This window comes from Puma concolor, chromosome B2, assembly GCF_028749965.1.
Source record: "Puma concolor isolate L17-30 chromosome B2, mPumCon1.1.hap2, whole genome shotgun sequence".
NCBI classification, from domain to species: domain Eukaryota; kingdom Metazoa; phylum Chordata; class Mammalia; order Carnivora; family Felidae; genus Puma; species Puma concolor.
Window position 1 is genome coordinate 1822805 of NC_141671.1, and position 52418 is coordinate 1875222.

Genomic DNA, 52418 nt, shown 5'->3' on the forward strand with positions numbered 1-52418 from the left:
GATATAGATATAGATATAGATATAGATAGATATAGATGATATAGATATAGATTTGAAAGCACTTTCTCTACTGAAAGGGCTTTTCAAATGTTACTTTATAATGTTAATTATAATTATGATATTCATTACTGTTATGATTTATATTGAGCGTGTCCCCCACCTGTCTCGCATAAAAGTATATTTTTTCTCATGTCTTCAAAACTTCTGCTAACTTGGGGTTTTTTTTTTTTTAATTTTTTTTTTCAACGTTTATTTATTTTTGGGACAGAGAATGAACGGGGGAGGGTCAGAGAAAGAGGGAGACACAGAATCGGAAACAGGCTCCAGGCTCTGAGCCATCAGCCCAGAGCCTGACGCGGGGCTCGAACTCACGGACCGCAAGATCGTGACCTGGCTGAAGTCGGACGCTCAACCGACTGCGCCACCCAGGCGCCCCTAACTTGGGGTTTTAAAATCAACCTTATCTTCCTTGTTCTTAGCAGGTGTCTCCCATCAAAATTCAATGAAGCACATGAATGAAAGTTTTCCAGAAGATTTAATTCTTATGGGTTTTACCAAATACCCTTGGTTGGATCTCCCTCTCTTCTTTGCCCTCCTGATTTCCTACACGTTGACACTGTTGGGAAATATTGCTATTATTCTGGTTTCTCAACTAGATTCCCAACTCCAAAGTCCTATGTATTTCTTCCTCACAAACCTCTCCTTTTTGGACCTCTGTTTCACCACCACGACTGTACCCCAAGTGCTGTTCAACTTGGGAGGCTCCAACAAGAACATCACTTATATAGGCTGTATGGTGCAGGCCTATATATTTCACTGGCTGGGCTGTACTGAATGTGTCCTGCTTGGCATCATGGCCTTAGACCGCTATGTGGCTGTGTGTAAGCCTCTGAGGTACTCTGTAATCATGGACCACAAGCACTGCCAGCAGCTCTCCAGCTCAGCCTGGCTCATTGGTTTGGCAAATTCACTGCTGCAGTTGACACTCACAGTCCAGCTGCCCCTGTGTGGGAATCAGGAGCTAGATCACTTCTTTTGTGAGCTGCCCGGGCTTATTAAGATGGCTTGCACGGACACCACAATCAATGAGGTCACTTTAGCAGTGGTGGCCACCTTTCTGATAATGGGACCCCTCTCCATGATTCTTGTCTCTTACAGTTGTATTGCCCAAGCTGTATTTCGAATCCCTTCTGCTGATAGGAGACTTAAGGCCTTCAACACTTGTTCATCACACTTACTGGTGGTGTCTTTATTTTATGGCCCCGGCATCTACATCTACATGCAGCCCTCAGGGGACAGCCCTCAAGACCTTACCAAAGCTCTGACACTGTTTTACTGTGTTATTACTCCTATGGCCAACCCATTCATCTACACCTTGAGGAACAAGGATGTTAAAGGAGCTTTGAGGAGATTTCTGAGGAGTGCCATTTTGTCCAAAAGAATATGAGAAAATGATGCTTTACTCTGAATTGAAAAGCTCAACAATAAACTGAAATATATCCTCCTTTAAATATATGTTTCACCAGAATTGTGCTCAAAAGCCAACTAAAGAAAACCTTCATGTGCTATATTTATCTACACCACTTTTAACACCAGTTATGTTGGTTTATTTCCAACACCAGCCAATTCTCTGACACCAATGGGGTGGCCTACAATTCGATTCAATTCTGATACTAACTACCCAGAGTTAGCATAGACTCCACAACTTAAGGGCTCAGTCCCACAAAAACAGCCTCCACCTTGGATGTCAATCAGAAGTCCAGGCCACCTATACTTATGACCCACAAACTAAGTCAAGGATTTCTACAACTTCCTCAGGTTTGATAATTGGCCAGAACAGTATATAAAACTCAAGGAAACACTTTTCTTACTTTTACCAGTTTGTTACTAAAAAAACGAAACAAAACAAAACAAAACCACCTAGGAAGTGCTGAATGCAAGAGGTGCAGGTGGTGAGGCTTGGCAGGGAGGGGTGGTGGGTAGGATGTCCATTCATTCTCAGAGCATGACACCTCCCAGCACCTCAATGTGTTTACCAACCTTGAAACTCTCTAAACCCCATTATTTAGGGGGTTTTATGAAAGCTCCATTACACAAGCATGATTGATTAAATTATTGGTGAGTGATTCAATCTCCAGCCTCTTCCTCTCTGGGGAATCCAGGGAAGGGGCCAGAAATTCCAACCCTCCAATAGAGGTTGTTCCCTCTGGCAACCAGCCCCTTCATCCGGAGGCCATGAATCACGTTATTAGGATAAACTCTAGTATGACTGGAAGGGCTTGTTATGAATAATAAAAGATGCTCCTATCACCCCTATCACTCAGGAAAACACAAGTTCTGTGTCAGGAACTGGGGACAAAGACCAAATATATATTTCTCTTTCTCACACTTTGCTTATGAAAATAAGCACCTTCATAAAAAACACATTTACAACAGGTGTTGTTAATCGCAACAAATTAAATGTGAATCAAAAAGTTGGTATGGTAACTACTTAATTTGGGTCTATTCTTCATAGTATAAATTATAACAAATTATATTTGAATCAAAAGTTAACATTTTAAAAAGCTATTCATTAAAAATAATATATTTTTCTGTCACATTTGTAGAAGGGAATTGAATTTATGACAATTGAATAAATGGAATGTAAGACCAAACAAGATGAATAGAAATGATAAAGATGTGTGTCACAAAATAAACATAAAAAGTAAAGTTGTGGTTTTGAAAGTGTAGCCAATATTATATTTTTTCTATGCAAAATATAATAATTATATAATATATATATCACCCTGCAATCACTAGATAAGCAACAGCTAATAGATAAATATACAGATAGTTTATGTATGGGGAAACATAGGGCAATATACCATTATGTGACAAAACTTGGTCTTACAAACAAATTTTTAAAAATGCAGACAAGGTTGCAAACTGACGTGGGTTCCTGGCTCCTTCTGCTAATACAAGCTGGGAAATGTGATAGGTATATGAAAGAAGTTGATGGGTTTTAGAAAATAATATTTTTTAAATGTGAGAAATAGTTGGAATATGTAAATTAGCTTAGTGCTGTTATCTGGAGGGCAACAGGACCCTAGAGAAAGAGCTTTGAGGGCCAAGACTAGAGGATAATCTTGGGAAAACCTTCTCGCTCCCATGTGACATGAGGGGATCCTTGTCCTCATTTTGGAAAAGCTAAGATGTCTGTTGTTCTTTGAAATATGAGGTGGTTACAGCCTTTTGGAAAGCAATCTAACAGGACCTGTTATTATTAAAAATATATATGTTCTTCTACCCAGCAATTTTACTAGAAATAAAATCATCTATGAGGAGGGCATGCATAAGAATAAATGCTGCAGGGGCACCTGGGTGGCTCAGTTGGTTAAGAGCCAACTTCCGCTCAGGTCATGATCTCGTGGTTCATGAGTTTGAGCCCGGAGTCAGGCTTTGTGCTGACAGCTCAGAGCCTGGAGCCCGCTTCAGATTCTGTGTCTTCCTCTCTCTCTGCTCCTTCCCCACTTGTGCTCTGTCTCTCTCTGTCTCTCAAAATAAATAAACATTTAAAAAATTTAAAAAAAGAATACATATTGCAGACTTGTTCATTATAACAACAACAACAACAAAAGAAATATTTTTTAGGGGGATCCTGGGTGGCTCCGTTAGTTAAGTGTCCAAGCCTTGATATCAGCTGGGGTTGTGATCTCACAGTTGTGGGATCGAGCCCTGAGTTGAGCTCTGCATTGACAGTGGGAAGCCTGCTTGAGATTCTCTCTCTCCCTCTCTCTGCCCCTTTCCTGTGCGCTTTATCTCTCTTTAGAAATAAAGAAACGTCAAAACAAAAAGAAATATATTTTAGTATGCTATTGATAGTAAATTAGCTATTAAAATAAATGCCTTAAGACCATTAAAAATAATGCTTAAAAATTATTCCAGATGACTTGGAAGGATCTATCTGGCTGTAGGGGCTCTTTACACATGATAACTGCCTGGTATGTGTACTGTTATTCTTATTTTACAGATAAGGAAATGAGGTACACAGAGATTTAGTAACTGGATCCTGTAGGGACCAAGGGCAGGCTGTCCCAAGATGGGCCTCCTAGGTGTGAAGGCTATTTTGAGTCAAAAAGCAATAGAAACCCAGCAGATTCTGGAAAAGCTCTTTACCGCCCCCACAGTTACCTAAAAAGAATTTAGGTAGAAGAGCTGCTCCAGGAAGAGCGGTAACCATGGACAACCACACTATGGTATGAAGTAGGCATGGTGGACATAGAGGAACCTGGCAAGGCTTCTTTGATCAGGGTCCTCCTCTATTTCCCATTGTTTCTGAGCGGTCGTGAAAACGTTTGTTTACCAGACACTTAACTCTTTTTCATCTGGTGAACTGCATTCCTTCCCTTGGAGTCTCAGACTCCGACCCCTTCTCTTTAGTTGAGAATGACATATGTGCCTCATTTTGCCAGTCTTTAGAATGTCATGTCTGTGTGGCTTCCCCTCACGTATACTATTAAATTTGATGCTCTCCCTTCAATCCGTCAATTTGATTCTTGTTGGGCTATAAGGATCTTTAGGGCAACAGGTATTCTTGCTCCCCCACGATCCATAGCACAAAACTAACCGACCGGTTAAACACCACAGTGCCCGTCTGTAATTGCACATGAACATGTGTCTGCATATATGATCACACGAGCCGGGTGGAAAATGCGGAAAGGGACAAGGGGAAGTGTAGACTTCGGGATGGCAGAGGTGGAGAGAGGAAGAGGAAAACCGTGGGGGGGAGGGGGGGGAGTGGAAGAAGAACAAAATCAGTATCTCCAGACTGACTGTCATTTCTGGACCAGCCAGCCAGGTGTTGACCCGGCAGAGCCCTGGTTCTGCCAATTCCCAGGCCACACGGCACCACCTGGGACAAAACGCAGCGGTTTCCGGCCGGCGGGAGCCACAGAGACGAGAACTCCTAGAGCGGTACGGCGCACTTCCGGGTTATAGGCCGGCCGGAAGTGGGGTTTCTGGGCTTCCGGGTGAGTGAGCCCAAGCTCACCGACTTAGCTCCGGACCCGCCGCGCAGAGGGTAAGACCCCGCATGCCGGAGACCGGTCTCTTGGTGACCCACGAGGGCCCGCCCCGGCGGCTCCCCTCCCCAGGGCTGTCCCGAGTGTCAGAGGGGAGCCCCGCATCCGGCGCTGTGCTGTTTGCAAAGCAGGCCGAGCCTGCTTGGGATTCCCTCTCCCCTTTCTCTGTCTCTCCCCAACTTGTGTGTGCTCTTCCTCTTTCTCAAGAAAAATAAATAAACTTGAATAAAATTTAATAAAATTGAAGGGTTTAATTGGAGTAGAGTGAGCACAGGAAAGATTGGTAGGAAAAGGATTATAACCTTAATTTCGAAAATAGTCAGAAATTTCCATTAGAAAAAAAAATTCCATTACCAAGAATGTCAACTCCTCATCATCTACATCAATCATTGTTAGCCAAACTTCAAAAATCTTTTCTGCCCTCTTTTTCCCAAAGTGTTCTGGGCAGCCTTTAACGTAGATTAAATTGTAGATTTTCCTTTTTAACTGGTGGCAATTTTTCATCTTAGCACTTTCCTACATTTTGTGAAGGGGAATCTCCTTGCAGCAGAGAGCCGTCTTCGCGGACCCCTCCCCTCGCCCCCAGCTGAGAGAAAATGGCTACAGATCTTATCCAAGATGGACAACAAGAAGGACCTGTGATGGTAAAGGTGGAGGAAGATCACTTTTACGTACGAGAAACTGACTTGCAGCTGAACAGCCAGTCCAGTCAGATCTTCCACCAGCGCTTCAGGCTCTTCCCTTACCAGGAGACCCCTGGACCCCGCGAGGCGCTGCGCCGGCTCCGCGAGCTGGGCCGCCAGTGGCTGAGCCCAGAAACGCACACCAGGGAGCAGATCCTGGAGCTGCTGGTGCTGGAACGGTTCCTGACCATCCTGTCCGAGGAGCTCCAGGCCTGGGTGCGGGGATAGCACCTGGAGAGGGGGGAGCAGGCGGTGACTGTGCTGGAGGATCTGGAGCGGTTGCTGGACGAGCCCGGAGAGCAGGTGGGAAGAGAGGCATGTTCTGTGGTGACAAAGTGCAGCATTTACCGGTTAGGTCAGTAGGAGAGCTGTGAGGGCAGCCATGAGCTTCTGTCCCTGTCCTGCATCATTGTTTCTGTCTGTTCCTTTTCCTGCCTCATCTCTCCTTCTAAGCCTGTTGAGTCCTTTCTCCCTGTCCTGGCTCCATGGGAAGTACTTCCCAAGGTTTTACATCTAGTTCTCAGGGCACTTTCTTCCCAAGCCCCATGGTCCCTAATTGTCCCCAGGGCACATTCCAAGCAGATGGACAGGAAGTGCTCTGGGAGGAAGTGACATCCCTGGGAACCGGCTGCCAGTCACCATGTGATCAGCTCCAGCATGTGGAGACCCCCCCCCCCAGCATGACCTTGGAGCCCCATTCCCTAGAGAGAGGTGAGAAAGAGGAGGATCTGTCTGGAAAGGTGGATCAGGGTAGCTGGGCTCCTGCTTGGCCAATCACAGCCATTCTTTACAGTTTAATCAGGAGTAGTGTCCAAGAAGACTGATGGCCGTGCATGATTTCACCCAAAATCCTCCCTGGCTCATCTGCCTCTCTATTTGCAAAGTATAACCGGTATTCTTGACCTTTTAAGCAAAAGATTTTTATTTACGTATTTACTTACTTACTTTAACATACTCATCTTTGCTTTTCATTAAAAAAGCGTGGTAGGGGCGCCTGGGTGGCGCAGTCGGTTAAGCGTCCGACTTCAGCCAGGTCACGATCTCGCGGTCCGTGGGTTCGAGCCCCGCGTCAGGCTCTGGGCTGATGGCTCAGAGCCTGGAGCCTGTTTCCGATTCTGTGTCTCCCTCTCTCTCTGCCCCTCCCCCGTTCATGCTCTGTCTCTCTCTGTCCCAAAAATAAATAAACGTTGAAAAAAAAAAAAAAAATTTAAAAAAAAAAAAGCGTGGAATTATCACATCATTCAGTGGCTTCTTATATTATCTCTCCATTATGATCTTTACAGAGGCCTCCTCAGTGTCTTGCCCCATCCTGTCTTTTTAAGTTTTCTCTACCCATTAGGATAGAGCCACCTTTTAAACCTTTCACTTTGACTGCACTGCTCCTATCTTCTTCCACGTTAAATTCCCTCCTGTGTTCACGCCCATACCTTCCCCTGCATGTTACTCCAGTCTGCTTTCAATCCTTTTGCCCTCCCACATTCTCTCCATGTCAGGAAGAACTTCATACACAGCATGTCAGATGTGCTTCCCACTAACAAAGTTTCCTGATCCCCTTTTTACGTCCTGATCCTCTTCACAATCTCCAGAAAATAGGAACAGAGTGACCAGAACAGCCAAGAAATCAGACCTTTTCCGGTATTTCCTTTGAGTTGAGGTAGAATCTTCATCTTAATGAGTTTGGTGGGTCGGGGCGCCTGGGTGGCGCAGTCGGTTGAGCGTCCGACTTCAGCCAGGTCACGATCTCGCGATCCGTGAGTTCGAGCCCTGCGTCAGGCTCTGGGCTGATGGCTCGGAGCCTGGAGCCTGTTTCCGATTCTGTGTCTCCCTCTCTCTCTGCCCCTCCCCCGTTCATGCTCTGTCTCTCTCTGTCCCAAAAATAAATAAACGTTGAAAAAAAAAAAAAAAATTTAATGAGTTTGGTGGGACATTTATCTCCCTCGGGCCAAATTTCAGTAAAACTGTTTTTCCATATCTTAGTTAACATAAGGGAATTATCAGTTTACACTGAATCTTCAAGGAGTGCCCTATTTGGGGGAAGAGGAAGAGGAAGTTTTCTTTCCAAGCAATAGAATGAATACACTTTTGCTTTTTTGCTATAATTGAATTTGATTGCAGTTTAAAGTGCTCTTTATACACTTAGACTTTTTTCTTAAGTTTATTTATGTATTTTGAGAGAGAGAGAGAGCAAGCACAAGCTGGGGAGGAACAGAGAGAAAATCCCACGCAATCTCTGTGCTGTTAGTGCAGAGCCTGACTCGGGGCTTGATCCCACAAACCACGAGATCATGACTTGAAATGAAGAGTCTGATGCTTAACCAACAGAGCCACCCAGGCACCTCCTATAAACTTAGACTTTTAACAAACATTTTAATAATCTGTGCCCTTTGGTAAATATTGTTCTCTGTCCTACCTTGGTAAGTACCGCTTTCACCTTTCCTCTCTAGTACTTTCCTTCCTTAACTGAGCTGAAGAGATATTTATTGATTGTTGGGGGAACATGACTACAAAAGAGAAAAATGGTCCCTTGGGGTGTAATAGTCCATCAGCTCAAACAGGCGACATTTCCATTTTGTTTACTTTTATAGATGTTTAAAATTTTCCATAACAAAAAGTTTGGAAAGAAAGTGACATTGGAACGATCCATGTCCTAGTTTAGATAGTGAGACCAAGCCCAAGGCTGGGACATTGGCTGGGAGGCAGGAAGTGTCCAAAGGAATGGAATCACAGAAGATGATTCTCCGTGGAATCTGCAGAGGCAGGACCAGTTTCCAGGGGACCCATCTTGGAGACCTTCATGAATGCAAGGACAGGTCTGGCAGGAAATTCAGAGGAAGGAGAGCCACACAGATGTGATCAGTGTGGGAAAAGCTTCATGCACAGCATCAGTCTTCTTGGATGTCAGAGAATCCACACGGGGGAGAAGCCCTTTCAATGTGAAGAGTGTGGGAGAGCCTTTAGTCAAAACAAAGCTTTTTAAGTGCCCCCTGATTCACATGGGTGAAAAACGATATTAGTGTGATCAGTGTGGGAAAAGTTTTAGTCAAGACGCAGTCCTTCTTAGATGTCAGAGAAATCACACCGGGGAGGAAGCTTAAGAGGAGCGAACGTGGTAAAACCTTCAGTAACAGCACAGGACTCGCTCATTGGAGATGCCGTTCCTTAAACCAGCACACTGACTGTGGGAGGGTTTTCAGTGAGTTCAAACCTCAGCAAACATGAGCAGGTTCATATAGGAGAAAAACCCTAGGAATGTGATGAATGTGGGAAAGCCTTTAGTGGAAGTTCTGACCTGAACAGACATCACAGAATCCACTCTGGAGAGAAACCCTATGAATGTGATGAATGTGGGAAGGCCTTCCGTTTGATCATGTGGCAATCCTATTAATTTTTTTTTGAGGAACCTCCATACTGTTTTCCACAGTGGTGGTACCAATTTACATGCCCACTGGTAGCGTACAGGATTCCTCTTTCTCCACATCCTCATCAACACTTGTTATTTCTTGATTTCTTGTCTTTTTTATTTTAGCCATTCTGACAGGTGTGAAGTGATACTGTGGTTTTGATTCGCATTTTCCTGATGATTTGTGATGTTGAGCATCTTTTCACGTGTCTGTTAGCCATCTCAATGTCTTCCATGGAAAAGTGTCTATTCAGGTCCTGTGCCCATGTTTTAATCGGATTATTTGGACCTTTTTGGTGCTGAGTTATAGAAATTCCTTATATATTTTGTATGTTAGCCCTTTATTGGATATATCATTTGCAAATATCTTCTCCCATTCGGTAGATTGCCTTGTTATTTTGTTGATGCTTTCCTTTGCTGTGCAAAAGCTGTTTATTTTGGTGTAGTCTAAATAGTTTAATTTTGCTGGTTTCCCTTGCCAGAGGAGACATATCCAGAAAAATGATTCTACGGTCAATGTCAAAGAAATGACTGCCTATGTTTTCTCCTAGGAGTTGTATGGTTTTAGGTCTCACATTTAGGTCTTTAATCTGTTAGTTTATTTTTGTGTATGGTGTAAGAAAGTGGTCCAGTTCCATTCTTTTGCATGTAGCTATTCAGTTTTCCAAGCACCATTCATTGAAGAGACTGTCTTTTACCCCATTGGATATTCTTAACTCCTTTGTCGAAGATTAATTGACCACATATGTGTGGGTTTTCCATTCTGTTCCATTGATCCGTGTGTCTGTTTTTGTGCCAGTACCACACTGTTCTGATTATGACAGCTTTATAGTATATCTTGAAATCTGGATTGTAATACCTCCAGCTTTGTTCTTTTTCAAGATTGCTTTGATTATTCAAGGTCTTGTGGTTCCATACAAATTTTAGTATTATTTGTTCTAGTTCTGTGAAAAATGTTTTTAGTATTTTGTTAGAGATTGCATTTAATCAGTAGATTGCATTGGGTAGTGTGCATGTTTTAACAATATTGGTTCTTGCAGTTAATGAGCATGGACTATCTTTGTTTCTGTTATCTTTAACTTTTTCAATTATTCATAATATGCTATGAATCCATTTTTAACAAGGATTTAATCATTGGGGTTATGATTGCATAAGAAATACCTAATGACCTGTCATATTAACAAAATATGAATGTTTAAGAACATACAGTCTGGGAGGCTATGTGAAAACAGGCATTCTCAGAGTGCAAAGTAATACAGCCCTTACAAAGACACCTCCCTTTCTCTCTCCTCACTTCTCATTTCTGTTTCTTCATTGATCATTTATCATTGCAGCATTGTTTGTTAAAATATTGGAAACAATCCAAATACCTATCCCTCAAAGACTAGTTGAAAAAGCCACACGATGGAGTACTATGCCACTGTAAAAAAAAAAAAAAAAAAAAAATATATATATATATATATATATATATATTCAATGAACAAATTTAGAATAATTTCCAGGTTTTTTAATAAGTGATAAAGCAAGGTATAAAAGAGTGTATATAATATACTTTATGGAGGTAAAGAAGGCAGGTGCTTATTTTTGCAAGAGAAAGGAGAGAGAAGGAAGGAAAGAGGAAGGAAGGACAGGATAAATTAAAACTAATGAAAATGGGGCATGAGTATATAGCTGACCCTTGAACAAGGCAGGGATTGGCGTTCTGACCCCTGTGCAGTCAAAAATCATGTGTAACTTTCCGGGCACCTGGGTGGCTCAGTCGCTTAAGCAGCCAGCTCTTGATTTCAGCTCACCGTTTGTGAGATGGAGCCCCACGTTGAATTCCGTGCCTGCTTGGGACTCTCTCTCTCTGCCCCTCCCCTGCTCCCTCTCTCTCTCAAAATAAATAAACTTTAAAAATTGTATAAAAAATGAGATAAAATCCTGAAGGAAAAAAATTATATATATACTCACTGCTATGGCCTAGAAGCAATGATATATCCTACTACCCATGGCTTATCGGCTGGTTTCTGTATACCATTCTCCACTGAAAGGAACCAGAGCTTCATGCTTTATGGAACAATGGTGGATTCTAGGTCTAGGGCAGGTAATATATAAAGTGAACCTGGAATATCTCGTGCAATTAAGTAAAGTGCACAAAAATGATTTCTTTGCAGGAATGGCAACAAATGCAGAGGGAACGTGCGTCAGTTTCCTCATCTGTTAAATGGGGATAACTGTACCTAACTTACAGGGTTGCAATGCAGAATGAATAAGTTAATATGGGCTAAACACTATGTTGGCTGTTGTCCCATTGCCCCGCGGGGCAGAATAAACCTCCCAGCGCCTCACTCCACCTGTGGAGCCGATTCGGCGGGGCGACCATAGAGGCGTGAGACCTCCGGGCTCGCTGGAAGGAAAGCGGCCGGAACGCCGTCCCGGAGGTGGCGCGCGTGACGCACTTCCGGCCTTTGTAGCCGGTCACTGTGCGGGCTGTGGTTGTCAAGGACCGGGAGGCGGTGGGGCCTGGCGGGGTGGCCTCTCCTCCCGCGGATGCTCGGTGAGCTTCGGAGTCGGGCCGCGCCGGTGTGTGAGCTCTGTCACCGGGCCGGGTGCGGGAGGCGGGGGCGTCCTGGCCGGACCCGAGCTCGGGCGCTGCGGGCCGTCGCCGTCCCCATAGTAGGATGAGGGGACAGGCGCCGACGGAGAAGCGTTCCTCTCGGCCTCTCGGGGTCTGGTTCACCACCCACAGGGGCGCTCGCGATTTGCTCATGTTTGTTAAGCGGATATTTCAGCAGCAGGTAGTATGTTCTGGGCAGGCGTTGTTCAAAGCACTTTCCAGGTAGTAACGTATGTAGGTAGGCTCCGAGTACGGACCAGCCCTCTCCTGCCCCCTTTTCTAACATCGAGAAGGAAAGTGAGGCCCACTCACTCGACCCAACTCATACCAGCTGGTAAGAGGTGTAGTTAGGGTTCAGATCCAGGCCGTTTTCTTAAACCTGCTGTGCGGACTCTGTTCTCTTTTCTGTATTAGCTTCACGGCCACAGCCCAGGGGTTACTTATCTCGTTTGAATCTGGTCCTCCCCACTTTCAGGCCTCAGGAGTCCTGGGCTTCCGGTTAGGATTGAAGAGTAAAGTGTTATCTGAACACATGGATGGATGTCTTCCAGAGTATGTCTGCAAGGTTGGTGAAACAGCTACTTTAGTGGTGTGTTAACACGTGCTTCCCCGCCCACTTACCCTTGCTGTGCTTTGGGCAATAGGAAGGAAACCTTACAGTCTTGGCCCCGAGGGTAGGTAGCAGGTATTGATTAAGCCACCTGAAGCCAAAAATTGTACAGTATTTCTTTAAAAGGTGGAAGTTTATTGTGTGCCAGGCTTTGTGCCGAACCATTTTGTATGCATTGTCTCCTGTAATACTCTTGACAACTTTGCAAAGGAACTGTCCTCATTTTGTACACGAGATTGAGGATCAGAAAAACCGGTCAAGTAACTTGCTCAAGATCACGTTGTTAGTAAGTCAGAATTCATAACTAAATCTGCTACCTTATACCACTTTGTACTTATTGCCGATGAATAGGAAAGGTTGTGTTTGTGTGAGTGTGTGCGTGCACACATTAAAGATGCACAGACGACGGAAAGATACATTCTAATCTTTTTAAAATTTTTTTTAATGTTTCTATTTATTTTTGAGATAGAGAGAGACAGAGCATGAGCAGGGGAGGGGCAGAGAGAGAGGGAGACACAGAATCCGAAGCGGGCTCCAGGCTCTGAGCTGTCAGCACAGAGCCCGATGCGGGGCCCGAACCCACAAACCGCAAGATCGTGACTTGAGCCAAAGTCGGACGCTCAACCGATTGAGCCCCCCAGGCACCCCTGATACAGTCTAATCTTTAACGGTGTCTACTTCTGGGGAGTAGAGCTTGATGAAGGAATTGGCTATTCTGTACTTCTGGGATTTTGTTTTAATGTGAGAGCTAACTGCAAGATAGAGACTGGGGGCAAAATGATAGAAGAGCTGGAAGGAAGAAGAGGGTGGGCTGGGATGCATGAGGAAGACCTCAAAGGATGTGAGATTCAAATCAAGGTGCAGAGGTTGGGTAGGGTTGGAACAAGTGCAGCTGGCAAGACCACGGACATGGAGCAGGGATGAGGAAAGCCTGACTAAAGAACAGTGAGAAGAGAAGCCGGAGTGGAGCGGGCAGGTTTTGCGTGTGGAATATGGGAAAACAAGAGGGGCCCAACAGTTGAAGCTAGAGACCTGACTGGTCTTGAGCCGAGCTTGAGTGTTTCGGGGGCCTTAGATGGTGATATATCAGGGGGGAGGGTTTGGGAGTGCGTACAGTAAGTAGTCGGGGGCCTTAGATGGTGACCTCAGCGGGGAGAGTCTGTGGCTGCATCTAGTAAGTAGTGGGGGCCTTAGATGGTGATGTCAGGGGGGAAGGTTTGGGGGTGTGTTATGATAAAGACATACTTGGTTGCATGCTGCTTGATCTTCAGCAGCATGTATTTCTTTGGTAAAGAGCATTCCTCCCTGAGGGCAGTGGTAGATTTGGGAGTATCAAGCTTGCTGAGACTCTAGGAGAAACCAGCTTTCAAATGCAGATGTGGTTCTTTTAAGTGTGAGAGATTATTATGCTAATTCTCTACCTGGCATGTACCGATGGTCCCCCGACAAAGGGTGGTACACATTCATACTACTTCGAATTATGAGTTTGATCGTTCTCAAGTTGCTTGTGAGAAATAACGGATACATTTATAACCATTGTGTTTTTCACTGTCAGGACAATATTCCCTAAGGCACATGAGATTTTCAGCACTTAACAACAAAACAGGATTTGTGTTAGGTGATTTTGCCCCGCTGTAGGCTCATGTTTACGGTAAGTGAGGCTAAGCTGTGATGTGTGGTCGCTTAGGTGGACTCGGTGCATTTTCAGCCTATGATATTTTCAACTCATGGTGGGTTCATCAGGACGTAGCCCCACGGTAAGTCAAGGAAGGTGTGTACAATGGGGTGGTGAACCTAAGTGAGATTAATAGCTGTCTGTTTGTGAGCAGGAGGGCAGCACTGGGTTCAAAAAGCAGCAGAGATGTGCCGGTGTGAGGCCACCAGACAGAAATGAAATCAGGGGAGGAAAGCGAAAAGGAGCCTATACAGAGAAGAGAGGGAAATCGATCTTCGTGAAACTGAGTAAAGATGTGAAACACCACAGAGCGGAGATGACTTTCTATGAGCAGAACTCAAAGCTTCAGCTGCATTTTCTGTGAATAGAAAATCTTTGACTTAAAGCCAAAGCAGACGGGCAGCAAATAGGAAAGAGACCTTTTTCAGGGCCTAGAAGATTGACAAAACAAGAGGGCATGAGTCGCCGTTTAATCCTTTGAACCTGTGTTCGGTTAACTGAGTGACATCAGAGCGCGTGTCCTTCATTTACCTGTTTGATACTTGCACCCCAAACTTCCACACCCTAGAATAGACCCTGCAGACCCTGCTTGCAGCCACAATCTTCGCTCCCTCAAAGACTAGATAGCTTCTGTCTCTGCTTCCACTTTACTCATAGTCTGTTATCACGGCAGCCGGTTATACTTTCATAGTAAGTGTAAGTAACATTTCGTCGCCATCCCCCACCCCACTGTAAACCTCAATGGCTTTCCACATGTCTTAGACTAGAAGGCAGAGCCCTCACATGGCGTTTCATAATCTCCCGACCTGACTCTTATCACTGTACCCTTTGCTCTCTCTGCTGTCACCACATTGTTCAACTGGTTGTTGCTTGAAGAACCCAGCCGTGCTCTGGCCTCCAACGACTCGGTTCCCTTTGTGTGGAACCATCCTTCTCCAGGGAGTCCTGTGACCGCCGCTCGCTTCTCGAGTCTCTGCTCAGATGTTACCTTATCCGCAAGGCCTTCCCTGATGCCCCACATGAAATGGAGACCTTTCTCCCCATCTCCTTTACCTGGAATTTTCTCTGTAGCGTTTGCTGCTGTTTGGCCTATTACCGTCTGTCCCTGTTGGCCCCTTCCGTCTTCCTTCCCACGTAGAGGAGGACGAGTGGTGTAGTGCTCAAGACTGAATTCTGAAGTTAGATTTGTGGGGTTTAAAAGGCGGCTTCCCCACCTAGGCCTGTGAAACTTGTTTCACGAAGATTTAAAGTCTTTGTGCCTCCATTTTCTCATCTATGATACTGGGTAATAACAAAAGCTTACTTGAGGTCGTTTGAGGATGAAATGAGGTAATATATGTAAAGCGTCCAGTACAATGCCCGGTACCTCAAAAACAATATATGTCAGCTGTTACTGATATTGTTATTAGAATGTAAATCCCATGGAAGTAGGGACTTTGTTTTTTTTGCAGCTTATCTCTAGTGCATAGAACGGTACCTGGAATATGGCAGGCTCTAAGTAAATGTTGGCTAGATGCATGGGTGGTGTGTGAGAAGTTTGGACAGAAAAAGATAACGTGGTACTCAAAGTGATGGTGAGTCAGCGCCAGGCAAAGTTGGGGAGGGAATATGAGCTCAGGGATCCTGTCTTTGGAGGAAAAAACCCTATCCACTTCTCCTGGAGTGGTGACTATAAAAGTTAGTGAAGCCAGAAATGTTAGGAATTTGTGGAAAGGATAATATTTGCAGATTACCCAGAACAATGCTTCCCTGCCCTGGTAGTCTTTCTCTTCTTGATAAGTATGCCTAATACTGGCGATGCACATTTAACTTCTCTTGTACTCGTAAGTGATCCATGTTCAGTTGTAATTAAATACCCTCTCCTTAGTTTTTCTTTTTATTTTGTGATGGATTCCAATACCTAAGAACAGTGTTGGGTTATATCTACAATGAATTATAATAATTTTACTTAAATTTGGCAACTTTTTAAAGCTATAGGTCATGACTCATGTGGATCATGAAGTCCATGTGGGCTGTGACCAGGGTTTTTTGTTTTGGGGTTTAAAAACAACAACCGGGATTTAGAAAAAGAATAATACATATCACGTGAATAAGGGTGCTTAGTGTTTTGTGAAGTTATTATTTCAGTTATGTGTGTGCGTGTCTCATGCATTCATGTACACACACATGCATATATGTGTTCTGGGTCTCAGTATAAAATACCTCTTAACTGCGGGTCCTGGTCAAAAAAGTTTGAAAGCCTCTGCCCAAAAATGATCCTTTGAAATCACTAGGCTACATAATATTCTTTCAGAAAATTGCTTTCATTAATTACTATTCGGGTTTAGATTCTTTCATAAGCTTTATGTGGTCATAGACATTTGTGTCTTTATGAGCACTGGTTTTATTTTACACATTGCTGTCCACTGTCCATCCTCAAAGTCTCAAAGATAAACAATTTCCAGGAAATTAAAGGACAAGAAACAGCTCAGACCCTACCCCTGTTTTAAAATATCAGAACCAGAGGCTTGGATCAGTCGATTGAATGTCCAACTCGGTAGGCTCAGGTCACAATCCCAGGGTTGTGGGATCGAGCCCTGCATTGGGCTGCGTACTGAGTGTGGAGCCTGCTTAAGATTCTCCCTGGTCCTCTGCCCCTCCACCGTGTGCACACGTGCGCTCTCTCTTTCTCTCTCTCAAATTAAAAAAAAAATTCTAAAATATCAGAACCAATATTTCTTTCATTTTAATATCTCTTGACTACTTTCTGATTCTTTTGCCATGGTGTTTTGATTGCTAGGATTCATTTATTCCTTCAATAAGATTTATAAGAAAAATAACAATAGTAGTAATTTACAATACTTTAGGATTTACCAAGCTGCCAGCTTCTCGTGCTCTTTATCCATGATCTTATTTTATCTTCATATCCCCTAGAAAGATGGGCCCGCGCAGATTGTACCTGGAAGATCGGGTCTCAGCGCAAATACAGAACTCTTTCCTACACACCTCACCCGACTGGACAGACTTGGCCTCTCCTCCCCAGTACATTTCTTTTGCTCCTCATTCTGTCCTTTTATCTTTACTTCTCCCTTCTCCATTTTGTTTCCCTTTTCTCCTTGACTCTTAGCGTCCTCTGTGACCACTTGGCACCATGATGCTTGTTTACCTCCATTCAGCATGACACTTACGCCACGTCTAGGATCTTGCCATTCAAATGGAAACTCAGTTTATTCTAACTGAGTTACTTGAGCTGATTCATTGCGGATGATCAAAATGGTCCCTTCTTCAATAAAACCATGGGGGGGGGGCGGTTCTGGGGAACGTGTTCTGTTTCTGTTTTCCTTCCCCTGTATCACCTGCCTCAGGATTTGCAAAGTCCTTACTGTTAGTCATGCATTCTCTGCTCTTCACTAGACAGTGACTGCTTTTGCTATAAATACCCCAGTGCCCGCGAGCAGAAAAGATTTTCTACATTTTAATGTTTTTTTTCTCTGCAAATTATGTTTTAGATTTTAGGATTTTCAGAAGAAAAGATCAAAGGGAGTCATCAAGGATAGATTCTTTTTCTGAATAGTGAAGCCTAAATGGCCACAGCCTCAGTCCTTCAGACTCCAGAGATGCAGGAAGGACGTCTGGCAGTAAAGGTAGAAGAGGAAGAGGGGGATTGTGCCTCTGGGCAGGAATCTGGCCCGTGGAGAGATCACCCGCATAGCAGAGAGATCTTCCGTAAACGCTTCAGGCAGTTCTGCTACCAGGAGACCCCTGGACCCCGCGAAGCTCTTCGAAGGCTCCGCGAGCTGTGCCGCCAGTGGCTGAGCCCAGAAACGCACAGCAAGGAGCAGATCCTGGAGCTGCTGGTGCTGGAGCAGTTCCTGACCATCCTGCCCGAGGAGCTCCAGGCCTGGGTGCAGGGACAGCACCCGGAGAGCGGGGAGCAGGCGGTGACCGTGCTGGAGGATCTGGAGCGGGAGCTGGACGAGCCGGGAGAACAGGTGGGAGAGGGCAGGACAGAGGTCGGTAGCCGTAAGAATGAGTGTGGGGTTTCTGTGCCGCAACAGGAAGAGGACGAGGATTTCTTTGTGCCTGATGTGGTCTATTGTGGGTGCCCCGTCCTTCTGCCTGTTTCTTCCTGCTAGTTTCTTGGTCCTTCTTTTCCCGTGCGGTGGGCCTGAGGATGCCTCCTTACGATGTCTTCTCTGACATTTGATTTCTTTTTTTTTTTTTTTTTTTCAACGTTTATTTATTTTTGGGACAGAGAGAGACAGAGCATGAACGGGGGAGGGGCAGAGAGAGAGGGAGACACAGAATCGGAAACAGGCTCCAGGCTCTGAGCCATCAGCCCAGAGCCCGACCGCGAGATCGTGACCTGGCTGAAGTCGGACGCTTAACCGACTGCGCCACCCAGGCGCCCCCCTGACATTTGATTTCTAACCGTCCTTAATTTCCAGCAGGTTCCAGCCTGTGCCCGTGAGCAGGAAGAGTTGGTGAAGGAGGAGGCAGGTCGGGGAGCAGCCCAGGACTCATCAAGCGGCCAGCCCCCAACCTTGGAAGGGCCGCGTCCGTGCAGGTCGCGGGAGGTGTGCCTGCTTCGGGAGATCGGTGAGGACTGGAACTTCCTCAGAGGCCTCCCTCACTCCCTCACCGTCCATCTGCTCAGCGTCTGCTGTGTGCCAGGCGTTGTGCTTGGTCCTGAGGACACTGTGACCTGCATGGAGGGGTAGTGGGGGGAAGGTTGCGGCCTGGTGGGGAGAAGACAGTCCCCTGACAGTTACAGTTCAGTGTGTCTTCTCCCTGAGGTCCGGGCATCCTTGTCTAGGTGGGGGAAGTACACAGAACCGTGCTTATGTGTCCCCTGCCCCCCACCCTCCTGGTTGCTTTTTTTCTTTTCCGTTTGGAAACATGACATTCATGTGATCCATTTTCTCATTTCAGGGGATGAGGCTGGGGCTTGGAGTGTGCAGTCAGCCCCGAAGAGGGAGCTCTGTAAAGAGAAGAAACGTCTTGTGGAAGTTCCTGAGAAACTGAACGGTGACACTCTTCTGGGGCCTGAGTGTGCAGACACATGTGACCAGGAGGGCAGGTGGGAGAGGCAGCGGGCCAGCTCCTCGGCGGAGAGACCCTATGTCTGCGGTGAGTGTGGGAAGAGTTTCACCCAGAACTCCATCCTGATCGAGCACCAGAGGACACACACCGGGGAGAAGCCCTACGGGTGTGATGAGTGCGGACGGGCCTTCAGCCAGCGCTCGGGTCTGTTCCAGCACCAGAGACTCCACACCGGGGAGAAGCGCTACCAGTGTGGCATCTGTGGCAAAGCGTTCAGCCAGAACGCGGGGCTCTTCCATCACCTCCGGATCCACACGGGGGAGAAGCCCTTCCAGTGCAGCCAGTGCAGGAAGAGCTTCAGCCGACGTTCTGTCCTCATTAAGCATCAGCGAATTCACACTGGAGAAAGGCCTTATGAATGTGAAGACTGTGGCAAGAACTTTATTTATCACTGCAACCTCGTCCAGCATCGGAAGGTCCACCCTGGGGTGGGTGCCGCTAGCCCCCTGGAGCAGGTAGGGCAGAGGCTCCTGGTGTCGGACCCTAGTGGAGGTGGTGGGGCAGGCTCTCACTTTGTCCCTGAAGCAGAGTCCTAGGAAAAGAATCGTTCGGTCCTCTGGAGCGCAGACTGTGGAAGTTGTCCGTGTTTTTATGCTGAGAGAAGCATAATATGTTAAGTCCATCTGTCAGCTTCTCTGAGGTCTGTGACATCTGTGTTTGCAGTAGTGAACACTGTTGTGGTGACTTCATCAACTGGTCCCACACCTGTCTGTGCAGAAAGTTCTCCAGGTGTGCTCTAGGAAAACTCCTTCGTCCGAGTTCTAAGAAACTTTTTTTAAAAAGTTTTAAAAAATTACATGCTACCTGAATACACAATTATGTTAAAAGTAGTTCGAGTATTTAAAAATTAATTTAAAAATAATGGCAGTAAAACTTGCAACTTAAATGATTTGATTGTTTTCTCATAAGATATGATAATTTGCTTTTTAACCTACAAAAGGGGACAGATAAATCCTCCCATAGATACACAGAAGGCTTCTCCCTGTTAAGAACTCTGTAGAGTTCCACTGACTCCGCCTTCAGTGAGGAACCAAGGACCCAAGTGAGGACACATCAATGTGTTACTGTTGCTCGAGATTTCAGAGTTGTGTAGACCAAGAAACTTATCTAAAAATCTGGTATCTCACTTCTGATCTTCATTATGAAAATATAGGCCTCTTTGCATTTTTCCTGTGATTTATAAGCATTTTTGGATTTTGCTTTATTTATTTAATCCTTAGTTATACAAAATTTCAAACATATACAGAAGTTGAAAAGTGTGATCAGCCTTCCACGTTGATTGTTTTTTATAAGCTCCATGCTTCTCAGCATTACCTATTAATTACCACCAAGGTCATGCTTAAAAAAACTTCTTTCCCTTAACACTGATTGAACGTTTACCAAGCTTTATACTAAGCCTAGGACACAAAGAAATGGGAATCTATGGTGATGACAATCCAGATTAGAGTACCAAATACACTGCAGGTCACTTAACCATGATAGAAACATCATAAGGGACCCTACAGATCACTTCTGTGTCCCTTATACAGAAACGGAGGCTGGAAGTGACTGCGGACCTTTCAGCTGGTTCACCGAGCTGGAGCTGGAACCCTGTCTCCTGATTCCTAGTGTTCTTTCTAAGCATCTGGAAGCATTTTATCCCCATGTAGAAATGACTAGTATAAGGAACTTCCAGGATTTAGAAGGCACTGAGGTTAGAAGGAACTTCCAGGATTTAGAAGGCACTGAGGCACAGCTCAATAAAGCCTCCCGTCTGTGCATGTTGCTCTGTTCGGTTTACAGCCGAGTTCCAGGAAGCACTCCTTCCACTGATCCCTCATTTGGGGCATTTTATTTATTTTTAATGTTTATTTATTTTTGAGACAGACACAAAACGCAAGCAGGGCAGGGGCAGAGAGAGAGGGAGACACAGAATCCAAAGCAGGCTCCAGGCTCTGAGCTGTCAGCACAGAGCCCGACGCGGGGCATGAACCCACAAACCGCGAGATCATGACCTGAGCCGAAGTCAGACGCTTACCAACTGAGCCACTCATGTGCCCCTTATTTATTTTTGTAGTGAATGATTTTTTTTTTTAACTTTTAATTTACTTAGAGGGACTTTTCAAGAAGATAATTCATTCTGTTATGCCCAGAATTCGTGATCCCCAAAGACCACCAGGGAGCCGAGTCCGATGCAAAAGCAAAAGAGCCTTTATTCGAGCTAGCTCGAGCTCAGTCCCCTACCTGCACCGACGCAGCGGTGAGATACCAGGGAGAGAGAGCGAGTTTCAAAAGCACAAAGGTTTTATAGGGGTCTAGGGGCAGCCGATTGGCTGGGGAAGGGGCGTGGCCTCGGCCGATTGGCTGGGGAAGGGTCAGAGTCCTGTTACGCAGGTCAGGTCGCTGGGCATGTTTTGATCAGGAATTTTGAATGGGTGAGCAGGAGGTTACTCAAGGGGAGGAGGCGTGGTCTAGGTGAAGGACACAGAACAAGATGGAGTTGGCCGGCGTAGGTCCGCCCTTTCAATTCTTCATCTGATTCAAGTATGAAAGCCACATTAAAAAGGGAGCCTAGGGGCGCCTGGGTGGCGTAGTCGGTTGAGCGTCCGACTTCAGCCAGGTCACGATCTCGCGGTCCGTGAGTTCGAGCCCCGCGTCAGGCTCTGGGCTGATGGCTCAGAGCCTGGAGCCTGTTTCCGATTCTGTGTCTCCCTCTCTCTCTGCCCCTCCCCCGTTCATGCTCGGTCTCTCTCTGTCCCAAAAATAAATAAATGTTGAAAAAAAAAAATTAAAAAAAAAAAAAAAAAAGGGAGCCTATCTTTTCCCTCATAGGTAGCCATTTTTCTAGTATCTTACATATCTTCAGTGTTTCTTCATGGAAATACAAGAAAACGTGAACATATATAACCTTATTTCCTTTGTTCCACGGAAAGATGGTGTATATATTTTTTTTTTTTTTAAATTTTTTTTTTTTCAACGTTTATTTATTTTTGGGACAGAGAGAGACAGAGCATGAACGGGGGAGGGGCAGAGAGAGAGGGAGACACAGAATCGGAAACAGGCTCCAGGCTCTGAGCTATCAGCCCAGAGCCCGACGCGGGGCTCGAACTCACGGACCGCGAGATCGTGACCTGGCTGAAGTCGGACGCTTAACCGACTGCGCCACCCAGGCGCCCCAAGATGGTGTATATTTACACTGTTCAACCCCTTGCTGTGTTCATGAAACAATACAATCTTTAGAGAAACAGCCAGCTTCCTCTCTGTTTACACGTGGACAGTATCTCATTTGCTGGTGCTCCATACTTTTAACACACTGGTGTAATGCACAACCACTACTTTGAAATGTTACAAATTATTTCATTCCCCTCCCTAATGTACTTCAAGTCAAACTTTAAAAGCTAACAACTTCCATGTGAGCTGGAAAACAGGGTTTCGGCAACTAGAGGTGGACATAATTCTTCTACAGAGAAATGCAGAGTGATGGGGATGGTTTCAGTCTCGTGTATTTGGCTCTGTATTCTCAGCATTTCAAACCATTAGTGTCGCCGCTTATGGGTAATTGTAGGCCTTCTCAAAAATCTTATTTTCTCAAGATTGTATTTTACTGTATCTTGAGGTTTAACTATTTCCAGAGGAAATACATATAGATTTTAAAGTGAAGAAAAATATAGTAGACTTAAGTTTGAAATAAAATCAACTTCTCAAGTAAACATATATTCCATTCAGTAATATGAGACATACAGTCTAATAATCTGAGTTTGTAAGCATCACAGATACCTCTGAATATGCCAAAACAGCATGTTTGGATAATTCCATTATATCAGCTCTTAAAAGACTTAAAATATGAACAGATCAGGATTTTAAAGGATATAGTTCTAATGGATTGTTTTTACAGCTGCAATTGAAGATTGAATGTTTGGTTTGTTTTGTGCTTGTTTTTGTTTTTTTGTTTTCACAGCTTTTCAAAAATTCTAAATTTTCTCAATAACTGATAAAAATGCCAAGAAAGAAAAGATGTTATCTGTGCTGTAGAGGCATATACCACTCGAGTGCAGTGATGGTTAACATGATCAAAACTACTGACAGTTCATCAAACTAACTTGCCTTGTTTTCTGATACGGATTGTTCTTGTAATTATTTTATCTGGGATGCACATTTGTCATTAGTTGACTTAACCGCTAGACAGGGGCATGTAGGCCCTGGCCTTTCCTATGATTACTCCACCTTCCTGGCAGGGTGCTCTTAGGTGTTGTCTCCCTTTACATTTCTGAATTACCCTCACTTCTCTTTTCTTTTTCTACCCTGGCTCTTTTCACTCAACCCATTGGGTCTCTGGCATTGATCTCCTTTCAGCTGCTCTGTAAACCAGTAACCATCTCTCCTTATGCCTTTGAAAAGCCCCAGTCTGAAAGACTAGTCAGTTTTATGGCTGAGCAAGGTGTAAGAAGTACTGATTCAAATCCAATTAAAAAGACTTATTGGTTCGAGGGATGCCTGGCTGTCTCACTCAGAAGAGTGTGTGACTCTTGATCACAGGGTCATGATTTTGAGCCCCACGTTGGGTGTAGAGATTACCAAAAATATAAAAAAGCCTTACTGGTTCTTGAGGGATAGTACAGCACCCCTCTGAGCATTGTTAGGACAGTGGACACTGTATGTCAAGAAATGACTGAGAATTTTGCAACTGAAAGCTATCTAGAGCTGTAGGTAAAAGACCTGAAGACTCTCTTTCACTATAATTTTTATTTGAGGAACCAAATCTTCAAGGAGAACCAAGTCTCTGTCCAGATTTTGTATTTGAAAATGACTTCTATTTTCTCTATCTGACAATATTTTTCCTTTAAACAACAGTTTATAGTGGAGGATTGTTTTACATTTTTCCAATAAGACAAAAAATACCTCTGAGAAAATTTTAAAACAATGGCATATCTAAAGTCAAAATTATAAAATATGAAGTATCTTCTCAGGAGCAGTTTTGAAATCTATGTACCAGTATACATGTGTGTCACTGGTTAAATGTTGAGTTAGAAGTTGAGAGAGAACGTAAAAGTTGAGAGAAAAGTAGATTATTTGTAGAAAGAGCTGGAAGATAGCGGAAAGTATCTGCAATAGAGGAAACAGGGTGAAGAAGGCCCAGCTAAGACAGGCTCAAGAGCCATGAGTGTACAGGGGTGGGGGCCAGATGCAGAGGTCACGGAACACTTTGTTAAAGCATAATGGAATCATTGAAAGTATTTTGTTGTACTATAGGAGTTTCTTAACAAAAAATCAGAAAATATTAGCTTTAAGAAGAAATTTTGGGGGCGCCTGGGTGGCGCAGTCGGTTAGGCGGCCGACTTCAGCCAGGTCACGATCTCGCGGTCCGTGAGTTCGGGCCCCGCGTCGGGCTCTGGGCTGATGGCTCAGAGCCTGGAGCCTGTTTCTGATTCTGTGTCTCCCTCTCTCTCTGCCCCTCCCCCGTTCGTGCTCTGTCTCTCTCTGTCCCCAAAAAATAAATAAACGTTAAAAAAAAAAAAAAAAATTTAAAGAAGAAATTTTGAGTTGAGCAATTTCATACCTGCATGAGAACAGTGAAGTCCAAAGTGGTTAAACACTCGTTGTGATCTATTTTTTAATCACATTAAAAATTTTAAAGTTAAAAATCTTAAAATTTTTTAAAACAAAACTGTGAACAAAGATCATTGTGAATTATATAAGGTTTCACAGGCACTTGGACTTGGAGGCTCAGAACCTTTTAGGCCTCTGCAAACAGCAACAGCAGCAACAAAACAGGATGGAAAAAGGAAAAGGAAGAACGAAATGTGAGAACAAAAAGGAACCAGGCAAACTTACACGCTAAAACTGGATTAGGCCAACAAGTGGTGACCAAAGAGAAGGAAAAAATAAAAAGAGACGTTGTTACCAAGAAACGTGCTTTGTCCATAAATAATACCTATTAGCCCTCTGGCTCTCAATTGGTCCATGTGTCTTAGCAGTGAAAAGAGTCCCACTGCTCTTCACTCCTCACTCTTCTCCGTGCTCTACGTAACAAAGAGGAGGCAAGCACAGTGTGTAAATCACTGATTTCTTTTTTTTAGGTCTCTCTGGACTCACACCCAGTTTTCCATGCCAACGTCTCAGCTCTATGATGAAGCCGCTGCTTCTGAATATATACCTGTGTTAGAATCACCTGGGTTGTTTGAACTGCAGTTTCCTGGGCACTACCACAGACTGGCTGAATGTTTGTGAGGGCAGGACCTGGGAATCTGCATTTCAGCTAGCGTATCGGTGGTTGTCAGACTTGAGGTAGCTATATGTAATGTATTGCCCAATCTAGGACACTTCTGAGAATGAAAGGGATTGCTGTTAATAATTACAGCCAGCCAAGAGGCATAAATCAGGATGTATGGTCTTCCTACTTAAGACTTTTCCTGCTGAGGAGATAGAAGAAGAAGAGACAGAAAGAATACAATGTTCTCATGAAAGCTAAGGTAGAGCATCTATGAAGGAGGCTGTGGGATGTTTAGGTGTAGCCACCTAGACCAAAGTAGCCACCATCTGCCTGGTTTAAAATAATCCCCATTAACACATTTATTGGATTAGGTAAGAAGGGGTGGGTATGCCTATAAAAACAACACCCACCTGGAAAAGCCCCCCCCCCCCCCAAAAAAACCCCACAAACAACAACAAAACGCTTAAAATAGCTAGTTACTTAAGATGAGCCTGTTGAGACTATGGCTTACCAGACAAGAGAGATGACGTTCCAGAAGCATAGGAGCATTTCAGTGGTATAGGATCGATGGACCAGTATGGGCTGTTCACCTCTAACATACAGAGGAAGCGTGGGAATATAGCGCGCCAGATCACAACCTCGCAGGAATAAGGCAGAGGGCAAGACGTTTGAAGCAAGTAGCTAGGATGAATGAGGTCCAGAGATTGTGCCAAGTTTCCTAAGTTATCATAATTGATGCACATTCTTCACGGGCTGTGCAACCAGAGCGCTCTTAACACCGCAGGGTACCAAACACAGGCTGACCAGGCCCCACATTCCGCAGTTGCCCCGGGGCCATTCACAGCGGGGACCGGGCATGTGGCTTCCCCTCACTTTCTGCTAATTCTGCAGAGTCAGGGATCTGTAAGTGGTTAGGTTGCTCAAAAGGACCGGAGTCACATGCACAAAGATTGAGACGGTGGACAGCAAGCCAGCACCTGCCCCTCTTAATGCCGCTTTGCTCAGGTGGGTGTCGATTATTGCTTCGGACCCTGGGGGCCGAGTGGGCAATGGGTATCACGGGACCAGGGTACTAGGGAACGGAGGACTGCGTCCCAGGCTGAATGGCTGCTGGACACCCGGTGGACCCGCCTGCGCTGTGCAGAGGCCACCGTGGGCCCCTGCGGTGGGAGCCGGCCAACCACTGAGATGCGGGACCTCTGTGCTTCCTAGAGGGGCGGTGAGGAGCGGGTGGAGGCGTGCCCGGGCGTCGTGACGTACTTCCGGTCTCGTGTGAGCCACAGCTAGCGCGAGCCTTTTCCGGCGGGAGGCGCCCGCGAGGCTTGGTGGCCGCTCCCAGAGACGCAGTCTCGTCTGTGTCGCCGCCCGCGGACGTGGACGCGAGCGCTGCGCGGGCCACCCGCTTCGGGGCTCCGGGCGCTGGTGCGTCTTTACGGCCGGCGGCGGTTTTCTGTCCCCCTCCGGAGTCCTGTTTTCATCGAGGCCTTCGTGGCGGTGGTCATGACCTTGCACGCCTGTGCCGGGAGGGTTTGTCTCGGAGGACGTATGGTGACGGGGTCTCAGGACTTAGAAAACGGAGGAAAGTGTGATTTCCTCGGCTCAGAGAACGTTGAGAAGTGAGCGCGTCCTTCGAGCGGACATGGGCTGCCGGTCGCGTAGTGCGGGTCTCCAGGTGCTTTTAAGACCCCTCCAGCTCACAGTGCCGTGGGGAAGAGGGGAACGCCCCTGCGATACCGCGCGGATGCCCGGAGCCGGGGGTGGGGGCACTTCCCGGTGAGGCGGAGAGCTGAACGGAAACGGGCGGCCGGAGGCAGCCGAGGGAAGGTGGGTGTGCTGTGGCCGGGGCAGAGAGGATGAGCAGGTGACAGCTGCGATACCCCAGGGAACTTGGACTTGAAAAGGCAGTGTGCCTCTCCGTCCTTTCCGTGTGACGGCTCCCGCACAGAATGCACGCGATGTGTGTGCGCACATCTGCCTCGCAGAAGGGAGCAGGCCCCGGCTACGCTGCCCCGGGTCCGCGCGCGGCCACCTCGTAGCCCAGGTGGTCAATGTGCTGGCGCTGCTCCGGGAGGCGGACTCCGCAGAGACGGGAGTCCCTGTCTTCACGCACGGGAGTAGCGTCATCTTACTAGGCTTCTAGAAATTTCAGGAGCGGGGTGGCAAATGGATTGGAAGGGGGTAGGACTGGAAGCAAGAGAGAGGAGAGATGCGCAGGCGTCACGAAAAGAGCCGGTACTGTAAGTTGGTGAAAGCCAGGTGCTGGCCGTGGAAGTGACGAGGGTGGAGTGGATTGTGTGGAAGACGCGGATTTAACTCCACTTGGTGTCTAAGGGAGAAAGATTGTTGAAAAGGTGCTGAGGACAATGCCCGGCACGTGGTACGTATTACGAGCTTTATTTTCAATATAGTTAGGGATAATTAGGTTTTTGGATTAGATAGATGGTAAGGGGAATGAATGTGTCATTTTTAAAGAAATGGGTAGGCCCGCCTGAATGGCTCAGTCCTTAAGTGTCCAGCTCTTGGTTTCGGCTCAAGATCTTGTGGTTTGTGGGAGCCCTAGTTGGGCTCTGTGCTGACAGCCAGAGCAAAGTAAAGTTAAAAAAAAAAAAAAAAAGAAAGAAAGAAATGAGTAATTTTGGAAGAGCCATTGATTATGAGGGGAAAATGATGAGTTAATTTTTGGTGGTGTTGAGGTGCTTTTAAGACCTAGGACTGGAAGAGTCTTACACCATTGGACTATAATGGTCTTGATTTCCAAAGTAAGACTGGGAAAAGAGAATAGATTTAGGAGTTGTTAGGTGACGGCGTCTCAGTTCTCAGATGCTACTGAATGGACGAGATTGCCCAGAATGAATGTGGAATGAGAAGGCCGGATCCCGGCTTAGGGTAACCGGACATTTCTTGGCAAGCTGAAGAAGAGCCATAAAGTGGACTTAAGAATGAGCTTTTGACAAGCCCTTATAGAAGCTTGAGCACCAGGTGTTGGTCTAAGCACTTTACAAAAGCCAGCTCATGGGAAAACAGCCAGAAGATTGCAGTTCCTTAGAAGATTGGGAGTGGTTAGAGTGTTAGGAGCTGCAGAGGCATCTGGTAAGTAAAGGACCGAAAAATACTCACTGGGTTTGTATACAAGGGGGACTTTGGTTAATTGACTTGGGACCCCTAACTCAAATGTGGGACACCCCAACTGACATGCACACTGTTCTTTTCTAAAACTAAAAATGCCTTTGAAAGAATCTAGCATAATTCTTGGCACAGAGAGGTTGATTTATAAATATGATTGACTAAATCTGTGACACGCAATTCAAGTAAGCAAAGCTGTTTGCATTGTTTTTGTTATCGGGATATTTCACGTTATCTGAATATTTCACTTCAGTTTCTAGATCTAAAAGCTACTAGTATTGTTCTTTAGTCCTAAAGTAACCGAATTGTCTATAAGTCAATTTTAGGACATTTTTCTAATGACATTTTGTGCTTGTCTTATCTTTTACAGGGCGTCTTTACCTTCAAATCATTGACTTGACCACAGCAATTCACTCTGAGTAAATATGTTCTTAGTTTGGAGTTGATCTCTGTTAACAGTGATGTGTTATGCCTTATCACCAGCTTTATTAAGCCCCTGCTACTGTTGTGGTGAACTGCTTTGCCCAGGAATGATTCAGTCCAACCCTTTTGGGCTGCAGAAGAACAGAAGGGATGTCAAATAGTTAAAGCATCTAGCCTGCACAGAAATGGTGCTTCTGACAGTTCTTCGGACAAAACTCATGGCAGTTCTGTTAGGAGGATTCCCTTGGGCCTCAGGAGTCCAGCTCCAGGCAGGCTCTCCGCCGCCAGTAGCTGCGGCCCGAGATGCACAGCAAGGAGCAGATCCTGGAGCTGCTGGTGCTGGAGCAGCTCATGACCATCCTGCCCACGGAGCTCCTGGCCTGGGTGTGGGGGCAGCATCCAGTGTATAGGGAGGAGGCTGTTACTGGACTGGGGGCTTGTTGAGGAAGCTGGACCATCCAGGAGGAAGGTGAGATAAGGAAGAAACAATCTATTGCTAGAGGCAGGTATTCTCTCAAGAGAGAGAGCAGAGACTTGAAGTTTCCTCTCAAGTGTAGTGAGAGGAAATGGCTAAGATGCATTGGCCAGAGTTGTGTTCCCCTCCCTGTCCATTTATTCCCTGTCCTTGTAGGTCAAAGGAAACTCTGCTTTCTGTCCTCCTCTTCTGTTCCCCGATTAATACTGGGATCTATGCTCTAGAACCCTAGCAGATATCTCCCTGGTCAAATTTCTCTAATTGTCCCTGGGTCCTTTGTCCTCCTATGGGGACAGGAAGGGCAAACGAGGGCCCTAAGGGCAAATGGCTTGCCTGGCAGCAGCATTAAGACTCACGGGGCGGGGAGGGCAGGGCAGCTCCAGCCAGAAACAGGGCAGCTCAGTTCTGAATCTACTGAGGAGAAAGAGGAGATCCTACTGGGGAAAAGATCAGAAATGTCTTTTGCATTTTTCCAAATGAACCTCATCACTAAACCTTTTGCCTACCTTTCACTTGATGTCTTGTTTCATTTTTACCTTGTCCCTCTAAGCACATTGTTTTAACCTTGATTGTCATTCTCCCTTCACTACTTTGCACCGACGTTGTTGGAAATCCTGCTTCTATTGAATGGTTGTTTCTCCATTCTAACTGAATACTGCCAGCTTCCCTGGGCCTGACCTTTTATGCCAAAGGCAGGACAGCATTTTTCTACATTGAAGCCAATAGAAAATGACTCAAAGGCTACATATAATAGAAAAGTTATTAAATGTGCATTTTCAAAGACTTCGTGTAGAAAACAAAACTTGTTTAGTATTTTTATGTGCTCATTGGACAAGCACACATATGTGCCCAAATTGTAATCATATTGAACATACCAACTGACACTACTTTTAAATTTAGTATTACATTATGGACATATTTCCCAAGAGTTACATGTAATGTATACATATGGCTGACATAAGTTCCATTGTACAGATATCAAATTATTTTTCGTTTTTACTTTAATCAGGTCTTTATTAAAAATTAGCTGTCCAGAATGAGTTGACGTTTATGGAACAAATAAACTGAAGCTTATGCAGCAGGCTTCTTGTCTTACATGGTGGGTTTCTCTTCTGCACACTTCTCAGCTGCTGGTCTCCTATATTTATGACATGAGTCTAGGCATTTGACAGCTTTCTTGCTTCTGGTATAAAAAGAAGTATAAACTCCTCTAATTCCTTTCCTCCTCCTGAAATCAATCATTTTCCCAAGGACCCCAGATTCTGTTTAGTAAGAAATGGTATTTTAAAACCAAAGATAAGGTGCTAGGAATGCTCATATTGTTATTGGACATTGTTCCTAGGCCTTTCAGTGCTCAGAGCTAGGAAGAATTTAAGATAAAGTATGTATTGTGAATTCATACTGACAGTTCGAGTTCAAATTCAGGGCCTTAATGTTTCATCTGCATCTCCTTTTGGAGACTTCTCAAAGACACTGGGAATGATAGAGTATCAAATACTCATCTGTTTTATCCCACAGTATCTCAGTGGCCTCAAAAAAAATGTTAGCATTACCATCAAATATGGTTTTTATAAACAGCTTAATGGTGGTGCCTGATTTTTCCATTCTTTTGTCCTTAAGTTCTATATCATTGGGTATATACAAAAAAATTATTCTGCAAAGGACATTGGAAATAATTTCTCTTTTGTGTGGTTATGTCACCAGCAGGTACACATTTAAATTCAGTTTGTTTCATTTCTGTTTCAATGTTTAGGGATTGCTTTTTTTATTTTATTTTTTATTTAAAAAAATTATTTTTCGGGGCGCCTGGGTGGCGCAGTCGGTTAAGCGTCCGACTTCAGCCAGGTCACGATCTCGCGGTCCGTGAGTTCGAGCCCCGCGTCGGGCTCTGGGCTGATGGCTCAGAGCCTGGAGCCTGTTTCCGATTCTGTGTCTCCCTCTCTCTCTGCCCCTCCCCCGTTCATGCTCTGCCTCTCTCTGTCCCAAAAAAATAAATAAACGTTAAAAAAAAAAAAAATTATTTTTCATTTTTTAAATTATGTGAAATACAAAATTTTATACATGAAATCTATAAAATGTTTTCAAGAAAATTCTCCTTTTCCTCCTCCTGTTCCCTCTCTCGTATAGGTAACCTTTTTTGCTCTTTAATGGTTTATCCTTTTATTATTTATTTATTATAGGCACATGTGTACATGCACACCCTTCCCTTTTAAAAATAACACACTATAGGGGCGCCTAGTGGCTCAGTCAGTTAAGCATCTGACTTTGGCTCAGGTCATGATCTCTTGGCTCATGGGCTCAAGCTCTGCATCGGGGTCTGTGCTGACAGCTCAGCCTGGACCCTGCTTCGGATTCTGTGTCTCCCTCTCTCTCTGCCTCTCCTCCGCTTGCTCTTTCTCTCAAAAATAAATAAACATTAAAATTTTTTTTAAATAATAAAAAAATTAAAGTAACACACTATAGTTTATGTCATAAACTCAATACACATCTGTCTTACATGAAACATTTTTTTTTCTTCCCTCTAGCATGTAGTTTGAATGAGACTTGTTCAGTGAGCAAGTAACTGAGTAAGGTATGTGTGAATGAGGGAATTAGGCTGAAATTTTCAATCTCTTCTTTCAGGTGATTTGGTCAAAATGGAAAATGAGAAGGTGTTTCCAAAGTAGAAGAAATCTGAAGAAATAACATGCCAACAGGGACACACTGCTAGATTTGATGGCAATATTCTTAAGTGCCTGAATTATGTAGAAGTCCCAAAATACCAGAGAACCCTAGAAATAGATCTATGATTGCATAAGTGATGAATGTGGAATGAGTTTCAGAGCTCCATCCTTATCCAGCATCTGAGATACACAGGAGAAATGCCATGAAGATGAGAAATGTGGAAAAGCTTTTAGTCCAAGAGTGCTGGCTTCATTGAAGATAGAATTCCCACTGAATTAGACCCACAAATATGGAGAATATCGAAAAGCTCTCAGTGCAGACACTGGACTAGTTCATCATAGAGAACCCATGCTGGAGAGAGACCCTATAATAAAAGTGACAAGTATGGTAAAGCCTTGGACGGTCAGCCCTTAACCAGGACCAGAGACTTCACACCAAGGAGAGGTGTTACCATCTTAACAAGTGTGGGAAAGGTTACAGTCAGAACACAGAGATTTTTCACTATCAGAGTCTGTGTTGGAGAGAAACTCTTCGTTTAATCGATGTAAGAATTTTCCTGGATATTTCATTCCTTATTAAATACCAGAAAACTCGAGAGTGTGAGAAGTTGATAAATGTGAATGGAAAAGCCTGTGAACAGTAGCATCTCATCTAACATTAAAAATTTTAGGGGAGCCTGGGTGGCTCAGTCAGTTAAGTGTCTATTTCAGCTCAGGTCATGATCTTGGGGTTGTGATATCAAGGCCCATGTCAGGCTCTACACTCGGCATGGAGCCTGCTTAAGATTCTCTTGCCCATCTGCCCTGCTTGCGCTCGCTCTCTGTAAACAAAACAAAACAAACTCTTAAAGTGTCCAGCATGTGAAATCAGCAAGGCAGAATTTCTTCATACCAGACCTCTGGGTGGTCTTTGATGGGAACTGGCCTTTCAGAATGTCCCTCAAAACCTTGTCAGATTCAACAGAACAAGCCATTTACTTTTCCTTAACCGTCTCCTCAAGCAAGGTGCCTGGGTGGTTCAGTCAGTTGAAGTCCAGCTTCAGCTCAGGTCATGATCTCGCAGCTCGTGAATTTGAGCCCTGTGTCCAGCTCTGTGCTGACAACTCAGAGTCTGGATCCTGCTTCAGATTCTGTGTCTCTCTGTCTGCCCCTCCCCAACTTGCACTCTTTTTCAAAAATAAACATTGAAAAAAAATTTTTTTTAAGTCTCCTCAAGCAGCTACATTATTTTAGTGATTCAAAGGGCTGCTTATGGACCACCAGTTCAGATTTCCAGATGTTTTAATTAGTTCTTAAATACAGTTCTCACAAAAGCTTGGACTGTTAAATTATTTTAGTGAAAATTTAAGTTATGTATAAAATACAAATAGGAATGTTATTAGATGATTATTTTAAATGCTGCAGTTATGATTTGCCAAGTCAAAAAACTTGTTCAGCATCTTTTTAGTAATGACATGGTGAGTTCTTGCACCTTCCGTTCCTATCTAGGGTATGATGTGTGACATGTAGCCCCCAGTTAAGACTCCAGACAAGAAAGATGCATCTTTATTTATTTTTTAAAGTTTATTTTTTTTTATTTTGAGAGCAAGAGTGTGCACACATGAGCAGGGAAGTGGCAAGAGCGGATCCCAAGCAGGCTCCACAGTCAGCAGGCAGCCCAGATTGAACTCACGAACCGTGAGATCATGACCTGAGCTGAAACCAAGAGTTTGGACACTCAACCGACTGAGCCACCCAGGAGCCCCAGGTGCATCTTTTTTTCAAAAAGAGGTGTATTGATTTGTATTAGGAAAACAGAAAAGACCCAAGTTAGTGTTCAAGGGAGAATAAGCAAACTCAAATGCCCAGGAAAGGCAGGTAATAAAAATAAAGGAAGCAATCCTAGAGTCACAAAGAAAAACAAAACCATTATTTTACATTGCATTAAGTTCAGGGAAATTGTTAGGATTCTCTTTATTTTGAATTCTACAGGAGAAAGATGATCAGGTTAATTATTCATTGCGACCACCATAAACAATGATCTTTTCCTACTCTTGAGTATAGTACAGTTGACCCTTGGACAACATGCGGTTAGGGGTACTGATCCCCTACACAAAAATCTCAGTATAACTTGACCCCCAAACACTTAATCATCAAGAGCCTACTATTGACCAGACTTGCTTATAACCTGAAGAGTTGAACACATATTTTGTATGTTATATGCATCACATACTGTATACAAAGAAAATGGTTTTTTTTTTTTTTTTCAGTTTTTAAAATTTTTTTAAAAGTAATCCCTACCCCCAGTGTAGAGCTCAAACTCAGGACCTAAGATCAAGAGTCACACTACATGTGAAAATTTGTGGAAAAAAGCTGAGGTTCTGAATGATGTTACCTTCCTCTAGATTTACTTTTGCTTCTACAGGCACTGAAGAATATAGTTGGGAGCGCCTGGGTGGCTCAGTGGGTTAAGCATCCGACTCTTGATTTTGGCTCAGGTCATGATCTCACAGTTTGTGAGTTCAAGCCCCACATCAGACTCTGGGCTGACCGTGCGGAGCCTGCTTGGGGTTCTCTGTCTCCCTCCCTCCCTGCTTCACCTCTGCTCATGCTTTCTCAAAGTAAATAAACAAACAGGCAAACAAAAAAATGAAACAGTGGCTTAGAATAACCATCCCATGAGATTTTGGGCCAGGAATTTGGTGAGGTCTCAGCTGGAAGTTTCTTCCATTTCGTGTGGCATCTTACAGTGGCACTTGGTGGTGTTTATCTGGCAGCTGGGTTTGCCGGAAAATCCAAGCTGCACTGCCATGCCCAGTGCCTTGGGGCAAGAACAGCTAGAAGGACGGTCTTGGGGCCTCCTTATGTGATCTTTGCAGTAGGGCCGTCGGACTCTTTCTGTGGTGGCTCAGGACTCCAGGAGCAATTGTTCCAAAAAACAGTGAAAGCTGCTGCTGTCCTTAAGGGCTCAGGCTGGGAAACTAAAACAGCATCAGTTTTGCTGTATTTTATTTGAGCTGTCCTCAAGCCCACTCAAGACTCAAGAGGAAATGACATAGACTCTACAGCTAAACAGGAAAAGCATGGAAAAATTTGTAGTCATCTTTAATTTTCCAAAATACCCTTATCCACCCAGATATAAAGCCTGGGGAAAAAATAATAAAGTTCTTTTTGGATTCTCTATATAATTGTTTAATTTTTTTTCTCCTTTCTTGCCTCCTTTTTAACTTCCCTAAAGACGCCCAGCATGACTCTGAGCTAATCAAGTGTATCTATGCTCATATTTTATGTACAAAGTAACAAAGTGATCTGACATTACAGTTTCACCATTTGAGTGAATTTTTCTTTTCATTTTAGAAGTAGTTAGAAGGCTTATCAAAATATCACAGGAGACGGCATTTTTTAAATGTTGGAATCACCTGGTTTATAAATTGTCCAAATGTTAGTAATAAACTAACGTCTATTCTGTGCCCCTACATCCCTGGGTTTCCCGCGTGTACGAGACAGGAACTCTGCTCCTCGGCTTCCCGTGTCTTGCCCCTCGACGCGCAGGTACTTTCTCCTGGCACTTGCACCGGTGACGAGACTCGCACCGCGCAGGTCGTGCCTGGGACTGGCACCCACGCGGCGGAGCCTACAAAATCGGACGAAGTCACAGAAGGGAAGACGACGGGCCAAGACGTCCCACGAGCAGAGACGCCAAGTCCCCAACAAAACACTGGCAAGTTGACGCTAAAAATCTATAAAAAGAATTACACACATTACAAAGTGGCACCAATTCCAGGTGTGCCAGGCCTCGCTCACCGTGGGGCGGGGCAGCGGGGACGGCGGGCGGGACCGGCAGGGCCGAGACCTGCAACACCAGCCAGCTCCCCGGCCACCTGCCGCGACCCTTGGGGCCTCCGGCTGTAGCGGAAGTGCGCTCGCGCCCACGGGGCCAACTCTCGCGACCTCGTGGGGCAGCGCGGGATCCGCCCGGCGAGTGCCCGCCCCTTCCTGAGGCTGGAGCGGAAGTGCGCGCGCTCCCGCCCGGCTCGCTTCCGGCCTTTGTGGGGCGCTGTGGGCTGTTCGGGCTCCCGGCGGCTTGGACCGCGTGACCCGTGGTCTCCCCGGGAGGGACCCGGCTGCTGGCCTCGGGAGCTGCAGGTGAGCGCGCTGCTGCTCTCCCCTGCCCTTCCCCGCCGGCCCGAGAAGCCGCAGGGGCGGGGATAGCCTTCGGGAGCGGCGTCCGCCGCCCTTTCACCTGCTGCGGGGCTGCCGCGCCGGTTTCGTGGTTTCCGCCACACGCCTGCCCGTTAAAAGAGGCCGTCTCAGTGTTTTATTATTACTTGTTTGCTCTCATCGTTGGTTGTGTTCCATTTGGTCGTCCTTTATTCTAGGGCTAAATGGAAGTGTTGCCTTTGTGAAGTCCTTAAACCCTTAGCACCTTTTACTGAATCTTTCTCTTTAATGTGTTCTTAAGTCTTTCGTATTCAGTTTCCGTGAGTTGTCGTGAATTACCGTGGGGGTGGCTTGCAAAGCGCAGAAGTAAATTGTTAGAATTTGCAGTTTTCGCTTATGGTGTAGCTTGTGTTAAAAGCGACGGCTTCTCCCTCAGGTCCACCCTTGCTGGAAGCACCGCTAGAGCTTCTGCACGGCCGCGATGGCGTCGGCCTGGGCTGCGCCGGCCCACGAGGAACAGGGTGCGCTTCTGGAAGTAAAGGTGGAAGAGGAGGAGGGGTACAGGAATACCACCAGACGGGATCAGAACCTGCAGAAGAACAACACCCACAGCAGGGAGGTCTTCCGACAGTACTTCAGACACTTCTGTTACCAGGAGACGCCTGGACCCCGCGAGGCGCTGCGCCGGCTCCGCGAGCTGTGCCGCCAGTGGCTGAGCCCAGAAACACACACCAAGGAGCAGATCCTGGAGCTGCTGGTGCTGGAGCAGTTCCTGACCATCCTGCCCGAGGAGCTCCAGGCCTGGGTGCGGGGACAGCACCCGGAGAGCGGGGACGAGGTGGTGACCGTGCTGGAGGATCTGGAACGGGAGCTGGACGAGCCTGGAGAGCAGGTGAGAAAATGAGAGATGGTTTGTGACTGAGATAAGGTAAGTTACGGATTTGTAGGCCAGAGCAAAGGACAGCATTATTCCACCAAGTCATGGAAATTTGGTTAATGTAGACCTAACTTATTTATATCTTTTTTATGGGAGGATCCTGTATTTCTGTAATGAGCTTATGGTTTCTAGTTGATGAAATGCTACTCAGAAACATTAGAAACAAGATTTATTTCATTATTATTTTTTTAATTTACATCCAAGTTAGCATATAGTGCAACGATGATTTCAGGAGTAGACTCCTTAGTGCCCCTTACCCATTTAGCCCCTCCCCCCTCCCACAACCCCTCCCATAACCCTCAGTTCTCCATATTTATGAGTTTCTTCTGTTTTGTCTCCCTCCCTGTTGTTATATTATTTTTGCTTCCCTTCCCTTATATTCATCTGTTTTGTATCTTAAATTCCTCATATGAGTGAAGTCATATGATGCTTGTCTTTCTGTGAGTAATTTCGCTTAGCATAATACCCTCCAGTTCCATCCACGTAGTTGCAAATGTCAAGATTTCATTCTTTTTGATTGCCGAGTGATACTCCATTGTGTATACACACACACACACACACACACACACACACATATACATATATACCATATCTCCTTTATCCATTCATCTGTTGATGGACATCCGGGCTCTTTCCATACTTTGGCTATTGTCGATAGTGCTGCTATAAACATGGGGGTGCATGTGTCCCTTCAAAACAGCCCACCTGTATCCCTTGGGTAAATACCTAGTAGTGCAATGCTGGGTCGTAGCATTTTAATTTTTTGAGGAACCTCCATACCGTTTTCCAGAGTGGCTGCACCAGCTTGCATTCCCACCAGCGGCGCAAAAGGGTTCCTCTTTCTCCACATCCTCGCCAACATCTGTTGTTGCCTGACTAGCATTACTGTTACTGTTAGCCATTCTGACAGGTGTCCGGTGGTATCTCATTGTGGTTTTGGTTTGTAGTTCCCTGATGATGAGTGATGTTGAGCATTTTTTCACGTGTCAGGCATCTGGATGTCTTCTTTAGAAATAAGATTTCTAAGAGAAAATGTTAAGTGAGCATAACGGGGTGCGCAGCAGTCTCTTGGAAGGGACATCGCTTCTGTTGCAGGACACAAGTAATTAAGAAATAAGGTCTTGCAGGTATATGCACTGCTCTGCATCCATTAAAGGATTAAAAGATGGAGAAATCAAGGTCACCATCTTGGAGGAATGTGAGGTCAGAGCAGAGAGGAAGGTTCAGAGAGCAGGGACGAGATTCCTGGAGTAGTAGAGCCCAGTTAGGTCCGACACATGGGTAGTGAGTAGAAGGGTTGAGAACAGAGTCCAGGACCTTGAGTATCACCTGTGGAGTGTAGAGTCTGTTCTGTAGGACACAAGCTTCTAACCTTTTCTCTTTAAGTGAGCTTCTCTAACGCCAGGATCTAACCAAATTATGTAGAATTCTGTTCTGTTTTGTTCCAACATTGATAAAAGACAGCGGTTCTCAACCAGTGGCAATTTTCTGCCCTAAAGGGCATCTGGTGATGTCTTGGCACATTTTTGGTTGTCATAGTGGGGGGAGGTGCTACTGGCATCGAGCGGCTAAAGGGTAAGGATGTTTTGGAATATCTTATAACGTATAGGATGGCGTCTTATAACAAGGATTTTTCTGACCCAACATGTCAATAGAATCAAGACTCAGAAGTCTTGGTATGAAGAGTATAAAACAGGGAAGTAATAAAACAAGAAGTGCAACTCAGCATTGGCAAGGGGGAGGAACATGTGGCAGAGTTTGAAGATCTGAGTTTGAAGTAGAGTCAAGACGGTGAGGCTATGAAGGATGAGGCATGTCTTAGGTAAGTATTAATTGGAAACGATGATAGATTAGATGGATAAAAAAGGGAAAACTCTCTACGGAGCAATCTATTCTAGGCTAAGTGCGGGGGATTTCAAGCTTGAGAGACTAGTGTAATTGAGGTGCTCCTAACAGAGTTCAAGGCTATCGGGGATGGTGGATTGGGGGAAAGTTCATTCGTTCAGAAGACGTTTATTGAACGTTTAATACGCACCAGGCACCATTCTAGGCACTGGAAACGCAGCAGTGCACAAAGCACAGAAGTTGCCTCTGTCTTGTAAACAGATTCTAGTCTAATGAGAGTAGTAACCAGGTGGTGCCAGGTGGAGATAAATCCTATATGAAAACAGCAATGAAGCAGAAAAAAGGTATACAGTGAATGAAGCAGAGATTGTGGGATTTTTGACAGACTGGTGAGGGAAGGCCTTCCAGATGGGGTGACATTTAGAGCAGAGATCAGGCTGTGCAGTCACCTAGGCTGAGGATATTCAGCCAGAGGAAATAGTGGGCAGGTGAGAATGTGCTTATCGTGGTAGAGATGCAGGAGATGAAATCAGGTAGTTAGAACGAGATCAAATCATAGGGGCACTTACAGGCCATTGTAAGGACTTTGGATCTTATTCTGAGATGGAAAGTCATTGGAGGGTTTTGAACAGAAGAGAGGTTTAATCTGACCTAAATGTTATTTATTTATTTTTATTTTTTAATGTTTGTTTATTTTTGAGAGAAAGAGCATGAGGAGGACGAGGGCAGAGGGAGAGGGAGACACAGAATCCGAAGCAGGCTCCAGGCTCCCAGCTGTCGGCACAGAGCCCGACGCGGGGCTCGAACCCACGAACCGTGAGATTATGACCCTGAGCCGAAGTCGGACGCTTAACCGACTGAGCCACCCAGGCGCCCTATGACCTAAATTTTAAAAATAATCACTCCAGCCGCTCTGTTGGAAGAGTCCTAGATTAGGGTTCATGGTGGGAGTGCAGGAGGCCCAGGGTCAAAGGTCGAAGCAGGGAAGCCCAGTCAACACTAATCCAGGCAGGAGGTACCAGTGGCTTGAACTGTGACAGTAGCAGTGGAAGCAGCGAGATGCAGTTGGATCTTGAGGGGATTTGTTTGAACATCGCATCGTGTCACATGGGTTTGTCATTCAAGGAGATGATAAAGGCGGGGAAAGAAGAAGGTTTGGAGTAGGGGTGGGAATCTAGAGTTACTAGGTTTTGGACGTGTTGAATTGTAGATTCCTCTTAGAACCCAATTGGAAAAGTTGGGCAAGCAACTCCACTCAGCAGAGGGATGTGTGCTGGAAATAACAAAATTGGAGCTTGTCATAATATGGGTGATATTTAAAGCTGTGGGACAAAAGGATCGACAGGACGGTGGAAAATGAGAGGGAGTGGCCAGGGAGATGGGAAGAGAACCAGAAGAAAGAATGGCACTCCCAAGTGCGGGCAGAAGTAATTCGGTTTTAAACATGTTGTCTTTGTACTGCCCTTTCCCTCAAAGCATGCTGGGGGTGGCTGATGGAATTTCATCTTGATTTCTGAGGCCTCACCAGAGATCCAGGGACAGAAGGAAGGCACAGCTCACTGTACTGGCCTTTTTCTCCTTCCAAATTGAGGTCTGAAAACCTTTTTCTGTCTGCCTCTGAGAGCATCCTACTGACTTTGGCTCTTACTCTGGGGTCAGAAATTACAGAACGAAGCTGTGTTGGAAGTAGAGGCAGCGTGTGGTGATTTCTTACTCCCAGAATGTAGCTGTTGCAGGATTGGGGGGTAACTTGAGGGTCTGTTGTATGCCAGTGCCCCCGCAATGTGCCTCATGCACAGTCTGAGTTATGCACGATCTGAGAAACCACCCAGGGACATGGAGCTCCTGAACCAAGAAGCAACAAAGTGTGGCCCCCGGATCGCTGCCTTTCATACCACGCTGGGGAAATACGATTTATTTTTAAATACAAGAGGGAGTGATTCCGTGGAGGAGTGGAAGCCAGAGTGAGTGAGTTTAGGGAGCAGAGGTCAGAGGTGCAGGAAGGGATGGGGTTGAAGGCAAGAGTTGAGGTTACAAGGTACGGGCCTTGATGAAGCAAAGGCCTCTTCCTCTAAGTGGAAGGGAGTAAGTGTGTGGGGGGTGACGAAGAAAAGAGTGGGTGATCTCTGATGTGACCATGACCTTGGACAAGGAGAGAACAAGGTCATCTCCTGGAAGGAAGTGGGGGAGGAGCCTCAGAAGAGCAGAGACTGTAGGGAACAGCTTCCTCCTCCCATCCCCTGTCTTTCCTCCCTCTTTCTCCTTTGTTCCCTCTGCCTTTTTGCCTCGTTTCTCCATCATTTCTCTTCACTTAGCCCATCCTTTTTTTCTTTTTCTCTTCTGTTAATTTCCCCCAAGTTCTTTTCTTGTGCTCGTTGCTTCCCTTTACCTTCTCTTCCTTCTCTCCTTCCTATTTTCTTCCTCTCGCATCTCCACTTTGAGCACAAGACAAAGACGTGACGGTGGCACAGCCAGCATTTTTTAGCGGTTCAGAACAGAAGGGCGGGGTTCCTGGAGGAGGTGGCTTGTATACAGGCCTTGAAGAATGAGGCGCGTTACAGCAGGCTGATGTCTGGAAAGAAGTGCAGGTGCCGGAGAGCCGGGTGTCACTGCCCCGGATCGGATCCTATACCGTTGTTTCCTGTTGGCAGGATGAATGTGTCCACCGTGTCCCTGTCCACACTGAGCAACAGGACACGCTCTTGCAGGAGACGGCCCTTGTGGGAACAGGATGGGAGCCTGGCATGTCCCTCCCATCCGGGGTTGCCCGGCTGAAGTATGAATCTCCAGGACCTGGAGCCCAGCCGGAGGAGCAAGGTAAGGAAGACGGAGCAGCTTGGGAGGAAGGGAAGACAGGCAGGCACAGGACCTGGGGCCTCTTTAGTTCCGTGTACCGTTTCTCCTCATCACAGTCAGGACAGCCTCTCGTGCACGGACTCTCAGCTGGTTCGGTTTGTCACGCTTCAACTCTCGTTTTCTCTTCATGTTAATATTTTGTTCTCCACTCCTGCAGTATTTTATGAGATCACTTAATTGAGTCCTTCTGATAGTTACTTTCCTTCATACTGACTTCCCTGCTATTTCTGGCCTTTATCCTGTCAGATGGTGCTACTGTCCTCCTGCCTTCAGTAACCAGGTTTTGGCCCAGGATGTCTGCAGTTTTCAGATGGTTCAGGAGAAAGCATATATATGTGTACTCTTAGGAAAAGGAGGAACAACAGAGCAAATGTGGCGGAATGTTAAGTTGGTGAATGTGCGAAAGACCCCACATTCCTTATCTCTGTGTTCTCTACATTTAATTTTTAAAAATAGGTAAAAATTCATATAGTTCAAAGATAAAAACTTAAAGTTACCCAGTGACAAGTTTTCCTTCCACTCATTCCCTCGGCCATCTGGTCTTCTCCCTGCCCTGAGATGAGTTGTCACTGTTCTGTTTCTTGTATGTGCTTCCCTAGAGATCTTTTTATATGTATACGTTTTTCCACATTCAAGCAAGTACATTTTCTTCTCTTTATTACTAAGATGGTAAAGGTTTGTGTTTTTAAAAAAAAAAATTTATTTTATTTATTTATTTATTTATTTATTTATTTATTTATTTATTTATTTTAATGTTTATTTTTTGAGACAATGCGAGAGACAGAGTGCAAGCAGCAGAGGGGCAGACAGAGGGAGACACAGAATCTGAAGCGGGCTCCAGGCTCTGAGCTGTCAGCACAGAGCCCGACATGGGGCTCAAACTCAACAGACAGTGAGATTCTGACCTGAGCCGAAGTCGGATGCTTAACCGACTAAGCCACCCAGGCGCCCCTAAAAAAAATTTTAAATAGAGCATGCATGCACGCACATGAGTGGAGGAAGGGCAGCAGGGGAGAGAGTCCCAAGCAGGCTCTACACTCAGAGCAAAGCCCGACTCTGGACTCTATCTTACAACGGTGAGATCATGACCTGAGCCGAAATCAAGAGTCAGACAGACGCCACCCAGGCGCCCCATATTTTTTATTTCCTAACAGCACCTTAATATTAAAATGTATGGATGGGAGTGCCTGGGTGGCTTAGTCAGTTGAACATCCGACTTCGGCTCAGGTCATGATCTTACGGTTTGTGGGTTCGAGCCCTGCGTCAGGCTCTGTGCTGACAGTTTGCTCAGAGCCTGTAGCCTGCTTCAGATTCTGTGTCTCCTCTCTTTCTCTCTGCCCCTCCCCGGCTCATGCTCTGTCTCTCAAAAATAAATGTTAAAAAAAATTTTAATGTATGGATGAACCACACAATTAACTTGTCCATTCCCCAGTTGTCCCCAGTGATTTGCTCTAACAGGTAGTGCTGTGGTGAGCATGTGTGAGTACTTCAGTATAAATTCCCATGTGTGGAATTACTAGCCCCAAGATTAAATACAGTTGTCATTTTGATGGATATTGGCAATTTGGTCTGTATGAAGCCCGGGTCAGTTTACACTCCCACTGGCGACGTGTGATACCCATTTCATGAACAGTGTTCTACTGATGGACGGAGGTGATGGGTGCAAATTGTACCTCAATACTCAAGTTTGCTTTTCCCTTGTTTTGAGGTGGGCATCTTTAAGAGCTGTTGTATTTCCTTTCCTGGAAACAACTTTTCCTTTGCCCAGTTTTTATTGGATTATTGGTCTTTTCCATAACAATTTTTGGAGTGTTTTATGTATTAGGTCTGTTCTATGTTTTAATACCATTGTACCGTCCTGCAGAAACTCTGGGTTCTTAATATGTTTTTCACCTGAATAATGAGTGTCTGATGAGGTGAGCATGTTGTCTAATGAGGTGGAAACTAGTAACTGTGATCCGTTGCAGTTTCAGGTGTTGAGACTGGAAATAAGTACAGGAATTTAACTCTGAAGCAAGAAGTGTCTGAAGAAGCGGCACCGCAGGGGAATATGTGTAGCGGATTTGAAAGTGACATGTCCCAGTCGGCTAGGTGCAGAGAAGCGGACGGATCCGAAGCAGAAACAGAAGAGTCTTCTGGACACTCCAGGGAAGGTGAACAGTCTGCGGGTGATGAGAACAGACTCCGTCTGACTGAACAGCAGAGGGTCTGTCCAGGAGAAAAACCTCGTGAGTGCGAGGAGTGTGGAAAAGCCTTCAGTCAGCACTCGAACCTCTTAGAACATCAGAGGGTCCACACTGGAGACAGGCCCTACAAATGTGAGGAATGTGGGAAAACTTTCCGTGGGAGAACCGTGCTGATTCGGCACAAAATAATACACACCGGAGAGAAACCGTATAAATGTAATGAGTGTGGCAAAGCCTTTGGCCGCTGGTCAGCTCTTAACCAACATCAGAGGCTCCACACAGGAGAGAAACACTACCACTGTAACGAATGTGGCAAAGCCTTCAGCCAGAAAGCGGGCCTCTTTCACCATCTCAAGATCCACACGAGAGACAAACCATACCATTGTGCTCAGTGCAATAAAAGTTTTAGTCGGCGTTCAATACTCACTCAACACCAAGGAGTTCACACTGGGGCAAAGCCCTATGAGTGCAGCGAGTGCGGGAAAGCCTTCGTTTATAACTCCTCCCTGGTTTCCCACCAGGAGATCCACCACAAAGAAAAGTGCCATCAGTGTAAGGAGTGTGGGAAATCCTTCAGTCAGAGTGGCCTTGTTCAGCATCAGAGAATCCACACTGGGGAGAAACCTTACAAGTGTGACGTATGTGCAAAAGCATTTATTCAGAGGACAAGCCTTGTAGAACATCAGCGAGTTCACACTGGAGAGAGACCTTACAAGTGTGATAAGTGTGAGAAGGCCTTCACTCAGAGATCAGTTCTCACGGAACACCAGAGAACCCACACCGGAGAGAGGCCGTACAAGTGTGACGACTGTGGGAACGCCTTCCGAGGCATCACCAGCCTCATTCAGCATCACAGGATCCACACTGGGGAGAAACCCTACCGATGTGACCAGTGCGGCAAAGCCTTCAGACAGAGGTCAGATCTTAGCAAACACCAGAGAATCCATAGTAGAGGTGCTCCCTCTAATGAGTGTGGGGAGTCGTTCAGGCAGCCCTCAGCTCATAGGCAGCAGCAGACTGTCCACGAAGGGGAGGAGTCTGTTTCTGGGATGACCACGGGGACGCTGTGTCCCAGAGTACAGGCTGAAGAGGAATACTAGCTTGGGAGTGATTCCAACGGCAGTCACCGTTGCTACAAGGACACCTCAGACGTCTTGTAAAGGGTTCGCCGTGTGCCGTGCGTGACATCAGCTGGCGTGTAGGACAAAGAGCGTGACACGAAAGTCCTCTTCTCGCCAGTTTGCGGTGGAGCCTGGGGTCCGTCAGGTCATGTGTGAGCTTAGATCGGACTGCAGGACGGCAGAAGTGATCTGAGCCGCGTGTCCGTGAGGTGGCGGGTGGCGGCCAGTGCTGTCCGTTCTGAAGGACGGATCACCAATGCCTGAGCGGGTCAGCCAAGATTGTATTGAAGATCGGGGTTCCGTGGGCAGATTTGGAAGGCGGGGTGGAAACCAGGGTAAAGCCCACGTAGGGGGAGGCGAGGATGCTCGGGGCTTGTGGCGCCAGTAGCAGCCTGAGGTGGGGCATCTGTTCAGGTGGGCGGTGGCGGAGATACCCTGGGAACGGCTTGGGCCGGGCTGGGAGGGTGCGGACGGTGCCTCTTACAAAAGGCACAAAGCACTTTTCTTAATTCCTAAGATCTGCCTGTAAATTAAAATCCTTCTCTGTTTTAAAAGTGAGGGTACGCCTGCTTCTGGAGAGGGTGACCTAGCTACAGTGTCACAGGGAGGGGCCGGCAGTAGGTCTCTGACTTGTCCTGTCCCTTGCTCTCGTGGTTCTCCCCTTCAGTGCATGTCAGAGTCCCCTGTGGAGTTTGGTTAAGATGCCTGCGACCCCCTCACATCCTGCTTCGTGAAGTCTGGGGCGGGGGCCGAGAATCCCCATTGTCCAAGCTCCACAGTCACCTGATTCTAAAATTCAAGGAACACTGCATTGAATCGCAGCTGCCTTCATGGTCGCCTGTGAGGTGGGGAAGCGTCAACACGGGCCACTAAACACAGGCCACTGCAGATTCTTAGCGTGGGGAAAGCTCTGAAGGACAGGAGTGAACAGGGAAATTAGACAGCCATCCAGCATCAGGGGCTTTGGGATGGCCTTTCCACCTCTTCCAACTTAAGTCTTAGGAAATCGGAGACTGACCTACATTGTGAGGCACCCAGGGGTCACCAGAGCACAAGGCTGTGTGTTAGTTAGGGGAGAGTGCTGGTGTTCTGGTTTGCTCCTAACCTCTGTTTTTTCCCAGCTTATGTTCTGAATTCCCTAATAGTTGCTCTTCAAAACTGGTTTACAATTTCTTGGTTTGTATACCTTCTTGAGCACATAAAAGAGCCAAAGATTAGTGACTCTATCCCTTGAGGCTTGTGCAAAAACATCAACCAAAAGCTAGTTGACCGGACTCCCGTATCACTGAGTAAGCAGTTCTGTTGTAGATGAGGGCCTGTGACTCAGTCGTGGACAACAGGCACGCACACGTGGCTCCTGCTCAGTTTATCTTTTCTTCTTTTTCTTTTAATGTTTGTTTATTTGGAGAGGGAGTGAGAGAGAGGACTCTGCACTGATAGTGCAGAGCCCAAGGAGGGGCTTGAATCCACAGCCCTGGGATCATGACCTGAGCTGAAATCCAGAGTCAGATGCTTAACTGACTGAGTCACCCAGGCACCCGGTTTATCTTTTTATTTACAGAGATTATTTTTAATCTTCATTGACATGTCCTCTGATATCCTTCCCTTTGTACCTCACCAGGCACAGCAACAGGCCCTACAACCTCTGGGACTGCCCCCACCCCCCCTCCCCCAGATCATCCCACACAACTCCAGGATCCTCTTCTCCCCACACCTCTAGCTCCTTAGTGGGCCTGAAGTGGTGAGACACACAAGGGACAGGGGAGAAACGAGGGTAGTTAGCGTCTTTACTCCTAACTGCCGTTCTGTCCAGCTGCCATGTCTATCCTGTTTCCTCCCCACTACTGTATGTACTCTGCCCCCCTTTCCCGACGGCCCCCATCTCTTGCCCCTGTGTCCATCACCCTATCCCGAACATAGTATCATCACTGGTTGGAACCAGAAGTCCCTGGAGAAATTGATACGTTCTAGCTTCTAAGCTTTAAGTGTGAGCACATTTTCATAATATAATAATAATAATAGTACTATAATTTAGGTACATTGTGTGTCAGATTTGCTTTTGGGATTGCAATTTCTGTGACTAAGGGAAAACATCCTGAGTTCACGATAGAGGAAAGCAAATGAACATTTGAAAAACAGCTCACTCTCAAGTTGAGGACCCTTGAGGTGTTATATCCTAAGACCAACATTGGAGCTGCACACAGAAGGCGTCGAGGCAGCTGGGGTTGGGTACCTCCTTTTTTGCCTCCAGAAAACTGAGTTTGTTTCCCTGAGTGAGGCTGGGGGCTCTCAGCCGGGTGTGTTCTGTTCTCTTCCCAGCTTCCCCTGCCATGCGTCTCTCACTCTTGCAAGCTCTTTGATGGAGGGGACGTCGCTTAGAGATGAGAACCCAAATGAGAATGTCCTTCATATGCTGTCCATGCTTGTCACCTTGCCTGATTTCAGACATGTTATCCGGACTGAAGTTACTCTTCATAGTAACCTCAAACCTCTAACTTACTGCTCACTGGAACACGACTCTTAATTTAAACTTGCTTTTGGCTCTCAGTGCTGTTATCTGTGGGTTCCGCCCTTCATCTGCTGTTAAACATATCCGCTCAGGGCAGACATGTTCCTCCATTTGCCTCTAACACCTTTATTTGCTTAATATGAATGAACCCTAGACAAAGATCCAGAATAGTGGGATATGCCTATCATATAGGATACAGTTCATAACTTGGTTAAAAATAAAGGGGGAGGTTTTGTTCTGGTTGTTTCTTATGCTTGGTAGTTGCACTACCAAGAAAAGGTGAGTGACCTGGCGTTTCCAGGTAGACATCAAAGGGGCTCAAACTATCCAGGATAAGGAAATAGAGTAGAATAATTGGAGCTAAATGGGCAACACAGGAGTAGAAGACCCTGAGGGGCAAGTGGAGGATGTGACCGAGGTTAGACATGGAATTGGGGAGTGCGGTGCACAGAGAATGCCTCACAGTGAAGTCCACAGTACGTCGTTCTGAATAAAAGGTAGATGTATGAAAAAAATTTTTAAAAAATAAAAAAAGGGGCGCCTGGGTGGCGCAGTCGGTTAAGCGTCCGACTTCAGCCAGGTCACGCTCTCGCGGTCTGTGGGTTCGAGCCCTGCGTCGGGCTCTGGGCTGATGGCTCAGAGCCTGGAGCCTGTTTCCGATTCTGTGTCTCCCTCTCTCTCTGCCCCTCCCCCGTTCATGCTCTGTCTCTCTCTGTCCCAAAAATAAAATAAACGTTGAAAAAAAAAAAAAAGGTAGATGTAGAACGGTGACAGGCTCTAGGCTCGTTTGAATAGCTTATCTTCGCAGATTTTGAAACCATCAACAACAGGTGGCAGGATGGAAAGGAAAAAGAACACTGAAGCAAGTCCAAGGTAGAAATGTCAGTCCAGAGTAGTGACATAACAGCCAGCTTGGGCAATTGGTGCAACACTCAAATGATGAATCGCGAAGCGGTGGCTTGGGAATAACATTAAGGATAAGAGTGAGATTGACTGGCTTCTCTTTTCTGGTTGATTCAAGGTAAACAAGATACTCAGTGTTTAAGACAAAAAGCTCCTGTAGGGTTTTGGGGAGAATCAAATTGCTAAAGCAGTGAAAAGTGAAGGAGGCTCAGGATGAAAAGTAACGTGACAAACAGGAGCTCCAGGGGGTGTAATAGGGGTTGCAAACGGAAGAAAGATGGGCCTCCTCCAAAAGAAACCTCAGTTGTAGGAACAGGCTCCTGGAATTTTAGGTATGAGATAAAGCTAAAGCAGAAAAAGTGGGACTGAGCAGGGCTCCAAATTGAGAAATGTCTGCTGTGTGTTGAGGGCAGAGGTGGAGAGCACGAAGGTACCAGAACGTGGAGCAGCTCCACTCCCGTACCCTGAATGGAAGTAGCCTCTTGTTACATCCCATAGATGATCTGTTCCAGAACTCTTACAGAGTCCTTATTGGCCATCTTTTGGAGTCAAGAAAAGGATTTGTTAGTAACATGTAACATTAACAGCTTATTAAGGGCCAGGCATTACTAAAGTGCTTTACACGGTTTTATTTTTAGCTGTGAATTGGAGGAGTTGAAGCTGCCTCAGGTCACAAAGTTGGAATGTGGTGGGGCCAAGATTTGAAGGCCAGTGGCCCAGTTCCAGAGCCCATCCTTCCTTGTCTAGTTCAGTTGAAGGAACCCTGTTTTGCAGTCATAATCAAGTAATTATCTGGAAAATCTGTCACTATTCTGGAAGATACTTCAGAAACCCCAGAGTCCTGGGTCCAAACACCCAAGGCTAATAATACCACCACCACCCTCTCTGCATACCAACTCTTGGATGAGGTTTGGTCAGCATAACATGAGCCCTAATTCTTGTTGCCTCACAAGGAGGGTGCCCACAGGAGACATTTCCGCTAAAAATGGGCTCTTTAGAGAAAGGGATCCCCCTCCTGGCTGAAATTCACTCTGACAGAATAGGAGATTTTTGGCAGTCTCCATTGGTGCACATCATAAAGCTATCCCGTTTTGGATCTACCCAGTAGCCCAAATGGATCTCTTCTATGTAGCTAATACCACTTCTAAGATGAAAGAAACCATCATTATTATATAAAGTAGTTCTTTCAGGTGCCTGTCCTGTCCCCACAGCCCAGACTTTGAGCAGCAAGTGCTTGTTCAACTTGGTGATAATCATGTGATAACCTTTATTTTCAACGTCCATCCTTTCGCACTGAAAAGTTCTGTCACAGCTGCTCTAGCAGTTCCTTTTATTGGCATTTCTGTAGATCCTGCCATTCCAAATACTGGGTATAATTGGTAAGGAGTCCTTGCACATTTTTTACACACGTATTTCTGTAAATATAGGGAGAGTATATACGTATGAATATATTTTATAAAAATGTGTGTTGTGTATGTTTTATACATACAATAAGATTTTGACAAAGCCAACCGTGAGGAGTATTTTCAGCTTCTCAGTTGATCAGCTCCTTAGCTCACATAAGACCACCGTTGAAAGCCAGGAGTTTTCCCTTGATTTCATGGAAACCATTGATTCTCACCCATGGGTCTGAATGCCCATCAGCCCATCAGTCAAGGCTGGTCTCCCACCCGTCTCAGTTGAAGGTGGTCTTTGGGTAGGTCTTTAGCCTAAAAGGCCTGGTCCTGGATGTCCCAAGGGCTTTCTAAGTGAAGGTTACTAGTAACCAGTAACCTAACTGTACTAGTTAGGTAACTGTACTAGAAGGTAACTAGTACCTAGTAACAACCAAGGGTTAGGTGTTTATTGGTTCCTAAGCCTGATACGCATATTTTACTTTTTGAGCTAGTGCTTCGGTGTGCCTACTTCACTGAGATACTTAGGAGCAGGTATCTCATCATTTCATACCCGCTAAAAGTGGCAGCTTACAGTTTACTGTAAATTCCAGCTGAGTGAGTTTGGGCAAGCGGTTTACTAGCCTTGTGTCTCACTTTCCCCTTGGGGAACATGGCAATAGTACCACCATCTCCTGGGGCAGCTAGGTGGGCTGAGTGGGTTACACGCGAAGCACTTGGACGGCGCTTAGCGCCTCTGAGGTGCTGTACGGCCGTTTGCGGTGATCGGTCACCGGGAGCGCCCGCCGCAGAGGTCACCTGTCCCCGCGCGCAGTTCCCCCAGGACTGGTGCCAGGTGCGCCACCCAGTCCCGCAGTCGCCGTCCTCCGTGGGGACAGGCCTCCCCGAGCGGCAGGGGGAGTCCTCCCCCTGGTTACCGGAGATGACGCAGCCCAGGTTCGCGCCCTTTGTCTTCGGGGGGTGGGGGAAGGCGGCTCTGGCTCGGTCGTGCAGCGGGAGGTGGGCCCCGACGGGATGCTCTGCGGGGCGGGGACTCTGCCAGGCAACCACCGAGAGGAGAAGGCCTCCAGATTCCTAGAGGAGACCTGTGGCGCCGCGGCTGGGGCCCGCAGCTGACCGGGAAGCGCGCGCTCCGCCGGCCTCTGCGCGCACCTGTATCGGGAGAGGGCGGGTTGGTACCCCTGCGCGCGCCAGGCTGGCGCTGCCTCTGACCCGGCATCTGGGACTGCGGGGACGGGGGGGGGGGGGGCTTCGGTCAGACTTCAGGGTTCCAGGGGAAGTCAAGGATGGCCTCCGAGTTTTGAATTGTATTAGGATACCTTGGCTGTGGGACAGTGGGTGGCTGGGGAGGTGATCTGACTCACGACTAGAAGCCACTTCCCGGTTTTGTGATTTAGCAAACGATTTGATCCCTCTGTGCCACAGTATCATTCAGCTGTCAGTGGAATTATAATAGTGTCTACTTAAATGAGTAAATTTGTAGTCCCTTTTTTTTTTTCAATGTTTATTTATTTTTGGGACAGAGAGAGACAGAGCATGAACGGGGGAGGGGCAGAGAGAGAGGGAGACACAGAATCGGAAACAGGCTCCAGGCTCTGAGCCATCAGCCCAGAGCCCGACGCGGGGCTCGAACTCACGGACCGCGAGATCGTGACCTGGCCGAATCGGACGCTTAACCGACTGCGCCACCCAGGCGCCCCTGTAGTCACTTTTAAATAAATATTAGCTGTTATTATTTTCTCATTTCTCATGTTATCCTCTTATCGTTTACTTGGGATTCTCTGGGAAGAACCGAAGGGAAGAGCGCCATGGTCTTTCAAGCTTTATTAACTAATATTTAGGAAGTAAAAGATTTTAGCATAGGATGCTAGCTAATAATTTGCAAAGCCACTCCCACTCTTCTAATGTATTTAGCTTCCTAACAAAGTTCCTTTTTCTTTCAGTGCATTGTCTGAGTAGTGAGTTCTTGAGTAAAAAAAGAGCTTAACAAAGTTTAGAGGTTTTGTTAACAATGTTATTTTGTGTCCCAGGAAGAAGATCGACTACAAGGAAATACTTCTGAAAAACCAGCGTGAACCTCAAGCTGGAGTGAATCTTCTCCTGAGTGCTCTCATTCCAGAATGGCGTTCCTCCTGTGGGAAGGTCCCTAACGTGACTGATGGCCGAGGGAGAGGGCTGTGCCTGGGACCACGCTGACAAAGAAGTCACGGATATTCCTTCAGACTTTGAAGTTGCTACTACCCAAGATAGCTGCCTGCCCCCCACCCCGGGGCTGCCAGACGACTCAGAGAACTTTACTTGCAGGTGCTGAGATCAGAAACAGACCAAGGAGCAGGTGCTGAAGTAGGTCCTGACACCTACCTAGGGAGCTGCACAGTTAGGCAGGGATAATACCCAGAATGTGGAGAAGAGGCATCACTTGTGCTAGAGAAGTTGGAGACAGCTTGGAGGGAAAGCCATCAGGTGGAAAGGGTCGGGATAATCGCTTATGTTATGGCTTGACTAGTGAAAGCCCTCTGGAATGGCACAGAAAGCAGTAAAGCT

At 46.0% G+C, this 52418-nt stretch overlaps 3 protein-coding genes and 1 long non-coding RNA gene across 11 annotated transcripts; all 4 read left to right on the plus strand.

Annotated features, from left to right (window-relative positions):
• Positions 1 to 502: 502 nt before the first annotated feature.
• LOC112853602 (olfactory receptor 2B11-like) lies at positions 503 to 1447 on the plus strand. Its single transcript, XM_025917160.1, has one exon. It carries the CDS (start codon positions 503 to 505, stop codon positions 1445 to 1447), a length of 945 nt encoding a protein of 314 aa, XP_025772945.1.
• A 3530-nt stretch (positions 1448 to 4977) lies between these two features.
• Positions 4978 to 32579, plus strand: ZSCAN23 (zinc finger and SCAN domain containing 23). Of its 8 annotated transcripts, XM_086705752.1 has the most exons (8): positions 4978 to 5059; positions 5570 to 6046; positions 17516 to 17998; positions 18455 to 18605; positions 18939 to 19564; positions 25166 to 25373; positions 28793 to 29314; positions 31943 to 32579. In XM_086705752.1, the coding sequence occupies exons 3-6, from the start codon at positions 17591 to 17593 to the stop codon at positions 25214 to 25216; spliced, it is 1236 nt and encodes a 411-aa protein (XP_086561878.1). In that variant the 5' UTR covers positions 4978 to 5059; positions 5570 to 6046; positions 17516 to 17590; the 3' UTR covers positions 25217 to 25373; positions 28793 to 29314; positions 31943 to 32579. The 8 variants fall into 8 exon arrangements, with proteins under 8 accessions (XP_086561878.1, XP_086561871.1, XP_086561877.1 ...); XM_086705745.1 differs by lacking the exons at positions 25166 to 25373; positions 28793 to 29314; positions 31943 to 32579 and having other exon boundaries at positions 18939 to 20295; XM_086705751.1 differs by lacking the exons at positions 25166 to 25373; positions 28793 to 29314; positions 31943 to 32579 and having other exon boundaries at positions 18458 to 18605; positions 18939 to 20295.
• A 3398-nt stretch (positions 32580 to 35977) lies between these two features.
• Positions 35978 to 47602, plus strand: ZSCAN12 (zinc finger and SCAN domain containing 12). The gene is made up of 4 exons (XM_086705726.1): positions 35978 to 36108; positions 36560 to 37015; positions 41557 to 41722; positions 43729 to 47602. Exons 2-4 carry the CDS (start codon positions 36605 to 36607, stop codon positions 45045 to 45047), a joined length of 1896 nt encoding a protein of 631 aa, XP_086561852.1. The 5' UTR covers positions 35978 to 36108; positions 36560 to 36604; the 3' UTR covers positions 45048 to 47602.
• A 3538-nt stretch (positions 47603 to 51140) lies between these two features.
• LOC147580573 (uncharacterized) lies at positions 51141 to 51816 on the plus strand. Its single transcript, XR_015250716.1, has 2 exons — positions 51141 to 51345; positions 51568 to 51816. It is a non-coding gene; the product is annotated as an uncharacterized LOC147580573 (long non-coding RNA).
• The last annotated feature ends 602 nt before the right edge of the window (positions 51817 to 52418 follow it).

Excerpts from the sequence above, each read along its gene's own strand:
- LOC112853602 (XM_025917160.1), top strand. The coding sequence starts at position 503 with ATGAAGCACATGAATGAAAGTTTTCCAGAAGATTTAATTCTTATGGGT.
- ZSCAN23 (XM_086705745.1), top strand. The coding sequence starts at position 17,591 with ATGGCCACAGCCTCAGTCCTTCAGACTCCAGAGATGCAGGAAGGACGT. Across the intron at positions 17,999-18,454 it reads TGGACGAGCCGGGAGAACAG|CAGGTTCCAGCCTGTGCCCG; the intron begins GTGGGAGAGGGC and ends CTTAATTTCCAG. Across the intron at positions 18,606-18,938 it reads GTGCCTGCTTCGGGAGATCG|GGGATGAGGCTGGGGCTTGG; the intron begins GTGAGGACTGGA and ends TTCTCATTTCAG.
- ZSCAN12 (XM_086705726.1), top strand. The coding sequence starts at position 36,605 with ATGGCGTCGGCCTGGGCTGCGCCGGCCCACGAGGAACAGGGTGCGCTT. Across the intron at positions 37,016-41,556 it reads TGGACGAGCCTGGAGAGCAG|GATGAATGTGTCCACCGTGT; the intron begins GTGAGAAAATGA and ends TCCTGTTGGCAG. Across the intron at positions 41,723-43,728 it reads AGCCCAGCCGGAGGAGCAAG|TTTCAGGTGTTGAGACTGGA; the intron begins GTAAGGAAGACG and ends GATCCGTTGCAG.